Source organism: Lycium ferocissimum, chromosome 1 (assembly GCF_029784015.1).
Source record: "Lycium ferocissimum isolate CSIRO_LF1 chromosome 1, AGI_CSIRO_Lferr_CH_V1, whole genome shotgun sequence".
Taxonomy (NCBI): Eukaryota; Viridiplantae; Streptophyta; class Magnoliopsida; order Solanales; family Solanaceae; genus Lycium; species Lycium ferocissimum.
Window position 1 is genome coordinate 17,032,663 of NC_081342.1, and position 71,745 is coordinate 17,104,407.

Below are 71,745 nucleotides of genomic sequence, written 5' to 3' on the forward strand. Positions count from 1 at the left end.
AAGTTGCCTAATTCTTGCAGGAAAAATACAAGCCTGCATATTACTAATTAATGCAAATTGTAACTCATGATACCAATGGAACGCCTCTCAGGTTTTTAGCATGAATTAAGTCTAGCAACTAAAGATAACTCATTTAAAGATTATAAGAGCATCAAGCATGACGTACCGCTCCTTTCTCTCCTGCAAACTTCTCATCTGTTCCTTGTAATGATTCTCAATGTATTGTTTCGCTGCAGCGACCCTTTGCTTCGTTACATTGGAGGCCTCTTCAGCTGACATAGGCGGCTGGGGATCTTCTCTTCCACTACCCATTGAATCTTTTGTTTTCTTGGTCGATGACCTTAACCGATCTCGTGGTTGAAACTTCTGGAACCAACTTCTTGCTGAATCCATCTACTCTTTCTCAGCTTAAGAGGTCATACATTAGGAGTTCTTGAACCCGAGAATCATCGTAAAGTAGCTCTACTCATTCCCCAAAATCAAGAACCTACCAAAATCATAGTAAATTCACATATATAAGAACACATAAGAGCACCAACTCAAATACAAAACATACCAAAGTTCATTTTTTTTTTCCCACAATATCAATTAAAATCCAAACTTTTTTATGGGTTTTCAGCGAAATCAAAATATCATTTCCCCCAACATCAAGAACAAAAAAAAAAAAATCAAATATGGAAACATTATAATTTTCATAAATAATTTAGACCCAATTAAGAAACCAAGATATGGTAAAAAAGGGAAGAATCAAGAATCTTATAAATTGAGAGTTACGGTTAAGGACCGACATAGATTTGATGCACCAAAATTAAACCCAATTCAAGAATATATAATAATACAAGTTGCCAACCCCATCTAAAAAAGAAACAAAAGAACAAAACTGCAAAACAAGTACTAATATGTATGAACACAAAATCAAATACAAAGAAAAATATGCTTACCAACAAATCTTTTGTGCTGTCAAAACAGGGAGATGCTATATATACATATACATATACATATAATTATATACAATATACAAGACAGAAAGATTGAAGGTTTAGTTTACAAGATCGTTATGTACAGATTAAAATTATACTTAAAATATGAAATACCAAAAAAAAGAAGAAAACAAAATATATTTTTTCAACTTTTGGCTGGGAAGAAGAGAGTTAAAGCGGCAATTTCGGTCAGTTTTATTCTCCTCGATTCTCCCTTGTTTTCCCCGCCTTCTATATTTACTAGATGGCCTATGTCCGAATAAGGGCTCGACACTTTAGATTATAGTGTATCTATATATATGTAATTATATTTAGATAGTGATAATATATACATATATATATATATATACATGAAGCATAAGTTTTGTCTTTCGTATCTAAAACTTTATTATATTCGTATTTCTTTATGAAAATTTATTAATACTTTTTAAAAGAGAATACTTATTTAAAAGAAATTTTTTTTTTTTTTTTAAGATAAAACAATAGCAATATTTAAGCATCAGTTGATACTTTCAATTTTAATTCGATTAATTTAAAGGTGTAAAATACCTATTATTTTTCATTAAATTTTGATTTGGATAATTCTAATTCAAATTATTAAATTAATTTTACATGTTTAAAACGAAACAAAGTAGAAATTGATTTTCTATTTAAACGAAGAAATGCTATTTTTTAATTTTTGGTAAATATTCTCGGTTTAGTTCATTTTACTTGTCATGTTATCTTTTGCATGGTTTTTTAAGGAAACGTGAATTAAAATTATAATTTGACTAATTTACCTTATTCATTATTTGATCTCCATTTGATATTAATCTCTTTTCACATTTATTAGAGTAAAAATAAAAATGAAAAAGTAATTAAATTCTATCTTATTTTAAAATATAAATATTTTAAGTATATTTATTTTAGTAATCATAACAAATAAATGACATGGCGGAATAGCAAATACAGTAATTAAATATCTAGATTAGATCTCAGGCTAATATAAAAAAGAAAGGAAATTGTATGTATTTGCCTACTAAACCTTTTGAAGAAAAATAATAATATGGGGTCTATGTTTTTTGCTGTGCAATAATTTCATTTGCTCTCATTAATGGGTTAATACGCATGTAGCAATGAATCCACTATTATTGACTTGATGGGGATACTTTGGGAATTACATGAATATTGTTTGATTTTTTAATATATGGGGTGCATGTTTTTTTTTTTTTTGGACATTGCTTGTTTTTTTAATATGGGGTCCACTTTTTCTTTTCATGAGTTTGGAGAGGGTGGGGTCCACTTTTTTTTTATGAGTTTGGAGAGGGTGGGGTCCACTTTTTTCCTTTTTTTTTTTTAAAGAGTGACTGACGACGAAGCATGGGTAAACCGATGCTTCTATATAGTAGAAAAATAGAAATATAATAAAGTATTTCTATCTACTTTTTAAAAGAGTTGGTAATATAAAGTATAAAATGTCATTTTTTTTGCCCTTAAATAAAAAAGTGGGTGGGACCACAAAAGATTTTTTTGCCCTTAAATAAAAAAGTGAGACCAAAGGATGGACGACGGTCATGCTTATAAACCGGCTCTTCTATATAGTAGTAAAGTAATATATATATATATATATATATATATATATATATATATATATTGTTCAAAATACGATTAATATAACACTGTAGTTTGTACTCCGTATCCAAAACTTTATTATATTAGTGTTTGCTATGAATACAAAGTTGACAAAAATTTATTAATAGACTTATTTAAAAGGAAACCATTTTCCTCTCTTTAAGATAAAACAATAGCAATATTTAAACATCAGTTGATACTTTGAATTTTAATTCGATTAATTTAAAGGTGTAAAATATTCTATTGTTAATGTATGTAGATTGGGCCTAAACAATACCTATTATTTTTTTATCAAATTTTGATTTGGATAATTCAAATTCAAATTATTATATTAATTTTACATGTTTAAAATGAAACAAAGCAGAAATTTGATTTTTTATTTAAATGAAGAACTACTATTTTTTAATTTTTGTTAAATATTTTTGGTTTAAGTCATTTTACTTGTCATGTTTTCTTTTGCACGGTTTTTTAAGGAAACGTCAATTAGAATTATAATTTCACTAATTTACCTTATTAATTATTTGATCTCCATTTAATATTATTTTTTCTTTTACGACATTAATCTCTTTTCAAATTTATTAGAGGAAGGAAAAAATGAAAAAGTAATTAAATTCTATCTTATTTTAATATATAAGTATTTTAAGTATGTTCTTTGTCTGATAATTTCATTTCCCACTTTATTGGATTGATACGCATGTAGCAATGAATCCATCATTATTGATTTAATGAGATACTTTGAAAATTACATAAATATTGTTTGATTTTTTAATATGGGATGCACTTTTTTTTTTGACATTGTTTGTTTTTTTAATATGGGATTCTTTTTTTTTTTTATATTACTTGATTTTGTTAATATGGGGTCCACTTTTTTTTTTTCCCGTGAGTTTGGAGATGGTGGGTTCCACTTTTTTTTTAATATTAGTTGGTGTTTAGTTGGGGCCCACACTTTTTTTCTTTAATATTGGTTGATGTTTAGTTGGGGCCCACACTTTTTTTTTTTTAGTTGAAGACGGACGACGAAGCCCATGCTTCTATATAGTTTAAATTAAATTACTACTATATTATATACCCATGCCAAACTTCTTCTCCAATTTCCTCCCTTGTTAAAAAAAAAAATGTATACAAGTACTAATATATTTTTTTTTATGCCAACCTAATTTGATGTTTTTGATTAGATTCTGCGTAAATTATTTATCTATACGGTCAAATCTCTCTATAATGGCAGTATTTGTTTGAAAATTTTGATGACTGATATAGTGAGGTGTTGTTATGTATGTATACCAGTAATGACATTTGATGTTTAGACCTCATTTAGCTGTTATAAACAAAAGTATGCGAACAATTATTTTTCTGTACTTTATATGCTAAACGAAAACAATATACTCATTAATTTTAAAAAAATTCAATTGATTTTTATATCTCATTAATTAAAAATTGAAGACTAATAAATTACTAATAAATCCATAACTAGTTATACCATACCGATAAAGAATTAAAATTTAAGGAACATATGCATTTGCATTTAAAATTAATTGAGAATTTAAATATTTCAAGTTTGACTACAAATGTAGTTTGTTTCGTAATCTCTTTTGTTTCGTAAATTTTAGTCTCTTAGTGATAATATAACGTTTGAATTGACAAGAATCTTGTCCAAACTTTCATCAAAAGGGAATTCAATAGCCTTACCTTGAAGGTTGTCTAAAAGTTTAACAATTGAATCTTCTATTTCACCAACCCAAGTAACAATTGACTCTTAACAATAACTTTTTATTCTTATACATAATATATTTTTACAAAATGTTATTACACAATATTTGAGTATGGCTATTATATAGAGGTAATTTTACATACAGTGTATTGCTATAATGAATGTCACTGCTGTTATAGGTAGAATGTTGTTATAGATAAGTAAAATATTACATGAAAAATCGGTTCCGGAGAAAATCAGGCCATTATAGTTAATTGTTGTTATAAAGAATGACAATTATAGAGAGGTCTAAAATAAATCTTAAATATTGTGTGATTATAATTCATTTTATTAAGGGTAAATGGGAAATTTTAAAGTTAAGTTTAGTTATTAATTATAGAAAGGTGGCATTCTTTTTCGAACAGACTAAAAAGGAAAGGAAAGGGTGTCAAATAAATTGGGACAGAAGGAGTGATAAATTTTAGATAATTATAATAGATTTGAATTAAAGTTATTAGATTATGCCAAGTTCGTACTAGTTTCGCTTTCTGTTGAGTTATTTTTTATGGAAAATATTTTTCATTATCAAAAGGAGGAAAATAAATTTCCTTGCTATATTATTTTTCTTTTTAATTTTTTTATATATTTGTTTCAACTAGCACTTGAGAGTTTAAATTATTTATTACTCAAAAGTGTCAGCAGAACACATTCCAATTTGTTGATATTATTGGAAAAAAAAAATCCCTGAGAAATACTTTTCACTCAACGATCAAACACCAGAAAATATTTTATTCATGAAAAAGGACTTATATCATTCCAAACATATATATCTTAACTACTTATTTATTTCTTTGAAGGAATTATTTCAAGAAACTAGCTAGTCCTTTAAGGGGCAATAAAAAATAAATAAAAATATAAATAAGATAAAGATATCAATTTTCTTTTGGTTCCAGAATTAGCATAACCATTTTCCAGTTAAAAAAAAGTGTCTCGAATATATTAAATTGGTCTTAATAGAACATAAGGATTGCTCAATTCGTGCGTATATAGTTAAAACAAATAAATAAAGTACTACTTGTGTTGATTATTGTGATAATAAAACAGAGGCATTGAAATATCGAAAAGTCCCCATCAAATCTATGATTTATGAAGTTGCTAAAGATCAAGAGACGTGGGTGCTCGTACTACCCATTCCAATCAAATCTATATCTAATTATTAACTAATTTTTAATACAATTTTACAAAACTTAATGTATTAAAAAATAAAAGTTGACTAACTGTTATAGGCTATGGCGTCACATGTTATGTAGGCGTGTAAGCATGTTACAAACATAACCGTATTTTCTTTTTCAATGACCATCAAAACCAATAGTTAAGTGCTTGTTGAATTGAAAATAATATTTACTATTGACACAGCCTTTGCTGAAAATCATGTGTTACACAACTAAGGTCTAAGAAACGTCAAGCATTTCCAAAGTAGGAAAACCCAAGACTCCAAAAACACACACATAAAAATATAATTATTCCAAGACCAAATCGAAAAGATAAATATTCCAAGAAACACATACTCCTTGCGTCTCAATTTAAGTGCCTAATTTTCCTTTTTAGTCTGTCTAAAAAAGAATGTATCCTTCTATATTTATATAGTTGACAAGGTAAACATCCTACATAACAAGTTTAAAACCAAAAGATTCAAATGATATTTAGAACATTACACACATCTTTAATTTAGGATCACAAGATTCAAAAAATCTCTATGTATTTCTTAAATTTCTTGCCAAATCAAACTAAAACACTTAAAATGGGACGGATAGAGCATTATGTTTAAGGAAATATATAAAGGGGGCCGAGGAAGGTAAAAATCAAACAACTAAACTGTTTTTAAACTCTAACACTATTAATTACAGAGATAACACCCGCCAAGTAAAAGCCAATTGAGTGATCAAGTATAAGTCATTTGGGCATGAAATACTACTCTCTTAGCATTTTGCTTTTCGAGAGTTAATTGGACTAATATTCTAACCTAAATTCTATTGGATTAAATCTGTATTTTAAAATTAAAATTTATATATTTGAATTAAGTAGGAATTCTTCTCATATCAGTATGGTGAGAATATACATGTTACAATGTTGATCAAAGTTCATATAGTTTGACTCTCGAGAAACAAATTCTCCCAAGTATTGTAGGTATTGACTTTGAACTTCAAGTGATGTTAAAATATTGTTTTGGAGGATATATCAAGTGAGATAAACTCACAACCATTCTTTGTTAAAGTAAAATTTGATGTTCAAACACAATAAGTTTTATAACTTTTAATTCAATTTCATCTTCAAATACTCCTTTTTTATTTAGCTTCAATTCAAATATTGTCCAAACATGTATCCCTTTCTTCATACTCTTTCAGAATACATAGATAATCTGAACAAGAAAAGAAAAAAGAAAATAAAAAGGTAAGTCCCAATAGATATGAGTTTGTAGATTTTTTTTTGAAGATAACCTAGAGGAGTAGAACAATTGTGGCACAGGCTATCTTTGTCAATAGGGACGGGGACAACGATGTCACACAAGAAAATGGCAGACGCAAAAAATCAACTCCAATAGTTCGACATGTCACAAGTTTATACTTTGAATTTGTCCTTGGGTACATGCGACTTTCATGGTAAAAATTTACGTGCACCAGATGTTTACACCAAACAAGAAATGTAAGGTATATGCTTACACATATTTATCTTTTACTTCAAATTTAAAAACTTCATTATTTGATTTGATATAAACATCCAGTACATGTGCGGGTAAGTATCTACGATACTTCCATTTTCCTTCTATAGTAATTTTGGTATGATTATGATAAATGGATTTCTCTCCTTCTTCGGATAAAATGAGGAATGAAAATGAAAGAAGGAATCATTGCTCGAAATCTGTGATAGTAAGATAAGAAGTTAACAAATACTTAATGAATTAGTCGAGAAACACGCAAGTGATCCGAACACTACCATAGTTAAAAAAATTGTAAGAAAAGGCGTTGGATATTTTTGTTTGGACCCCCCAGGGACCATGGAGCTGTTCAGAGGAAGAAACGCGACTTACACAAGACAACAAAAATAATTTGAGTAGACAGTGACAAAAAGCGAGAGCCTGCTTTCCCTGTACGCCCAAACTATTTTGGTGTTAGTCAGCAATCAATCGCATTCCCTACCTAAAATTTTCTCAATTTTTGCTCTAAAGTTCCAACTTTTAGGTAGTTGGTTTTAAAATGTCATGTTCATGCTTTTGAACAAATTTGAGTAGTTGATTTTAAGGCACGATATGCTTCACAATATTATCCATTTGTCTTTATTTCAATTACTCGTGTTATAAATTTGGAATTTTTGTGTGAATTTCTTTAAAAGTCTGCCAAAAACTTGGCGTACCCATCTTGATAGTTATACACAACAAACCCGCGAAAACATAGATGTTCAATGTGATTATTCACCTTTTCTATCTTGATTTGATAAATATTCAATTATCTGACGTGATTATAGGATTCTGGGTGACGTTTTTCATTAAATTCTCGTTAAAATTAACATCTTGACAATGGCTACACATGACCAGGTAGGTGCAAAATGAAGTGATGAATTTTCAAAGTAAGATACGAACAAAATAATATATTGGTGATTGTTGTTACAAGAAATTACTTGACACTAATATAAATAGAAGAATGGAAGACTATAAATACTTGTACTGAAGGCACATCCTCAGGGCTTCAACATGTAAATTTAACCCGAGTAGCCATAATTCCTACTTTTGAATTCAGCAAAGGGTAGTCTGTGATAATGACAGCATTTCGCAAGCTGCAAATACTGAAAAACCAGCTCTAGTCTCTTTTATTGGCAATCCTGCAAGGTTTAATTCCACTATGGAAACAGAACGCGTAAATCAGCGAAAATATGCCATATGTCTAGATGACTGAAATGGAGAAGAGCCAAAAGACGAGGATTTTTGAACCCTTGGTGGAGTGACAACTGGCTTCTTTTTCTCTATCGTGGTCTCAGACCGCAACCAGTTCTCAACTACTGAAAGCAAATTGGGGGAAGACTTCAACTCTGGAAGCTCGGGTAACTTCTCAGACCTCTTCAGAGTTCCATCTTGGATGTAAACAAGATCTGTCGCCCATGTTTCCAGCCCATCAAATATATGTGTTGCATAGACAATTGTAGCTCCTCTCTGTTATAATGACATGGAACCAGAAAATTATTTTTTTGGCCTACTTTCTATTACCAGAATCTGTAACACAATTAGTATCTAAATTGGTTTATCAATATCACTTCCATGAACCTCAGTGTGGATATGGCTTACTAAATTATGTAGTTTTGCAAGACTGCTTAAATGGCACTTCACTATTTTCTATTGTGATTTTATTTCAGGTGACGCTAAGGGATGATTAGATATGCACTCTTCAGACTTAAATATCAACGAGTCCCCCACCTAGCCCTCTCAATCAACCCAAAAAAAAAGAGGAGAAATCCAATGGGAATATTGAACATCAGTTTGAAAACTACCCTTGTACTGCTTAGATCCAGTTGACTGTCTACACGCATGTAAGTTCAGAAATAAAAAGTGCATACCAGTTCACATTCTTCCTTGAAGAAATCCAATAAATCCATCCTTGCGACGACATCTAAGTCAACTGTGACCTCATCCAGTAAAAGAACCTGGATGAAAGCGATTCTCCATTAGCAACAGTCATCAAAGAAGTTAACCCACCCTACTGACAATTCTCAATGACAAAAAGATATGAAGCCCCACTCCACAATGAAAGGAAGAAAAATGTAAGTGAGATACAACCGATGAGAATGAGCACCAGAACTATTTCGGAAAAATTTAATATGGTGAGCCTACTGCAAATACGACCAATATTCTAGGAGGTTGATGCAAACCTTGGATCACCAAATCTTTACTTTGAACTCTGATAAGGTTGACTTATGCCTCAAAGATTACCTTGTAGGGGTGAAGGAGACCCATGCAGATTTGGACTCTACGCCTCTGACCATCCGATACCTTGTGCATACGCCATTGCAGATCAATATCCAGCAACTCAATCAACTTTTCTCTCCGAACTGGATCCACTCCTTCAACTAAATCATGACAGAAAAACAAAAAAAAAAAGGTTGAAAATTTCCATTCAAACTCCACAAGTTCACATTTTTGCAGAAGATTACATACAGAATAGTCATGGTTATTTTTTTTGAGTAAGTGGTACTGTTGTATTCCTCAGCATTAACGATATGCTGGCAAACTCCAAAAAGGACAGTAAAGAAAAAGATTTTAAAGATAAAGATAAACTTACAGTGCTCCTAATAAATCTACAAGTTCATCTACATTCTGTATATAATAGTCAAGGTTATTATATCTCAAAATTCAGAAAACCGAATGGTATCAATAAATTAGGAACTCTACATACATTAATATTAGTCACGGACTCCAAGATCCAGAGGTAGAATGGTGCAAAAAAGGAAATCAGATTGAAAGTTTTACAATCATTGAAAGCCTAAAGTTTTCGATAACACATCGGTAGTTCCTGTAATAGATTAAATAGTTTAGAGGATCTTGAGAAAGCCTGGATTAGAAGGGTCATCAGCACATTTCATAAGTGATGCCTACAACTATATGTTCTGCCTTTTCATAGCACGAGTCAATACATATATATCCACTGGAATGACATACAACAAGCACTTGATAGTGTAGTCATGACAGAAGATCATTATGTAATGCCATCAGGAGATTAAAAAAGGAAACTTAGAGAAAAAAGAGATTACACACCTCCGAATATCATATGTTCAGCTGAAAAATCTCCCTGAAGTGGAACATCTCCCTGAATTTTGAACAAAAAAAAAAAAAAAAAAAACGCCATTTAGACTAGGATTCTATTCAGCAAAGCCGAAGTTCTATGCTACAATAACAATAAAAAGACTAAAATAAGGAACTGTAAATTATAATGGAGGTAGCATAGATATCTTCAACCACAATAACCAACAACATTTGAATAATTAAGGATACATGCATAGTTCATCATACCCGAAGGCCGTTCAGGATTATTTCAGTAGGGTGCAGGGTACAAACAGAAGGCAGAGCTAGAGTAGGGGTTACAGGTTCGGCAGGACCCAGTAGCTTTAGCCAAAACTCCGTATTTGTTAAAAAATCTACTTAATATATAAATGTTTTATCCAGAACCCAGTAAGCTGCATTTTCTAGAATTTAAAACTCATAAAGTCAAAATTCTGAATCTGCCTCAGGGTACAAAACTATAACTGTACCTGTTACTACTTCAGGCCATGGAGCGAAATTAGTATAAATACATACAGTATATATTTACAAAAAGTTGTTCAACTATGACACTGGTGCAATTGCACCTACTGCCAATATGCTAAATCCACCCATGATCACACCCTCAATTCAACAACAACAACATAGCCAATGTAATCCCACAAGTGGGGTCTTGGCAGGGTAGGATGTACGTAGACCTCACCCTACCCTTTTGGGGTAGAGCGGCTGTTTCTGATAGAAACTTGGCTCAAAAGAAGTGTAATAAAAGCAGGTAGAAAGGAAAATAACGATAAGAAAAAGCAAGATAAACAAAGCAAATGAAGTGACAGATAGACAAAAAAGGCAGACATGGAAATCAAGACAAGACAATCATGAAGTACTTACAACAGCTCCAACATTTTTGCTCCAAGACTCTCCAAGGTAAGCCAGATCACCACTACAAACAAGGTGGGTGTCATGAAAAGCCGAAAAATTCAGCACCCTCACTACATCTTTTCCACCAACCATATGCTTTCCCGCCAATATCCTCAACAGAGTCGTCTTCCCTATTCCAAAATGAAAAATAAAAATTAAGTCTCACAATTTATCCAACAAAATTGAACACAATGGGTGCAAAATGCCTAGTGATTTAGAGTTAGTATGAATATACAATTCTAAATTCTTCTACTCCCGTTATACTCTCCCTCGTTTCAATTTGTTTGTCTGATTTTGACTTACCATTGGAGTTTTTAAATTTGTGGTATTAAACTAAAAATACGTAGAATTACCAAAACATTATTTAATCTTAAACATGACACTGAAATTCAAGAGTTGCAAAAAGAAAAAGGAAAAAAGACATTTTTCTTGAAAGAGACTGAAAGGAAAAGTAAGACAAATAAATTGCACGTACCGGATCCATTAGCACCGACAAGGAGACATCGAGATCCGGGAGAAATGTTGAGATTAAAATCGAAAAAAATGGGGCTCTGGAAATCGTATGAGAATTGCATTCCATTTACTTGAATACTGCTTGATTTTCCTTCCATCTTCTTCTTCTTCTTCTTTGTTTTTCTTCAATCCTATAGTGTAAATTATTCAATATGGTATTGTAAGCATTTCCCGGGTTTTAAAAAGCTGTCACCGCTTACCTAACTAACTGCTCAACTGGACGTTACCTTGCTGTTTGTATTCCCACCACAAAGCCCCGTCGGTCGGGTGCAAATGCAATTCGACTCGGATCGAGATCCGAATAAAATCTCAATCTACTTTTTGTACTTATTTTTTCTTTTTTATAATGCGAAAAATCAGCACTAATGACATTTTTTTTTCTTAATAATTAATATAAAAGTGGCATGAATTGTTAAATAAGTCAACTATTGTCCTGTATTGTCCGAATGCTAAACAGGGTATTGCCCGATTCATATTGAATCCGGCCCATAACGTTCGAAGTTAATTCTCACAAATGCCCCTATTTGGAGGGGCTTCTTCAATTTTTGCACCTTTAATTTGTGGTCTTTAATTTTTACCCTACGACACTTTTCACGCAGCAAAAGATTAGATTTCGATCGCTATAAATTTGTTTTTTGTATCACAATATTTCATAAATTATGTCGGATATGACAAAATTTTTAAAACTCAGCATAAAAATGACAAAAAACACATTAACCTCCACAAAAAGGCACGCTATTCAACTAAAAAGGAATAAAAGATATATACCTAAAAAAAAAAATGAATAACTCTAGTTTCTGAACACTATAACAAATTATGAAAATACTACTCCCTCTGTCTCAAAAAAATTATCCTCCTTTCTTTTTTAGTCTGTCTCAAAAATATTGTCAACTTTTTATTAGAAACAATTTAACTTTATGAAATGATTTACAGCCACACAAATATCTAATGCTTGTTTTGGACCACACATTTCAAAAGTCTTCCTTTATTTTGTAAACTTTGTGCCAAGTCAAAAGAGGATAATCTTTTTGGGACGAAGGGAGTATAAAACTTAATTCTTATAGAACTTTTGTCGAGTAAAATGAAAATATAATTTTTGAATATAAATGTTATAAAATTTATGCCGAGCGAATCATGTATAATATTTACATTAAATGAGCTGGAGGAGCCAAATTTAACAACAGGACTAAAAGGGCCAGAAACTTAAGACCAATGCGTTTGATGAATCCTTGCAAAAACTTCATAAATAACGCCATTGACCAAGGTAACGGTTTACAAATAGCCACGCGTACCTTCGAGAACACGTGACCCGATTGGCGAGACAATTAAAACGGACCCACCTGAATCCAACAAACCAAATTAGGGTTTGTAAATTGTTTTGCTTTTATCAATTCAAAAACCGAAAGGAGAAATGTCAATCGTCAATTAGGAGTCTCCAATCGGTTGCGTTGAATTGTTTTGACTATTGAGGCATATGATTTCAATTTAGGGTTTTCCGTTTTATTATTGGATAAATGTTACTAAAGCATGTGATTTCGGCTCTCCGATAATGTGGTTAATCTTTCAATCTAACGAGCTCAGGAGTTTGTAAAGGGAGTGTGAATACTTGCTTGTTAAATTTGGTGAGTGGACTTCTTACCATCAATTAGCTAATTCGAGGTTATACTTTAATCACAAGTCTTCTTTTTGGTTCAGTTAGAGAAAAGGAAAGAACAAAATTTGAAGTCTGATTGATATTAAGAAATCAATCAATTAATCAACTATAACCTTGATATTTTGGTAATATGCAAAGTTTCGGTTAGCGAGATGCTCATTCTCCACTGACGATGAGAAAATTCTGCTCAACGAATCACTTGAGCTGATTTCTCGAATGGTCATTAAACTATTTGTTATTATCTTAGAAAGTCGCTTTCTTTGTTGAAGAAAATTGAAATAAAGATGAAAGATGACTTTCTGAGAAATCAACTCCGAAGTACTTGTAATAAAGACTATCTGAGTAAGGTCTATCCAGTTGGTTCGTTAAGTCATAGTCCAGCTTTATTTCCTGCACATATAGTCTTACAGCCTATTGATTGCTTTGAATTGTAGTGATCATGCATCAGGGGAATTTAATTGTCTGATGTACTTATATGCTTAACTATATGACATTCCACTTGTATATTTAAAAAAAAAATGTACTACTATATGGTATGCATAGAGCACTAAACTTTGAATATCAGGAATGAGAATTGTATTGCTGAAAGGGGTTTTTCGTTGTTTTCTTTTGCTCACAGGAAAAGGAGAAATGGAAGAAGAGGAGGAAGATAAGATTTTACTCAGCAGTTTGGGTGTGACCTCTGCAAATCCCGAAGATATTGAACGTGACGTCTTGGACAAGGTTTGTTCTGCAGAGTTGGAAATGCTGTTTGTCTGAAAACCTTTTGTCAATAACAACTTTGACTAGTTTTGTGAGATGCTTAGATGTTTATAATGCACTTTAGCTCTTGTAGCTGATTGATTCTTCTCTGTGTTACTGGTTACCAAATTTGTTTATATATTGGCAGGCAACAAGGCACGTTGGGGAGAGTAATGAAGCTACAGGGATTGCTGAAGAAGAGATAGTGGAAAGGAAGGAAGAAAATGAAGAAGGACATGATAAGAAATTAGATTTGTTTAATAAATTGAGAGCAGTAGAAGTAGAAATAGATGCGATTAAAGATGGATTTGGACACTTGGAGCGCTTTAGAAGAACTGAGGAGGAAGTCCCTGATACTGATGGTAGCAGCGAGGCAAAGCATACGGAGAGTGAGCAAAGCATGATTCAGGCACCTCTGGATGATTCAAACCTTCAACATGCTTTAGCTGATAATCGTCTAAGAAGTCTTCTCGAAAGAAAGGCTCAACTCAGGGATGAACTTTCAAAATTTGCTAATGATACTTCGCCTGATGCGTTGATGAGAGATCTTGTTAAGGATCAACCTAAATTCAAAAGAAAGGCGAAAGAAGTTCAGAAGTCAAGCAACAAGAAGAGCAAACGGCGGAAGACAGCATTGCTGGATGATGATGATGATTTTGATGCAGTGTTAGCTGCAGCATCTTCTGGATTTGTGGAAACAGTATGTGGTTTTTACGAACTGTAAATTGAAAAGATTTTTATAAGGTGGAAGCTACATGTGTGCGTGTTTGTTTGTCAATAATAAGAAGTACTTCTTTCAACATAAGCATCTAGTATCATACCTAAGCATATGGAGTTCTCATGCTAATCTCATATTACCTCTGTCGCAGGAAAGAGATGCACTAGTAAGAAAAGGAATGTTAACCCCCTTCCACAGGCTCAAAGGCTTTGAACGTCGGATCCATGATTCAGAGTCTTCTGGTAGACAAAGTGCTGCAGCTGATATAAACAGTAATGGTGATGACCTTGCTTCCACCAGTATAGCCAAGGCTGTCCAGTCAATCTCACAGGCAGCTCAAGCTCGTCCAACCACCAAGTTGCTTGATTCTGCATCATTACCAAAACTTGATGCACCAACCCACCCTTTCCAAAGACTAAGAAAACCCCTAAAAATCCCTCAATCATTAGAGATTACAACAGAGAAGAATGGAGAAGGTACTAAAAAGAAGAAAAGGCCGTTACCTAGCAAGAAGTGGAGAAAGTTGGCATCTCGTGAGCTTAGGCAGGACGAAGTGTCAGGTATCTTTATTCACATGCTTCTGTGCTATGTTTAGTGGTAAGGACGCAATGCGTGAAGTTTGGGTTAGGCATGCGTCACGAGCTCAAACCTTGGCACTGATTAAAGCATGGTATTTAAGTGCGAGCGGGGTGGAGTTTTTTTTTTTTTTTTTTTTTTGGGGGGGGGGGGGGGGTCCCTTATAGGGATGTGTGCTGTCAGTCTGTTCGGTTCAGTTTTGAGATTTTCTAGTTGATAAAAGGGAAAACTGAAACCGAACTGAAATTAGTTCGGTTTGGTTTATATTGGTTCAGTTTGGGCCTTACCAGTTGGTGACTTTTTGTTTGGTTGAAGTAAGTCTAAATAGATACTAGTAGCTAGGTAGTGGATGACTAATTTAGGCCTGCTTTGGTTCATGACAGTTTAACTTGAAGGGCATAAGCTGGTCTGCAAATTGATTTAAGGAAGAAGGATTATATTCACATTTGAAATGCACCTCACAACTTACTATGAAAAATCCACTCATAAATAAATAAACAAATACATACAATCAGAGAAACAGCATAAAACAAAATAAGATTAAAAAGCAGTTACTTTGAAATCTATAGGCAGAGAGGAGAAAGTACAGATTTCAAAGGCTGAACTGCTTCAGAACATAACTTTGAGCAGAGTCGCATACTCGGATCCCAAACCATAAGTATCTTACCTGAACTGGAAAAGCAATGTGAACAGTCACCGACAACGGTAATTTGTAAATTTGTAGGCTAAAGTCTGAAGACTGTGAACTGCGTGACGGCAACTTTATATAGTGATGAATAGGGATTAGAAATGCTGTTAATGGAAGAAGAAATTGTGGCTAATCAGGGAAAAAGATGGAACCTCAGGAAGAGAAAACCGATATTGAAAAAAAAAAAAAAAAAAAAAAAGAACTGAAGAGGATTGATGGAAGGCTGAAGGCAATTTGAAATTTCGAAGTCTGAGCTGCTAAAAACCAAAAATTTTGGTTCGAATGCCTACCCCTGCTTCCTAAGTTTTGAACCTGTGAGCACAATTGGGATGATGATCACAAAATATGTGTGTGTGTTTCGCTCTGATATTGTTAATAAATACAGAACAGATTGCTATTTGTGATATATTCTCCTCCCGTCCTGTATAAGTATTTGATTGTTAGCTAATATTCTAGATGCATTGCAAATTCTTCTTGAGAAATTATATTGGTTTTGTAGTTTTGTTTGCTCATGATATATTTTCCTCCAAACATGAATAGCTTTATAATGCCACTCTGTTGCAGTTAAGTTTTGCCTATCAAAGCCAACAGCATGTGGTATGTTTATTCTAGGGACAAGATTGGATAATAAGCTAACATCTGAAATGGAGTGACAAGATTGGATAATAAGCTAACATCTGAAATGGATTTTAGAGGTTCCATCGCTAGAACTCATATCGGTTTCATGTAGCCTGATGTAGTAGTCTTAGTGCTATGATTGGTAAGCTTGATAGAGACTCTAGATTTTAGTGCTAGTTAAGATGTCAAATATTTAGACTGTAAGTTTGAATCTTTCTGTATTCTGCTATATGGTTTCTTAAACATTTTGGTGTTCAAGCAGAATGATATTGGTTGAAAGGTTGGGGGTGGGGGTCATAACATTCACATATGAACATCATATAGACAAAGATGTATATAAAAGGTACTAAACTTTGTTTGTCTGCTGAAGATGTCAATACGTCCAGTCATGAGGACAACAAAGGGGATATTGAAGATGTAGAACCTTCTTTTGTGGAACTTGAAGGTGGATTCAAAATCCCGGAAACTATCTTTAACAAGCTTTTTGACTATCAGAAGGTTGGTGTGCAGTGGCTGTGGGAACTTCACTGTCAAAGAGCTGGTGGGATAATTGGAGATGAGATGGGTCTTGGTAAAACCATACAGGTTTTATCTTTTCTTGGATCACTGCATTTTAGCGATATGTATAAGCCAAGCATTGTTATTTGTCCGGTCACACTTTTGAGGCAATGGAAGAGGGAAGCTAAAACATGGTATCCCAGCTTCCACGTGGAGATATTACATGATTCAGCTCATAATCTATCAAGTAAAAAGAAGCAAGTGGATTCTGAAAGTGACTATGAAAGCGAAGATCTGCTCGATAGTGAGACTGAAGGAAACAAATCTTCTAAGACTTCCAAAAAATGGGATCCCGTGATAGCTCGTGTTGTAAGATCCAATTCTGGGCTATTGATCACCACTTATGAGCAACTCCGTCTATTGGGGGAGAAATTAATTGACATTGAATGGGGTTATGCAGTGTTAGATGAAGGGCATCGGATTCGGAACCCAAATGCTGAAGTTACTCTTGTATGCAAGCAGCTCCAGACTGTTCACCGTATCATAATGACAGGGGCCCCAATTCAAAACAAGCTGAGTGAACTGTGGTCATTGTTTGATTTTGTCTTCCCGGGAAAGTTGGGAGTTCTACCTGTGTTTGAGGCTGAATTTGCTGTTCCCATATCTGTTGGGGGTTATGCTAATGCAACACCGTTGCAGGTTTCCACAGCTTACAGGTTGGTGTTTTATCCCATAATAGAGCTATGTAGATTTCCGTAGTTACTTTCTACTCCTGATTTTTAGCTTCTATCCAAGTCGGAGGCAAAGGGACTATCTATGTTTTGTATTTATTTTTTCTATTTTTACTCAATTTTTTTATATTTAATTCTGGATGAACTTATTAAAGATGAAGAAAAGGAAATCTGTAGTAGTGACCTCTTGCCCTGTGAGGACAAAAGTAAAACTAAAAAGAAGCCAAAAATGGGATAATACTGATTAGAAATTTAGAACTTGGCGCATGTTGGACCCTGGAGGGGATTTGAGGTGGTCCCCACAAGGGGATGTGGCATTGAGTTTTGTGGTTCATTCTGTGGCTTTGCGCTGTTGATATGCAGATGTGCTGTGGTGTTGCGTGACTTAATCATGCCTTACCTCCTCCGGCGGATGAAAGCTGATGTCAATGCTAATCTCACTAAGAAAACTGAGCATGTCCTGTTCTGTAGCCTTACACCAGAGCAGCGATCTGTTTACCGAGCTTTTCTTGCCAGCTCTGAGGTTGAACAGATCTTTGATGGGAGCAGGAACTCTCTCTCTGGAATCGATGTTATGCGGAAAATTTGCAACCACCCCGATCTTCTCGAGAGAGAACACTCCGGTAGAGATCCAGACTATGGAAATCCTGAACGCAGTGGAAAAATGAAAGTTGTTGCAGAAGTGCTCAAGGTATGGAAGGAACAGGGGCACCGTGTTCTCCTTTTTTCTCAAACTCAACAGATGCTGGATATTCTTGAGAAATTTCTGGTTACATGTGAATTCAGTTATAGGCGAATGGATGGTGTCACTCCTGTAAAGCAGAGGATGGTTTTGATAGATGAATTTAACAATACAGATGATATTTTCATCTTCATCCTGACAACAAAAGTTGGTGGTCTGGGGACAAACTTGACTGGAGCTAACAGAGTAATCATTTTTGATCCAGACTGGAACCCATCAACTGATATGCAGGTACTTGTACTCTTATCCTCTTGTTATTGATTTTCCAATTATGGAGAGATTGAGATTCTTGATCCCTAGACAACAGGCTGATTTGTGTTGTTGGACATCAAATATTGCTTCTTATACTTTAGCCCCTTGACTAATGCTTCAAATTTCGTTTTTAAAAAAAATGATAATGAATATTTAAAAAAAGGAAAAGAAAAGAAAAAATTTGAGGATGCAGAAACAGGTTTAAGGTAGTGAACCCGTCCAGAAGTTGAGGATGCAACTTATGATTAAATCGGTTACAAAGGTTTTGATAAGATTAATCACTACAGTACGGTTTGGGGGAAAGGGATTTGCGGAGCTGTGAATGCTTATTTTTTTGGATGAGATATAGGGGAGCTGTGAAAGGTTTTTGCTCTTATTTAAATACAGTAACATTGAAGTGCAAAATTGAACCCAAACAATTAAGTTTCTCTTTTAAATTTCCTTACAGAGGAGAATACTGGTAGCTTGTCACTTGTCAGTGTGATTTAACATTAAATATAAACAAGCAAAATGAATAAAATAAAACAAACAAGTGAAGAACAAACTAGAGGAAAGGTCTTAGATATTTGTCAAATTAGAAGAGAGGAGAGGTGTATTCAGTTCTTTATTGAACTAGGGTGGATATCTAAGTAAATATTTTTAGTAGGGGTGGGGTGGATGTCTAAGTAATACTTTATATTTGTTCAATGTTTTTAATTGGGACCTTTACATAGGACAGGCCAGGGAGCGTGCTTGGCGTATTGGTCAGAAAAAAGATGTTACCGTGTATAGATTGATTACCCGAGGAACCATTGAGGAGAAGGTGTATCATCGACAGATTTACAAGCACTTTCTTACCAACAAAATATTGAAAAACCCGCAGCAAAGAAGATTTTTCAAAGCAAGAGATATGAAAGATCTCTTTACATTAAATGATGATGGCAATGGGGGATCTACAGAAACATCTAGTATATTCAGCCAAGTAGCTGAAGATGTGAACATTGTTGGGGCTCCTGATAATCAAGATAAACCATATTTTAAAGCACCGCCAGAAAAGGATAATGGGTCCAAGATTGGCGAGGGAAACAACTCAGATACCAAGGGAAAAGCGGGAGATGATAACAACAATGGGGAATTAGATGAAGAAACAAGTATCCTGCGGGGTCTTTTTGATGCTCATGGGATCCATGTAAGTTCTCTATTTTTGCAAGTCAGTGCGCAGTATGCTTCGTGTTCCCGTACCCGTAGTCCATTTGTCACCGTGTGCTTCTGTTTCAATGTAATCTGAATCCTGGGTTTTGAGTTAAATTTTGCTCCTGTTTTTCATATTCTTTTAATCACCTTTATTTATCAGTCATTTTCTTTGTTTTACTTGCCTTATTTATCTTTTCTGCTTTGCCAGAGTGCAATGAATCATGATGCTATCATGAATGCTCATGATGAAGAAAAGTTGAAGCTAGAGGAGCAGGCTTCCCAAGTAGCTCAAAGAGCTGCAGAAGCACTCCGGCAATCAAGAATGCTTCGAAGCCGTGAAAGTGTAGCAGTGCCAACCTGGACTGGCAGATCAGGAGCTGCTGGAGGGCCATCATCTGCTAAAAAGAAATTTGGTTCTACTGTTAATCCTCAATTAACCAGCAAATCATCTGAAGAATCATCGAGTGACTATGCTATCAGGACAAATGCTTTAGCTGCAGGGGCATCTGCTGGAAAAGCATTATCTTCAGCGGAGTTATTGGCTAGGATTAGGGGGAATCAAGAGAAAGCTGTTAGTGATGGACTTGTACATCAGTTTGGTATGTCAACGGCTTCAACCTCCAACAGCAGAGCAGGATCTCTAAGTAGTGGGCACCGGAGTGCATCTTCTAGCCATGTGGTTCAGCCAGAAGTGTTGGTTCGCCAGATCTGTACATTTATACAACAGAGAGGTGGAAAGACCAATTCAGCCAGTATTGTAGATTATTTCAGGGACAGGGTACCATCAAAGGATCTGCCACTGTTCAAGAATCTATTGAAGGAAATTGCGATTCTGGAGAAAAACCCTGGCGGATCTTTCTGGGTTCTAAAGCCTGAATATCAGGATCAATAATGCCTTCCTAGTTCAAACATATGATCCATGAACTCCGCTTCTGTGCTTTCTCAGAAATGAAATATCATATTGCCACTAGAACATCTCAAGTGATTCAAATTTCATTTTTCAGTTAGAAGTTTGCCATTCCTCGAGGGTCAAGGTGACGCATTCGTTAGGCTGAGAGATTTTCGTTTTAGTTCTCAGCATCTTTGGTCAGTATAATACTCTAGGTAGTTGGACCTATGGGCAGTGTACATAGTTGGATAGGTTTCTGCTTCCCATAAGTCATTGATTTTTCTTGTAACAGCAAATAGTTGATACTCCGGAAACAAAGCTGTGCACGAAAAAAAAAAAAAAATTCCTGTGCACAAAAAAATAATAATTCTTCTTTTGCTTGTCTTACAGCTGCCCGTTTCATTTGGTTTCAGTATGCGCATAATACACAAAAGCTGCATTTTGCGGCAAACTTAATCAATGGACTTATATTTGGTTGCAGTTGAAATAGTTGAACCTTGGAGGAGTAAACAAACTAACAAAGTGAGAAAATTCAATTGTCACCTCTTGAGTTGTTTGGAAGCATTTCAGTTACTCAAAGCGAAGGAACGATTTCTCCCTCGAGAGCGCAATAGAATTCAACTTCTTATTGTTTTGTTGATACTTTTTGAATCAGTGGTTGGAAGCTAGTAAATAGACAGTTGCAGCAGGAGGAAACATCGTCTAGTCATTTTCATTTTGAAGAAAGGGAAGATGAAGCTAGAGGAAATTGGGAAATATATTTAATGGAGAACCCGAAAAAAGGAAGTTAAGTACTTGTTTAGCCTTAAAACGGAGAACAATTAAATTTATTCGTGATGCCAAAGATATGTGGCTAAATTCAATTATGAATTAAATTGCAAGATAAGGCAATAAGTAAATTAAGAAGCAGATCTGACCAACTATTAAGTATGTCTGATCTCGGGTACGTAGACCAAGGTTGACACCCTCTGGTGAGTACTTACAAGGTGAACAATAGAGATGAATTTAAGAACAAGTGAGAATGGTTTCAAAGGATTCTTATTATTTTTGATATGAACTCTTTCTCCCTTTTTTCTTTTCTACCCCTTTAATGGATGAGAACCTCCTCTTTATATAGTAGAGGAGTTTCAACCCTAGTACAATTCTAAATAAAGAAAAGAAATCTGGTGACAGCTGTTTACCGAGATCGACGCCGAATTATCCGGTTGAGGGCGGATATTTCGGTCTTCTCCTTATGGCAGTCAACCGCCCTTCCTTTATCGCCTCATCTCGGCCCGAGCTCGAAGCCTCGTTCCCGGTGAGACGGTCGTATCGTGACCGAGCATAACCATGACAACGGGAAACCGAGCGTGCCTGTATCGTCAGTTTTATCCGTACACAGTACTAACATTTCTAGATCTCAAATGAGTACAAGAAAGTAAATATGAGGAACGTAAGTTACTATACACACTTTAGGTACTTTACAACTTCGAAAATTTCCTTGGAAAACGTTTCAAAAACTTTAAACTCCAAATTTTATTTATGCGTACTGATTCACTAACTTAATTTTTCTCAAGGCTCGGAAGAAATGTTAATCCTTTTTTATTCCATGCATGGCGTCTTAGCAGCACCGAAGCAACTTATCATGGTCGTCATTATTTGCTTTACATCTAGTCTGTATTTTTGACACTGATTGACAGACAAGAACAAATGGAAGACAATTTTTCTTCGAAAAAGTAAGGATATCATTTAGCTATTTAGCACCAAGATGTCAGCTCTAGTAATTTTTTTTTTTTTTTTTTTTTTTGAGGAATAGTTCATTTGAGGGATACCAAAAACCTTAGGAGCATAAGAAAAAGAGCACAACAAATAAAAGCATCTCAACTCATATAAGCTTAATGGATCACACCAAGGACTTGGAAGTGTTAAATTACATGAAATATAAATAAGAATATGTTTTCGAAATCATCTCAGTGCAATAAATCAGTTACTTCCGGAATGCTCGACAGACATTTGTGTAAAATAAGATATTTTCCTTATTGCATGTAATACAGAAGCTCGATTAGGATGTCGAGCGAGTACATTAACATATTCCACCGCAGTTATCTTCCAAAATGCGAGGAAAAACTACCATGACATATTTCTCTTCCATTTTCTGATTCCCGGTCTATCTTTCTATGGTAATACAACAGCGATCATACATGTAAGCCATATTTAACACACAAAAAATTAAAATGCTGCCCATCCAGCTGCTGTAGTTTTACTTGATCCAGATCCAGTGGTAGAAGGAAGGCTTCTCTGTAGATGCCAATAAGGATATTTGATATTAAAAGACTTGATCACTTCAACATGAAATAATTGCTCATGATGAAGTCATAGCAAACAGGTAAAAAGAACATCACATGAGTCATAAAAGAACATAACCATTGAAACTCAAGTTCCAATCAACAAGTGACACACATATGTTTTGTTCTTTGAATAGACCAACCAGACTATGTTTCACATGTTATGATAGCAAGAGATATTTCATCAATATCTGCAGAACAAGTGTTCATTAGAGCAGGCAACAATAGTAAAACCAAGTCGCCAAAAGATTCCAAACGTCTGTTAGATTGTTTTGTTGATCAAAGTCACTGTTGGCTATTATTCTCGACTGAAAGCAGTATGCAAATAGCTACCTTCATAGGAAGCATTAGGAAAGGGATATGACAATACCTCGATTTGAGAGAGATCTGAAAGCGGATCGGTGGAATTCCTGGCACTTTCCTTTGACCCCTTGAGAGCAATACTGGGAGTAGTAGAAGTCTTTCGAGAAATGGCTGGATCATTCGGAGGGGGTGGAAGAGGAGACCTGATCTTGTTACCTCCACTAGGTGGAGGCGCAAGGGCTGGGGTTTTTTTCACAGCTCCAGTTGTTCCTGCTGCCAATCCCACAGCTGAAAGCATGCCTGTCCCACTAGATGGTTTGTTCTTCACATTTATCCGGATTGTTTCACCTTCCTATACACCAAACTACCAAAAGTTATTAACTTTAGATAAATAGCAGAGATTGTTATCGAGGATAATCCAATGATTACAATTAATTTTGAATGCATATTGGGACAGCGCGAGTAACATTAAGTCCGAATGAGAAGATCAAGGAACTGGAGAAATGAAGATCATAACAAGAAAACCAAATCAGGGAAACAAATTATCAGGTCGGAATCCACATAACATCATAGATGGATGCCCGGGCATTGAGAAGGAAGGACGCTTTCAGAGGCGAGCGGGGCAACTCGAGTTAGACGAGAGGCAGGGATGTAATTTCAAAGAGGATAGGCTGGTTCGCTTAGAGAGAATCTCTTCTATGATCAGGTCCGAATCATGTGTACGCAAGCAGGCTCCGTAAGATTCAGTATAAGTGAACTAGATAAAACGGAATCAGATTCCGCTTTATCTAGTTCAAGTTTTCCTTGCATCAGTACTTAAAACTAAAAAGAAACAAACACCCAATCAGATGCATAAAATTGATTAAGAATCAAACATGGCAAGTGTTTTTATGCTCCCAAACACTAGCCAAAAGAAAAGGTGTAGTCATGGTAAAAGAATCTCTAAGCTCTAATCTAAAATTAGACATTTGAAGCATACTAGATTTGCAAAATACGCTCATCTTCTCTTTTGCCTGTTCGAATAAGCATCTGCTCGAATTTAGTCCTGTATTAGCTAAATTCCTACCTAACTTGATCATTATATCCAGCTCTCATTTTATAACGGGAACATTCACAAAAAGCATCTAACAAATTTACCCATCCTAATTAGCAAAAGGACTCTCCTCTTTTCCATTGGTGCATTTGTTTTGTATCTTGCTATTTTGTTGTCTATTTTCTTACAATCCTATGCCGGATACCTTTCTTTTGAGTTGAGGGTCTATCGGAAGCAGCCTCTCTACTAGGGGTGGGCATGGTACGATAGATGCCTAAATTACTCGGACTCTTCACTTTCGATGCCGCACCCTTGTCAAGCGTGGGTGTGGGTGCGGGTTCCGTACTAGATATGGTCAACTGATTTTGGGTACTTCAACCAAAATCGACGGAGAAATTCAGGACAAATACAGAGATTTTTGTAATCAAAACAAAAACTAAGGTGAAATTGAAGAAAACGAAATACCTTGTTTATAGAAATTTCTATGTCAGTCCTTCTCCTTATATATCCTTCTAGGATTTTCCTCTTGATCAATATTTTCGCCTCGAAATACCTTGTAAGTTTTTCACATAATGTCTCATAATTTAGACAAATAATTCATTTTTAGGTAATTGAATTAATTTTAGCTGAATTCCCGCACCTGTATCCCTACATGGATCCATATCCCCGAATCTTTAAACTTAGATCATGAAGGACCTAGGACATAAGCACCCGTATTGGACATAAGCACCCAAGTCCGAGCAATTTAGGTAGATACCGATTACCACACTAAAACCGAAATTTTTGATATCGCGATTTCGGCATTATTGTATTTGGTATGCACTTTAAAAATATTTGGTATTCGATACGGTATTCAGTATTTTTATAAGAGAAATACTAAATACCAAATACCATACAGTATATAGTTACAGATACAACTCATATATATTATTAATATACTAACAAATATATAAACTAGTATTAATAAAAAAAACTAATTGTTTAGACGTTGGAACTTTGACTACTCTATCTTAATCGACAAGTCCTTTTTGTGTAATTGATTAACGAAGGGAATTGCTTATATTTTCTTTTGAATATTTTTATATGCTTAAGGTGTTGGTATGATATAATTGAGACATTTTTTGAATAGCCGAAGTCGTAATTCTCTATTATATGAGTATATGTAAGTTGAAGTCGAACAAACTATGGTTACCGATTTACTGTATCAGCAAATACCGAACCCAACTTAAAAATACCGAAACATACCGAATTAATTTGGTACGGTAATGGGTAAAGTATATTTAAAAACCGAAAACAGAAATTACCGACCGAAGTTTCCAATACTATACCATGCCCACCCCTAGTCTCTACCTCACAAAGGTAGGGGGTGAGGTATGCGTACATCCTACCCTCCGCAGACCCCACTTGTTGGATTGCACGGGATGTGTTGTTGTTGTTGATTAGCAAAAGGACAGATATTCTTGGTTCATTATCAAATAACCACTCATTCACAAACTTCCTGTGGGACTTTCCGTAAGTTAAAAATGAGTTCTTTTAGGATGATCTATCCTAGGGAGTTTTCACTATCAGATAGTTCAAATGCATATGATTTAGGTTCAATTACTATTCAATTATCCTCTCCAAGCAACTGTATTAACAAACTGAAAAGCAAATTTCTTTCGTAACAAGAACCAACAACATACCCAGTGAAATCCCACAAGTGGGGTATGTGGAGGGTAGAGTGCACGCAGACCTCATGAGAGTAAAGAGATTGTTTTCGATAGACCCTCAGCTCAAGTAAAGCATATCAAAATAAGAATGAAAAGAAAATACAGTAGAGAATAACATTAGCAACAACAAAGTAAGGAAGACTTTTGAATTTTATAATCTTAAATTAAAGAAACGTAGAATGTACCAAAATACCATTTAATCTTGTGATGTTAAACATGTCATGTGGAAAGTTGGAATTAAAGAGTTTCCAAAAAAAAAAAAAAAAAGAAAAGAAAGAGACATTATTTTTAAAAAGGCTAAAAAGGAAAGTAAGACAAATAAATTGAAACAGATGGAGCAATACGATAACTGAAGCAAAGAAAACAACAAATAATAATAAAATTGAAGAAATAGGAATGTAGGAGAATAAAAAATAAAACCTTTAATCGGTGATTAACGGCAGGATGAATATCAATGTGATTATCATCACCAGCCTCACCATCTCCAACATCCTTCTCAATCTCTCTCTTCACATACTTCTCATGATCAGATAACGCCACATTAAAATCAAACGCTTCATTCCTTTCATTAAACCCTAACCCTACAAACGCATGTTTCCCTCTCCCATCCTCGATCTTCAACACGAAGTACCTGTTATGGAATCAAAGAAACGGGAGAGAAAATCGAAGTGAGAAAGAATGAAAACTCTTTGTATTAATTTTTCTTGCATTGAATATAAAATAATACATCACTAATTTACATTACAGAGAAGTAAAGAAAATAGAATAAAAAGGAAGTATGTTATTTTCTTTATAGATGCTAAACTAAAAGCAAACCACATATTGGTATGTAATTAATGTATATCCTAGACTTTGAAGTAAACCATACTCCTCCGTCCCAATTCAAGTGTTTTACTTTCCTTTTTTGTGCGTCTCAAAAAGAGTCACTCTTTCTATAATTCGTAAGTTTTCAAATTCCAACATTCTACATGGCAAGTTGAAGACCACAAGATTTAAGGGGTCATTTGTTAGGCGGGATAAGATGGCATATCCCGGGATTAAGTTTGGGATAAATTTTACACCTTGTTTTGGTTGAAAACTTATACCTTCAACCGAACAAGGTATACAATTTTTCCCAAACTTAGGCCCCGTTTGTCCATAGATACCAAAAAAAAAATTCACTTTTTTTGGAATTTGGGAGTTGGAGTTGGAGTTGTGTTTGGCCATAGTTTTTGAAATTTTAGTTTTTGGTGAAATGTAGTTGTAAAAAAGTGAAAAAAGTGAAATTTTTTGAAAAATAAATTTTTTGAGTTTTTGGTATTCCGGAAGTTGTATTCGGAATTCTCACAGCCAAACGCTGATTCCGGAAAAAAGTGAAAAAAAAATTTCGGAATAAAGTGAATAATTCTTATGGCCACACGGGGGCTTAGTCTTGGATATCCCATCTTATACCATCAAGCTTGGTATTATTTTATCCCACCTCCCAGGTGGGCTAAACAATTAGTTCAGGAATTATAATCCCAAGACAACCTCTAATGGACTACTACACATCTTTAATATAAGACCACGAGATCCAAAAGTCTCTCTTTATCCGGTCAAACTAATACACTTAAATTGAGACGGAGGGAGTAACATAAAAAGAAAGTAAATATTCTACCACATTAATGCAAATCATCATAACATACAAGTAATGTAAATTTTTTCACAGTTACCTCGACGAGTCGAGAACAGATTCAACCGAGCTCTCTCTCTGTCCGGGCCCCACAAAACACGCCGCGAATAGCTCTCCGGTATTCGGATCTTCGAGTCGGATCTCGCAACGCTCTTTGCAGGATACGACCCGGACCCGACCCGTCCAGATCTTATCGGATTGTAACCATTCACCGCATTTGTAACCCCCGCTAGTTGGACGTGGAGGGATTTTGAAAACGGATACCTCACGCACTACAAGGAGCGTGTGCTCAAACGATTCTTCATCTTCCTCCTCGAACGACATCGTCTTGTGGAGATCAAAAACAAAAAAGAAAAGAAAATCAGTCTTTTCAGGTGTTTTTGAGTTCAGATTTTTGGAGTGGAGGTGGTTGCTGTTTTTGGTAGGACAGAAGAGACGTGTTGGAGTTGAGAATTTTACTTATTTGCCCTCAATGTATTTTCGAGAAAATGACAAAAATGGTCCAATTTTGGTCCAAGTTTGTCAAAAGTTAACACTTTTCGTCTCCGTAAAAAATATGATCGAACTGTGTATGTTAGATTTAATGAAAACAGTGGACAAAACATAAGATTCTATCAAATCCTAAAATATTCAACACAAAGCTATTATACTAGACACTAAAAAGATACGTTCTGTTATAGAACAATAAACTAAAACAAGAATATTTGTGAAACGTTAGAGAAGATAATTCTTATTTAACATGAGGGATGAAATACAATGAAGAGAACATCTATAGGAGAGAATTGACTTGGTGTCAAAGTCACAAACTCTAAAATCTCTCCGAAAGATAGACATCACAATATTATAATAATATTTATAACACTCCCCCTTGATGTCTATTTCGATAGATAATATGCCTCATTAAAACCTTACTAAAAAAAAATTCAGTGGGGAAAATTCTCGTGAAGGAAAAAGAGTACATATTTCTAATAATATACATTTTGGTTGCCTCATTAAAAACTTTACAAGAAAAACCTAGTGGGACAAAACCTTGTATAGAAAAAAGAGTACAACATGTATTAACTCCCCCTGATGAGAACTTCAGTCTAAGTATTTGAGTCTTCGCATTCCAATCTTGTGCACCATCTTCTCGAAAGTTGCGGTTGGTAGAGACTTGGTGAACAAATTAGCCATATTATCACTTGAACGAATCTGTTGCACGTTGATATCACCATTCTTTTGGAGCTCGTGTGTGAAGAACAACTTTGGTGAAATGTGCTTTGTCCTATCTCCTTTTATGAATCCTCCTTTCAATTGGGCAATGCATGCTGCATATCTTCATATAAGATTGTGGGTATTTTATCACATTTCAAACCACACTTTTCTCGAATGAGATGTATCATTGACCTCAAACCACACAACTTCACTTCGGCTCGCTTATGAATAGCTATTATCTCAGCGTGATTTGATGAGGTAGCCACAATAGACTGCTTTGTAGATCGCCAAGATATGGCAGCACCCCGCAAATAAATACATAGCCTGTTTGATATCTAGCTTTGTGTGGGTCAGATAAATACCCTGCATCGGCATAACTAACAAGATTGGGACTGCAATTGCAAAAATAAAATAAGCCCAAATCGATAATCCCCTTTAGATACCTCAATATGTGTTTAATTCCGTTCCAGTGTCTCCTTGTAAGAGCACCACTATATCTTGCTAACACATTAACTGAAAATGCTATGTCAGGCCTTGTGGTATTGGCAAGAGACATTAGTGCACCAATTGCACTAAGATATGGTACTTCGTGACCAAGAATTTCCTCATTCTTTTCTTGAGGTCGGAACGGATCTTTATTCGCATCAAGTGATCGAACAACCATCGGAGTACTTAATGGATGTGCTTCATCCATATAAAATCGTTTCAACACTTTCTCTGTATAGGCAGATTGATGGACAAAAATGCCATTTGTCAAATGTTCAATTTGCAAACCAAGGCATAATTTTGTCTTTCTAAGATCTTTCATCTCTTCTTTAAATAATCAATTGCCTTTTTGAGTTCTGCAGGAGTTCCAATAAGGTTTATGTCGTCAACATATACAGCAAGTACAACAAACTCCGATATTACTTTCTTTATAAAAACACATGGGCAAATTGCATCATTTGTATAGCCTTCCTTCAACAAATATTCACTAAGGCGGTTATACCATATGCGCCCGGATTGCTTCAAATCATACAATGATCTTTGTAATCTGATTGAATACATTTCCCGAGACTTTGAACTACATGCTTGTGCATCTTAAATCCTTCGAGGATTTTCATGTATATTTCATTTTCAAGTGATCCATATAGATAGTCGTAACCACATCCGTCAAATGCATCTCAAGTCTCTCATGGACAACGAAACTAATGAGATAACGTAACGTTATTGCATCCATAACAGGAGTATGTCTCTTCATAATCAACACCTGTGCCTTTGTGAAAATCCTTGTGCAACAAGGCGTGCCTTATATCTTTGTATCTCATTTTTCTCATTTCTTTTTTGCACAAAAACCCATTTATAACCAACAGGTTTAATGCCATTAGGTGTTTGGACTACAGGTCCAAAAACTTCCCGTTTGGTAAGCGAGTTTAACTCTGATTGAATTGCCTCTTCTTGCCACTTTGGCCAATCACATCTTTCTTGGCATTCGTTACCGTATGGGGTTCAAGATCCTCACTATCTTGCATAATTCTTGTTGCAACATTATAGGCAAAGACATAATCCACATTTATTTCCAATCGATTCAAATTAGTCCCAACATTAATTGGATTAATTGATATTTCCTCATTTTCTTGAGTCTCAGGCTCATTGATTTCTTCAAGAATATCAGTATTGTTCAAATCTTGAATTTCTTTATGAGGCTCTTTTGTAGTGTCATCTCGACCATTTATTTTTCTTTTTCTAGGATTTCGATCCTTGGAACCCAATGGTCTACCACGCTTCTGGCGTGCTTTGGACTCATTTGCTATGACACTAGTAGATGGTCCTATAGGGACATCAATCTGAATCGGGACACTCTCTGCAGGAATATGTGATTTGGTAATCCTTTTCAAATCTGTAAATGCGTCTGGCATTTGATTTGCTATTTTCTGCAAGTGAATAATCTTTTGAACCTCTTGCTCACAAATAGAAGCACGTGGATCAAGATGAGACAATGATGAATTATTTCACAAAATTTCCCTTTTTATTTCATTATTCTCTCTCCCTAATTCTGGGAAAATTGTCTCATCAAATTGACAATCTGCAAATCGAGTAGTAAACAAATCTCCGGTTAATGGTTCAAGGTAGCGAATAATGGAGGGCGATTCAAACCCAACATATATTCCTAATCTTCTTTGGGGACCCATCTTGGTGTGATGTGGTGGTACTACAGGCACATATACGGCACATCCAAAATTCTTAGATGAGATATATTAGGTTCATGACCAAAAACCAATTGCAACGAAGAAAATTTATGATAGTTTGTCGGTCTGAGACGAACAAGTGTTGCTGCATGCAAATAGCGTGACCCCACACAGCCGTGGGCAACCTCGTTTTCATGAGTAATGGTCTTGCAATCAATTGCGTACGTTTAATTAATGACTGCAAGGCCATTTTGAGTGTAAACATGAGCTACGGGATGTTCAACTCTTATCTCAATTGATAAACAATAATCATTAAATGTTTGGGATGAAAACTCGCAAAGATTATCAAGGCGAATAGACTTTATCGGATTATCGTGAAATTGTGCCGTAATCGAATGATTTGTGCCAATAATTTCGCAAATGCCTGTGTTGCGAGATGACGGTAGGCACACATGAGACCATCTAGAAGAAGCATCTATTAGGACCATAAAATATCTAAATGACCACTAGGGGGGTGAATTGGTCCACAAATATCCCCATGTATACATTCCAAAAAAGGATTCAAACTCAACCTTTTTGTAGGTGATGGCCTAATAATTAACTTGCCTTGATAACAAGAAGGGCAAGAAAATTCAATGTTTAAAAGAATCTTCAGGTTCTTTAATGGATGCCCATTTGAATTTTCTATAATTCGTCTCATCATTATAGATCCAGGGTGTCCCAATCGATCATGCCAAAGTACAAACGTATTGGAGTCCGTAAACTTCTGGTTTATGACAGAATGTGCCTCAATTACTGCAATGTTTGTCCAATATAAGCGTAAGACAAAGCAAGGAACTTTTCTATAACAACTGACTGGCCAGAGACATTCTTGGTGATACCAATATATTCAAGATTCATCTCCCATTGTTTTAATATGGTATCCATTTTGACGGATATCTTTAAAACTTAATAAGTTCCTTCTGGACTTAGGAGAGAACATGGCATCCTTTATAATGAGTTTTGTTCCCTTAGGCAAAATTATGGCGGCTCTTCCGGAGCCTTCAATCAAATTAGTACTATCAGAAATAGTATTAACATTTGCCTTACCCATAAGTAAATGAGAAAAATATTTCTTGTCTTTGAAGATCGTGCGTGTGGTAGTAGAATCAATCAAACATATGTCTTCATAATTGGATTTTAATCCAAACTTACTTTGAGAGTTATCCATATCTTCGAATGAAATGACACAAACAAAGCAAAATAAATACTAAATATTAGTAATTCCAGTAAACTAAATACAAACCAAAGTGTTACAAACAAATGAAACTACACACCAATACAACGTTTCAATATAATAATCCAAGCCAGTATATCATGTAGGATATTTACTTAACTTATTAAGTCAATAGACTAATCTAATAACACATTTTTGTGGATAACCAAAAATTTCTTATACCGAAACAAGGACTCGAAATTAAAAATTATGGTTAACAGAGTTGCTATAAACAATCGCTATAAATAGTACTGTACCCATAATTTCCTTTTCTTTAATTAGGAAAAATAAGCATTTACGAAGTGTAAAGCAAGTACATAAAATAAAAATTTTACACATGCTATTCCTTAATCACGTGAGAATCAATCGTAAAGCAATATGCAGAGACGGGAATAACAAATATTAAAATATTTGGTGAAAAACATGATTGACTTTTAATCCAACCCAATCACTTTGTTACCATTTCTCTATTCTTCCGTTTCCATATATATCAAGTAGAAAATGGAAATTAAATAGTTATATGTATATAATAGAACTCTTGCGGTGTATAATGTTTAACCAAATTGGTTATAGAATTTGCACCTTCATTAATGATTTACTCACGACGAATCAGATTAAAATTTTATTAATAACTAACTATAACAAACTGACTAAATCTAGACTAATTAAAAATAGTACTCATGTAAACAACTACTGTTACATGGTCTTTTATTCATTAACTACAACGACTAGCAAAAATTAAAATAAACAACTCAATCATCTCTAACCACTTAACCATCACCAATCAAGTGACCTATCTTTCCTTTGGTGCTCAAAGAAAATCACATCCAAGTGTGTGATGTCAATTTGATTTTCAGAGATAAACTTAGCTTCGAGGATTTTTCTCTTTTCTTTTAATTGATGTCTGATAAAGCTCAACCAAGTGCTTCGCCATACGACAGGTACGTGCCCAGTGTCCACTTCCACCACATCGATAGCATTTGTTTTCTGAGCCACGTGCTTCTGGCACTTCATGCCTATCATCCTTCTTTTTCCCCTTTCGGTGGTGATTTTTCTTTGAAGAGTGATTAACACCATGAAAATAATTTCTTCTTTGACCATTATCACGACCACGACTACGACTATTATCACGACCACGACTATTATCATGACCACGACCGGGGCCACGACCTTTTCCACGCTTGGAGTGGTGGGCATACACCTCATTCACTTCGGGGAGTGGTGCAGCGCCAGTAGGTCGATTCTCGTGATTTTTCATCAGCAAATCATTATTTTGTTCAGCCACAAGAAGATGAGTAATCAAATCACAATACTTTGTGAAATCTTTCTCTCGATATTGCTGCTGCAAGAGCACATTCGAGGCATGAAAAGTGGAGAACGTCTTTTCTAGCTTATCAGAATCACTAATCTTTTCTCCACATAGTGTCAATATAGAAGTAATTCTGAACATCTCAGAGTTATATTTCATAACTGATTTGAAATCTTGGAGCCTTAGATTGATCCATTCGTGTCGTGCTTTTGGGAGGAAGACCATCTTCAGGTGGTCATACCTTTCTTTCAAGTTTTTCCATAAAACGAGTGGATCCTTAATAGTAAGATATTCAATTTTCAGGTCCTCATCAAGATGATGACGCAAGAATATCATAGCCTTGGCATTTTCTTGGTTGGATGCTTTATTATTTTCTTTAATGGTGTCTCCAAGACCCATAGCGTCAAGATGGATTTCAAGATCTAGCACCCATGATAGGTAGTTCTTGCCCGAAATATCAAGGGCAACAAACTCGAGTTTTGTAAGGTTAGCCATAAAATAGAGAGAATAAAAATAGTACCTTAGCCTTCAAAAATTTCTTGAGACGGTAGAATCTCGTGCTGATAACATGTTATAGAACAATAAACTAAAGCAAGAATATTTGTAGAACAAGAGAGAAGAGAGTTCTTATTTCTTATGAGGGATGAAATACAATGAAGAGAACATCTCTATTTATAGGAGAGAATTGACTTGGTGCCAAAGTCACAAACCCTAAAATCCCTCCTAAAGATAAACATCACAATATTGTAATAATATTTATAACACTTTCTTCAATTTGTTTGTCTTACTTTTCTTTTTAGTCCGTTAAAAAAAATGTCTTTTTTTTTGGTCCTTGGTTCTAACTTTTCACATAACATATTTAAGAGTTAAAACCACAAGATTAAAGGGTATTTTGGTATAATCAACATATTTTTAGTTTAAAAACACTAGATTCAAATGTCTTCCTTATTTTCTTAAACTCCGTGTCAAGTCAAAACCAGACAAACAAATTGAAACGAAGGAAGTAATATCTTTAGTCTCCGTCAAATTTTAACAATTTATGTTCGTTAGATTTAACAGAAATTGAGAGATAAAAGATTTTATCATTAATAGGGCTGCCTATCAGATGGATAATTACGCTTAACGGTTTGGGTTATCGATTATTGGCTTTTAAATGTACTAATCTGTTAGCCAACTGATAAGATATCAGTGGGTTCAGTATCGGGTTAGTAATTATATAATGGTTATCGGCCGGTGTATCGGTTAAATCTAAGAGACAATAAAAATTATCAGAAAAGGGCCTAAAATACCCTCGAACTATTATACTTGGTGCAAAAATACCCTCCATCCACCTTTGAGCCCCCAAATACCCCCGCCATCTTTGGGTCTAATATACCCTTATTTCTAACAACTCAATCTCATTAAATACGTGGCATCATTTAATTGGTTACCCTATATAATTAACTAAACTCATTAGATTTAATCTAAGTTGGTCATTAGATTTAATCTAAGTTGACCGAATCAACCCATCTAACCCGTCAACCTGACCCGCCCCAAATTAAATCCCCCATCAACTAAAAGAATAGAACCACTTCATTTAACCCATCTACCCGACAAACCCTTTACCCATTTCATTAAAAAAATCAGTCCGCCGCTTGAACCACTTCGAAAACCCTAGAACCCTTGAACTAATTTTCGGCCAAAATCAAGCTATTTTTTGCCTGAATACGTTCGTTGGGTGAAGATTTGGACTATACGAATTGTATTCCTCCTTTTGAAGTAAGATTTTGCTACTTATTGCTTATTTATTTTCAGTTAGGTTTTAGAATTTTTTTATTGTGTGCGCGATTTGATGTATGTTGTCGTTTTTGTTGATCTTCCATGTGTTATATGCTTTTGTTGTTGTTACTCTATCACACTATATGAGGTGTCACAAGTTAGGGTCTCTATCACACTATATGAAGTGTCACAAGTTAGGGTTTTTTTTAATTGTTGTTTCAAGTTGGAATATTTTGTTGATTGTTGTTTCGAGTTGGAATCTTTTGTTGGTCAGACCACTTTATATGCTTTTTCCTCTTTATTTCTTGCCTTTTTTTTTTCTTTTTCTGTTTTTGTATTGTGTATATGTGTATCTGTTAGGTGTATTTATGAATGTTAGGTGTAGTTTTTTTTTTTTTTTTTTTCATGCATAGCTCAATTTTTGTTTGTTTTGGGTACTTCATTCAATGCTTTTGTCTATGTATGCTATTTTTTTTTAAGCATGTGGTCCCTCTTCCCTTGTTCTTGTCTTCACATAAATATTGGTAGATTCCTTATTCCCTATTCAATTGTTGTGTATGCAGCTTTCTATTTCCCTTTCTTTAATGTTCTAATGGGCTTGTTTCCCTTTCTTTTATGTTTGCCATGTGCCTTTCTTGAAGGATGATTGACAAGGTTGATTTAGTCTTTAATTATGGGGGCAAGTGAGTCTTGAATCCTCAAGTTGTCTACATAAAAAACAGAACCATGTGTGGGAGGGATGTGATCCGGACTTGCTGTTATATAGACATATGTAAAGAATACACCGAAAAATTAGGTTTTAGGATGGTAAAACGATTCTTTGGTCACGGTGGCCTCTCGGGAGATATTATTTGGTTGAGAGTGATGCAGGCATTAGAACACTTCAATCTTCTCTGTCTAGTCAGCTTTGTGTCTTTGCAATTCTTTGCTGTAGATGAAAGTGAAGATAATCTTTCAGCTTCCACCATCATTCATCATAAAGAACCATGCTTTGTATCAGTAGATGTAGGAACTGATTATAAGTCAAGTGAGGAAGAGGATGATGACAATGAACCAGTTCCTAGTGACTATGACAGTGAAGAATTGGAACTTTTTAGAAAGGAAAAGCATAGGGAAGTGAATGAGAAACTAGACAGGTTTTTACTGTTAGAAAAGGGTATGAGCTTTAAGGATCTTGATGAAGCTAAAAGAGTTGTGAGCTTTTACTAGGTTCTACTAAGAAAGGACTTATAGTTGATCATGGTGACAGTCATAGAGTCAGATATAAGTGTGATGTTGGCTGTCCTTTTGTGTGTTTGATTTATGAAGATAACAAGAATCAGGGATTTAAGATTAAGACCTTACAATTAGAACATAATTGTCAGCCAGCATTTAAGAATAGAAGAGCTACTCAACAAGCTATAGCACATTACTGCAAGAACAAAGTGCAGAATAATCCTAAGTACAAGGTGAAAGATATGAGACAGGATTTAGATGATCAATTTTCACTTAATATTAGTGCTTCAAAGATGAAGAGGGTTAAAAGACTTATTGTATAGAAATTGAAGGGTAGCTACATTGGTGATTTCAATAGGTTGGAGGCTTATGCTCAAGAATTGAAGGATAGCAATCCTGGTACTGATGTGGTGATAAACATAACTAAAGAGGCTCTTGAACAAGGTAAAAGAAGATTTCTAAGAATTTATATGTGCTTTCAAGCTTTGAAAAGTGGTTGGGGGAGGAGGTTTGAGGCATTTATAGGGCTCGATGGCACATTTTTGAAAGGGAAGTGTAGGGGAATTTTATTGGTTACCCTTGGTCAAGATTCAGAAAAGCACTTTTATACTCTAGCTTGGGCAGTAGTGGATTGAGAAACATCCAGAACTTGGAAATGGTTCATTCAGTTGTTGAGAAATTCTTTACAGCTGGCAGATGGTGAAGGATTGACACTTATGTCTGATATGCAAAAGGTATTTGTTTGCCTGTATTATTAGTTTCTGATTTTCTATTTTGTATAGTTGATGTGCTTTAACTTGTTATTCTAATGATTTTTATAGGGATTGATTGATGTTATTACTCATCTGCTTCCCAAAGCACACCACAAATGGGGTGTAAGGCACATTAAAGCAGGGCTTGGAGGGGTGTAGAGACGAACAAGTTACCATGGTGGTCTGCTTGGAGCACATATGAATAAGAAATCCATGATCAGTTGAATTCCATGGGTGTTGTGTCTGAAGAAGCTGTCAAAGATTTGTTGTGGTGCCTAGCAGATCACTGGTGCAGGGCTTATTTTGACACAGTCTGCAAGAACTTCTCAGTTGAAAGCAATTTTACTGAGTCATTCAACAAATGAATTCAAGAAGCAAGGACAAAACCAATAATCATGATGTTGGAAGATATTAGAATAAAGGTATATCTATTTAACTTCTCTTTCCTAGAATTCTGTCTTACCAAATCTTGTGCTAAAATGTCTTTAGAGTGACAATGCTGAGAGAGATAGTTTTGGTAGATTAAATGTTTCCAGTGATCTTTTACTGCAATTTTGGTCTCTGATCTCTTATATTGTGCTTCTTACTGCAATTGGGTTGCTGAGTATATCTGTTTTTCTTGATTTAGTACAAGGGGTAGTTTTTAGTTTTTCTGGAGATTTGGATGTTCTTGGATCTTGATTTGGTACCTTTTTTGTGTGTAAAAATGGAATCTTTATTTGAGTTTGTCAGTATTTATGTACATGGTATATTCTATGGGTTGCTGAGTATATCTCTATATCTATTTTTCTATAAAAGGTTTAAGCTTCATGTGCTTGTAGAGAGTCCCAACTATAATGCATTCTTTGCCTTCCTCTAATCTCAGAACAGTACATACTACAAACAGAATGTAAGAATACAGTATGAAGGAAACAAAACGCAAGGAAAAATGTAATATTTGATACTGTAAATGTTCAAAGAATCAATAAGCCGGCTCTAAATGATGCTACAATTAGGATAATTAAATGATGCTACAGTTAGGAAAAATGTAATATTTGATACTGTAAATGTTCTAAGCACCAATATGCCAGGTCTAAATGAAGCTACAATTGGAAATCCCAGATTTCTCTTTCTTGAGTTTTCACCTTGTGTTCTAAGGAATAAATTTAGCCACTTTTTGAAGATAAAATCACCATAGGTTCACCAAAAGCTATAGTTAGTTAATTAAACACAAAGAAGGGAGATAAGCATCAGTGATGGCAACAGAAAATAGGATGAATTAGTTATCAAAATGGGGGAGCTAAAAATTTTGAAACTCAGAGAATGCATATTAGGTATTTGCAACATGTACCTTTAGTAAGGAACCCTTGTGCATTTTATACATAAAACCGATTTGGGAATTTTTCTTGAATGTGAAAATTGAATTTCACATTGTGCTTTTTATTGCAATTGGGTTGCCGGATATTTGTTTTTGTTTGTTTGTTTGAAATGCATACTTGAAAGCAACCATAAATTCAAAGTTTCTTATCTACTTGCCCATTTTTACTGGCTAAGTGGTAGCACAGACTTAGCAGTTACTCCATTTGTTTCCAACTCAACTAATAGGGCAATTGTATAGACAGATCAGAACAAATGTTACAAGGTCTATTCAGATCATAGCCATATAATGTAGCTAGCAAGTTATTTTTTGGAGCTATTGAGTTTGATACAGTTTACTATATGTCTCATTCATTGTTATTTATTTTGAATGTTATGTATAGGTGATGACTAGGTTTGAAAGATCTTGAAGATGAGGCAAGAACTTGGACGGGAGATTTCAGCCCATATGCCATGGATTTGTATAATGATTTCAGAATCATTGCACAAAGCTGTCAAGTTCAAGGTAATGGAGACTTAGGGTATGAGGTGGTTGAGGGTGGAGATAAACATGTTGTGGATCCACTTAGGAAGAAGTATACATGTAGGACATGGGACTTGACAGGAATTCCATGTCCTCATGCCATTAAAGCTTTACTTTATGGCAAACAAGAACCACTGAGTGAGATATATTGGTGGTATTCAAAAGAGGCTTATATGTTGGTATACATGCATAAGATACAACCTGTTAGAGGTGACAAATTCTGGAAAGTTGATCCATTTCACGCTATGGAGCCACCAAAAATACATAAAATGGTTGGCAGACCAAAGATTAAGAGAACAAGGGAAAATTATGAGGCAAGCAAGAGGGAGGGGCTGTGGAAGAATTCAAAAAAAGGTCTAAAAATGACATGTGGGCACTGTAGCGCAACATGCCACAACAGAGGCAAAGACAAAGCTACTGCACCTTCAAAGAGGTCTGCCAAAAACAATGATGCATCTTCAACTACAAATAACCAACTAGTTGCACCTTCAAGAGCACTTGTTGATGAAGATGATGATGAGGATAATCAGCCAATTTTTAGGCCTAAGGTGATATCTGAAGCTAAAACTAGGCTTCAACTTAAGAAGATGCATCAACAACTAACTGGTTCAAGGAAAATTGGCTTCAAGGGTTATGAGAATAGTGTAAGTAGGCCTACTAATATGCCATACTTACCAAGAAAGTTGGGTTGGAGAGGTAAACCATGTGTGACCTCAAATCAGTTAGAATTAGCAAAGGAGAAGAAAATTGGGAAGTTGAAGGCAAAAAGGGGCAAGCATTAGGGCATAAGTGACTTGGTTCAAGTAGTTGTTCCTTTTAAGTTTTTCAATGTTATGTAATGGCACAATTAAACTTCATATTTTGCTATTTTTTGTTGTGAATCAATCTTGGAAGTGGCTGTATTGATTCACTTCAAAAGGAAACAAAATTAAGTTTTCAAGACTCTCAAACATGAAAATTTAAAACTTTTAACCAAATACAGAAATTTCAAAACATAATATTTTTTCTCATTAGACAAATTAACTAGACCATGTCATGAGGCTCAAGAAGAGAAATTAAATGAAAGAAGAGGGTATATATTTAAGAAGGGGGATAAATAAATGTGTACTTGTTGTAGAATTTTCTTGACAGCAATGAATGGAAACTTTCAAGACTAATGTCTGTAGAAAACTACGAAGAAATTTGAATAATTTTGTAAGAACCTAGTAAGAAGATAAAGAAAGGTTGGAGGGTTCTAAATCGATTAAATGGGGGATTTAATTTGGGGCGGGCGGGTTGACGGGTTAGATGGTTTGATCTGGTCAACTTAGATTAAATTTAATGAGTTTAGTAAATTATATGAGGGTAACCAATCAAATGATGCCAAGTATTTAATGAGATGTGGCTTTTAGAAATAAGGGTATATTACACCTAAAAGGTCAACAACGGGGATATTTGGGGGCTCAAAGGTGGATGGAGGGTATTTTTGCACCAGTTTTAATAGTTCAAGGGTATTTTAGGCCCTTTTCCATAAAAAAATTAAAATTACAATATGTAGTCTAGTTTTCACCGACGAATTTAGATTAATGACGCCGGAAAAATTTACATCTTTATCAACTTGAAACCCATTAATTATATGGGTATTGTAATTCCAGTTTCTTCAATTTTCACCTTCTGATAGAGATTTCCCACATTAGTGTTTCCTAAAACTTTTCCTTTTCTCAAATGCTCTTAATTCTTAGCACTAGAACAAGCATCAGAAGCACTATATCCAGAGGCAGACTCAGGATTTGAGCACGACATGAACACTTTTGCTTCTAAACGTGCTAACTATTAGTGTCAAAGTTCGGCGTGCAATTCTTTAAACTTAATGATTATAATAACTTATCAGCAAAACTTTAATATTATTGATTTTTTATTGACATGGGAACCCACAATCACTAATTATTATTGGTTATCATCAATTTGATTTTAATATAAAAAATATACGTCATTCATCGTGCTTAAAATTGACTCGGCTTTATATTCTGCACAACAAAAATAATTTTTTTTTTAAAAAGAAAAGAAAAGAAAAAGTAGGTGGCTTATACTTGACTCGACTTTATATTCTTAACAACAAAAATAAGTTTTAAAAAAAAAAGAAAAAGAAAAAGGAAGAAGAAAAACAGGTAAATTTCTTTGCAAAATAGGTGCTAAGAGGAGACACTTGTTTTAAGCCTATTTTAAACTTCAAAATTCTTATTTTTTTTTTCTCAAAGAAAACAAAGTCAATTTAAGAAAAAAAAAAAAGAAAAAAAAAGAAAAAAAAACATAAAAAAGATGCTATAGCGTGGTATCAAACCCAAGTTATTTGGATGCTAAATCTTATGGCCATAAAACCAGCACGCCCAGTTAGACCTTCTGTCTTTTAAGGGCCATGAAATATATTTAAGAGTGTGTGTGTATACACACACACACATAGTTTTTCCCGAGGCTTGGGGGCATGTGCCACCCCAACCCACATCGTAGATCCGCCCTTGACTATATCACAAGAAGAAGAAAACGTAGAGGTGCTTGAAGGAGAGAAGGGCCAAGAAAGAAGAGAGGTATTATTATAATTACAATAACTAAAACTATTGAATACTGATCCTAAAAATGGAGTCTTTAGTGAGAGATTCAACATTAAAATGCTTAAAATAATGAATAAAGCCACTAGGCACAATTGCACAAACTAAAGTAAAAAACTACCTTCCTTATAACTAAGAAACTGATTACCTAGTTATAAACTGATTTCACACACTAGATACTTTATATATCTAAGGGGTCGTTTGGTGCATGGTATAAGCTGGGCTGTTTCAGCACTAATTTTTATACCATATTTGGTAGAAGGTATAAATTTATTCTGAGATAAATTTATACCTTCTACCAAATAGAGTAAAAAATGAAGCACAATCTTAAGGATGAGATATCTCACCTTATTCCACTAACCTTGGGATTATTTTATCCCATCTCCCAGATGGGATAAATTAATCCCTGGATAGTTTAGTCCGCATACCAAGCCACCCCTAAGGGTTTACAATAGATACTTTATATACTTAAGGGTCGTTTGGTACACGGTATAAGGTGGATATCCCAGCACTAGCTTTGGGATTAATTTTGTACCATGTTTGGTAGAAGGTATAAAACTATCTCAGGATAAATTTATACCTTCTTTCAAACAAAGTATAAAATGAAGCCCATAATTAAATATGAGATATCACACCTTATCCCACTAACCTTGGAATTATTTTTATCCCACTTTTTAGATAGGATAAATTAGTCACAGGATTATAATTCTGGGATTATAATACCGGCATAAATTTGTCCGCATACCAAACGACCACCTAGGGATAAAAATATAATATGGTAATTCTTAACAGACTAACAGTTTATCCGATAAGAAAATTGAGTAATCCGTCCCCGCACCAATAAAGCATTACGTCCCCGCACCAATAAACCATTAATTATAAAATTTTAATCCGTTCACCAACCGTTAATCCGATAACCCAATAAGCTAATTTTGCAGTTGAGTTATCGATACAGTTCGGTTTTGAACATCACTAATTATTAACATCAAGAAAGTTTCATCAAATCCTAAAACATGCAACACAAAAAACTGCACTAGGCACTAAAAAAAAAGTAAAAAATATAAAATTGTACCTCTAAATGTGAGTTTCCGCTAATTCCCTTTTTTTTCCCATAGTTCCTGTCAAATCTAACAAATAAATTTCAGTAGATATCTAACAGAGAATAAAAGTGTTAACTTTTGACAAATTTAGAGGACCAAAATTGCTCAGTGCGTAGAAAAGGGACTATTTTGAACCTACCATCAAACATAAGCAACCATTTTTGTCATTTTCTCTTTATAACTTGTTTATTATAAAATTATTTAAATATAAATTTACTTATTTGCCCTCATTGTATTTTCATTATTCCCTTTATGTCCCTAAATTTTCCGCTTGCTTTATAATGGAACCCTAATGACAGTTCTCTATCAATCTTTAGTTAGCTCCATAAACCTTCAAAGTTGCTAAGGTACTGCTAGGGTTTTACCTTTACAAAAACCTTAAACTAAAGACTCATTTTGTTTTATTCCAATTCATGTTGGTGTTCTGATTTAATTAATATCTCTGCAGTTTCTAACTAATCTTGAAATTGAGGATTTGATTGATTTTTGCAGTTTCTGGTTTGCTGTTGTTTTGTAAACAGGTGAAACATTAAGAAGATGTATCTCCAGTTTTACATCAATGAAAAGGGTGACAAAGTTTACACCACTAAGGTATATCTCTTCATCAAATCATTTTTAGCAGATTTTTTGTGGTTTACACTTTGGAGAACTGTTTCATGGGAATTATGCATTTTTTCCTGTCATAATACATAGATAGACACTTTAACTTGGCCTCAACCGGCATTTAAACAACCCAACTTTGAAAATGCACAACTAGACATCTTAATGTGGTTTAAGTTGGTCCCGTAAACACACTTTTCCGGACGTGCATTCTCAAAGTTGGGGTGTTTACGGGGCCAACTTAAACCAAGTTAAGGTGTCTAGAGGTGCATTTTCAAAGTTAAAGCGTCTATCTATTTATTCTGCTTAATATTTTAGGGAACCCTTTTCTGTTTGTATTGTACTTTGACAAAGCTTTATCATATTTGAAAGGAGATGCTATCTGAAAAATTGAGCTTAAGAAGTTTCCTCTGACAAAAAAAAAAAAAAAAAAAAATCTTTTATGTACTTTAATTTATTATTATTAGTAGATGGTGAAGGAGCATTCAGTTAATCATATAAGTAGTTATATTGGTGTATATTCCTTTTCTGTTCAATTATTCAGGATATATTTACATTATCTTTGTGCTGCCATTAGTGGAATTAGCACTGTCTAACACACTTTTAGAGAAACCAAGATATTAGGAAGAATAACATCGTAGTTGGCATAAGCCGATAACTCACATCGGGAGCTTTTGGTTTTAGGACCTCATTTAATGGTTAGGCACTTAGGCTAAGGCTTAATTGGCAGATTGGAATGCTTTTATGTAACTCATGGTTGTTAGGTTTTCTAGAACAAGATGATTTAACTGTCCTTTTCTTTCCTGCTGTTTATAAGACTTTTATCCTTTAAATTGCTATGTCGTAGCCATAACAGCGGGTTATGTTAAAGTGAGTTACGTCATTCTAAAGCTCAATCTCACTTGACTCATTGAGGGAGTTTTCTAGGTAGCTTGCTTGTAATAATAGTACTCAATAGAGTTATGCACTTGTCTGGTACTAGTATCTGAGTCTGAATTTGGATTTCTACAACCATGTTAAGCTAGATGCGGTGCCTTTGAGTTTATCTGCTTTCATGTTTACACAATAGAGCAAGTATCGCCTGAATGTCGCTATACTTAGTTCAACATGAGAATGCAATAAATTGAGGCCTGTTACTGAACTTTATTATTCAAATGGGTATTCAGTCTGAAGATATCTTCTTGGTGGGATGGTGTCCTGCAAAAGCCTCATTTTTTTGTAGATTTGGATTTGGGTGACAATGGAGATTTGCTTGACAATATTTTAACTTTCAGTGTTCTGTTCATGATTTTTATGATGAGTAGCTGGTATAGTTCGTCTCACCCGTAGCATATATAAATAATTGACTCTCATGATTCATGAATTTTATTTAACAATCTGGACATTTTCATTAGGAATAAAAGATCAAGCGCTCGACTTAACTGTTATTATGTTCTTTTTTGGCCTGCTGTTGCTCCCCATCCCTAAATTCTTCACTTTCTTGATCGTGGCAATCTATTAAAGATGATTTTTGCTTGTACTTCCTAAACATGCATTGATGCCTGACTTCTTTTACTTTTTTTTATAAATGTAGAAAGAGTCACCACTTGGTTTGGCCACTCAATCTGCTCACCCAGGTAATCCCCTTTATCTATTGTATCTACACTGGCGTTAAGAGTACAAACAACAAGGTGTTTTGTAACTCATCGACCCGTTTGTTGCTGTTAATGATCTTTCCTGGCTTCTGTTCTCTGCAGCCCGCTTCTCGCCTGATGATAAATTTTCAAGGCAAAGAGTGCTTCTGAAGAAGCGTTTTGGCTTGCTTCCAACCCAAAAACCGCCTCAAAAGTACTAGCCATTTTTGGTGTGTCTAGTATTGCTTTCTACTAGTAGTTATTAGGCTTCTCTGTCTTGCCGTTGTTGATGTGAATCATTAACTAATGTGTTGTAACTCAGATTGTATGTCAGCAATTCAAACCTACATCTCTTATTGATGTTTTTTTCGGTTTATTTGTCGTAATGGGGTTCATAAATCTTAGAGGAGCCAAAGGGTGTTTTGAATTTGATCTATACAATCTAAATCAGACAGTCATAATTAGAGGAATGGTGAATAACTTAAGTAATTTCGTTTAGCCAATATTCTAACCACCAAACTAGCTAAATCTGGTATTGTTTTTTGGGGAATCGTTACTTAGCTTGGCTTTTGGAAGACGACATATGAATTTGGTTTTCGAAAAGAATTAATTCTGAAGACATATTGGTTGAAGATGATTAAAATCGGACATCTTTATTTGATGCTAAATTTAGTTATCGAATTTTGAAAGGTGAATACAACATCCACTTTGTTTGGACTATTTTCTTAAGTCGTTTTTTTTTTTTTTTTTTGTTGTAAAAAATTTCTTTAATAAGAAGCTTTATAACCAAACAAATCAGATTAGGCCTGAGCGTTGCTTAGATTTGTTGGAAATAGTGAGATTTTTAACAAAATTTGAGGGCAATTTGCTGGAGGTTTAGATTGACTTTAATAATAATTGCAACTGAAATTGCAGAACAAGTCTATCTAGTGATGTGTTATACACTTTAGTACATTGTTGTACACTTTTATAGAAGGTAGATATATTGTTTATATACATGTATAAATATTGTATAATAATGTATAAGCGGCGTTGTAAAGGCTATGCTGTGTAAATAAATATGACAATGGGTATGTAAAGTGTTATGTTGGGCTTTAATTCCTTGGGCCAGGTCCAGCCCATATATAAGCTCCCCTTCTCCTTCTGTTCATGTTCGGGCCTGTGCTTTAATTCCTTCTTACCGTCTGATTGTAAAAATTCCAAATAAAAATTGTCTTAATGCTTCCTCATGAAGGAGTTTTTTTTTCTTTCACCATAAGTCCCTAAGTCTTTTGGTGTCTGATCTTTTTTTAAAAATAAATTAAATGCATACTAAAGAATATGTGGGTGTTAATGATTTTTCGACAATTTTTTTTAAAAGCTCTATTAAAAGAACCAATGACATTAGTGTGTTTGCATAGTTATTTCTTGCTTTCTTTTTCTAAATTTAATTTTAGAAAAGTACCTCAATCCTATTTGTAAAGGCTAAAAACTGGAACCTTTTTAAACAAATAGAAGAATAGCTTGTAAATCTTTTCAGAGGACAGAGCATTTCCTAACACCATATTATACTTCTCGACGGCTAGCTCTCACCTGAATAGAATTCTAAAATATTTCGTAGCTCATTACCACTTCACTTGTATAGGCTTAATAATTTTAGACTCATAATTATTTTTCGACAAATTTAGTTGTCTTTACAAGTCACATAAGCTTTGTTAAGAAGCACAGTTTAGGTGCATTTTTCCAAACATTTTCCAACCTCTCTAGCTCGAATACAAAGGCTATCCATAATTTAATTTCTATGAGTTCAACCTTTAAATTTTTTAATGTTGAATTCATTTTATTTTTAAAATTATAAACCTAGTAGCTTTTAACTTACACATAAATTTATGTTTGTGTTGTAAGTGTTGGATTCAGATGAATCTTGTACAACAACTGTGCATGTTAGAGATATAATCAAATAAGGAGTATGGTTTTTCTGGAAAAAACGAGCTTATGGTACTCTCCAACTTATAGGACCTTTTTTTGAAACATGCATGTTTCTTATAAATTTTCTTAGTTGGTTTGGGGAATAAAATATGCATGCGCTATCCTGTCAACATTAATTCAGCATGAACTATCTATAAACTACCAATAATTAGGCTCTGTTTCTAACATCTGGAATTTAATTAATTGTAGATTTTGGAGGTTTGTTTCCTGTTTTTATGATGGAAATGATGTTAGAATATGAGACGTGTCTTTGTCACTGATGAATCCACAGCTCACGTGTACTAGCAATTGTTGTCTTACAAGAAAGCTTATACTCTTATTATATACTCATATAATTTATAATGATATTCTGGTACTTTAATTAATTGCAAATCGGATTTTGCATATTGGTTTCGAGATACTTTAATACATTATTAATCTAATAAAACATTCTATTTGTTCTGTAACTATATATATCGATTGCATCGATTATGTTTTCGTGTACCACTCACTAAAAATGACTTGTTTGATTCTCTACTGCAATTAATTTATTGAAACTATCTGGACCAATTGCTTTTTTTTTTTTTTTTTCTTTTTTCAAATAATTCTGACTAACTGTCAACTGTGTCCAATTATAGTTCACGTTGTTTTCCTTTAGCTTATCCATCAGAATTTTCTTTGATCTTCTACTGACACCTTCTGAAGAAGTTGACAGGTTCACTCATAGAAATGAACTAATTGTGTGGTAGCCGCCAGGGATAAATGAACAATCATTTGCCACAATTACTTCATTGAATTTTAGAGCCAATATACTTCATTGATAGACACGCTTGAGGACGAGTTCAGGAGTTCAATATAAATAATACTTAGTTGAGATATCAAAATGGGAAAAAAAGACAACTTTAGGAGGCCGCATATGCATTAAGCCTTTTCAATTTATATACAAGATAGGAAATTATGCCAAATCTTCCATCACCTAAGGTAAGCACTGCATAACCCGGGTAAATGGATTCTATTAATAAAGATAATATCTTCATCAAAGTTGTCAGATGGATACTAATTGGATGTTTATAAAAAATAATTAAAGCAAAGATATCATTTGGCATCTGGAAACTTTTATTGGAGAATTCGTGTGTTTTTACCAAAATAGTACTGTAGTAATATTTGTCGCTTCGCTTGACGTTCCACCTTTTGTCTATTGCACATTCGTTTTATGCTGCATGCAGTAATTTTATAATTTCCATCAAGTTCAAATCCAAGATATACAGTAGATTTGAAAATAAGTGTATTTAACAGCTTAATTGTTAATAATCATACATCAAAGGGACAGATACACAGAATGATTGAAAACAGTAAATATAGATGAAATTTTTGTCTACACCTAAACGAACATTTTAAATCATGAGAAAAATGCAAATCCTAAAGATCTTATGCTAGCTGCCTAAGCTAGCTAATACATAATGATTAAATACGCACCAACATGTAAAGTGAGGACATTCAATTATTTAGTTTTCTTGTCTCGCAGACAAGTCACTTCATTTCTAACAATTTCTTGTGTGTGTAGCTCAAGTTTCATATTCTTTGGTAATTAATGATTAAGGACCCACCCAATTAATAAATGGACAAAAGGGATGCACATAGCAAATTGCGGCTGCTTAAATTCAACTTGCTTATCACGGTTTCAGTTCAATAAATATAGGGCCTCCAGCTCTTGCTCTGTCTCCAATTACTGTTAGAGGATATGCTCTGTCAGCTAACTTCAGAACCTAACAGTGATGAATATTAGGAAAATGTTATTGAAACAAATTAGACTGAATATTATTATTGGAGGAGGTTGCTGCAGGTGAAAACTACGGTTGCTGATGATCCAATAATTGTTGATGATGAGTTGTAACATATCCAAATTGAGTATTGCTAGATTGAAATACTCTCTCAGGGAAATTGAATTTGGCTTCTTTGCCTTTGAATCTAAGTGAAAATAACCGGAGGAAGAAGTGTTGGATCTTTTAAAAATGAGTTTGGGTTAATGAGGATGGACTGTGAATGGATTTGAGTTTAATTATATGTGGACCAATAATAATAATATTGGGTTTAATTACATGTGGACCAATAAAAATAATGTCATAAATTTAATTAAAAAATTCATATATTCTATATCAGCTTTTGTTAAAAGGAGGGACAATTTTATACTGTTTGGCCATAGATTTTAAAGTTGAAATTTGAAATTGAAAATTTGATTTTTTGAAGTTGTGATTTTGGAACTTGAAGTTGTGTTTGGATATGCATTTTACTTGGAAAAAAAATTGAAGTTTTGTGAGTGGAAGTCCCAAAAACCCTGGACCAATTTTTGGAACTTGAAAATTGTTTGAAGACAGATTTTCAAAATCTGATCCAAAATCTATGGCCAAACAGAAATTTGAAGATAAATTTTCAAAACCTGCTCCAAAATCTATGGCCAAACGCTACCCTAAAAAGTTAACGTTAAGGGCATTTTTTTTTTCTTCAAATAAGTGGAAGGAGGGGCAAATTTGATCCAATAGTTGAAAGAAGGGCATTTTTGAACTATTTCTAATACGTTATGGACATTTTTAATCCTTTTTCCGTGTATACTATTTAGCTCCTTCAAAATAGAGGCTAATAGAGTCCGTAGATTTAAAGCAAGTGTGATTTTCTTAATAATATATATGCATTTTTAATATTTTAGTGCATTTATACGTACGTAATTGGAGTCGAAAAATAAAAAATTTAGTTAATCTCGCGCTTTCCGTCCTAAATCCGTGTTTGCTTGAAAAGAAGTTTAGAGGATTTGGATTCACTAATAATGGATGAAGCAATCCCATCCACGTAATTCCCAAGCCTTATGGCAAAAGGCATGTTCTTGTGGTCGTGGCAAATATATAGTAATAGTACTATATCGCTTCATACACTTAAGTATGTTATGTGGGTCATCATTCTGTCACTAATTAATAATTAATATAGTACTTAGTAATACCACTAGTCATTATTATGTGCCATTTGTTTTCTCAATCGTATGTTTACTTAGGAGCAATGGAGGGTAAGAGTTTCTACATGGTATTGGTGTTGCATTTGACTTAAATTATATATGCAGCTAAAAGTTTTAATAATATAGTATACTGTTAGTAATAAATTATCATAAAATTTTAGGAGTGAGTGCCATTATTCTTAGTTTCATACTCAATTTAAATTTTAGACACATATCTACTTTGGAATAGAGATTTGATTGACCAACCTACTCTTTACAATGGATTAAGACTTTTTTTTGGGGGGGGGGGTAGGGGGGTAAATCAATGGATTAAGATATTGATAATGATAATGATAATGTCAAGAATTTTTACACGTAATTTAACCTCTTATACCAGTTGCTTGTCATTATTGTAGGTTATCAATCAATGGTTATTAAATAGAGTTGCTAACATGTGCATTTTAAGTGATCTCCACAATTTATGCATAAAACGTGAAATCATTTACAATCTACTCGTTATTCCTCAAAAATTTAAAAACAAAATTAAGACCAAGATTTTTGTTATCCGGTAAAATCGGATTTACAAAAAATCAATTAGAGATTTGTTTTTATACGGTTTGAAGACAAGTGAGACGTATCCAATTCTGATAACTTTTTTTATGAGCCCGGTCCGAAGTAGTTTAGATCGTGATAGAGTTTAGTAAGCAACAAAGACAATATAATAAGATTCAAGCAACTAAAAATGATAAGAAAGTGATGATTCTGTGTATATTTCTCGTTCTTGAAGATAAAATGATGTTTACAAGAGTATGAGAAAAAAGGAAAAAGATGCCTTCCTTCCACCCTAAGCTAAGTTTATACAAGCAAATCCTCAATTTTTCAAACCTCATAGTACATGTGATATGACCTTTCCGCCACCCCAACGTCCATACTTGTAGCGGCGCTTTGATCGAGGATTGTTGACGTGACGGGAGTTGGTGAGAATGGAAACTAGCTGGACAATCCCTGCGGTCATAATAAATATCCGGTTCGTGATCGGGATCGGATGCGCTTTTACCCCCATATAATTTTTGTATTGATAATGTATCGTACTCGGCTTTGATCTCTTTCTTGGAGTTCTACTCAAAGAACATTAAGATATTCTCTTGTATTAATCATGTATCGCATTCGGCTTTGATCTCTTTCTTTGTATTGATCATGTATTATACTCCGCTCCACCTGTATTCTCCTCACATATTTTGGAAAGGGGTGGGGGGAATGATCTATCTAGTTTCTCGAGGCTCTCGAGATCTAATCACCAGTGCTGAAGACGAGTACGACCGCAGTTGGAATAACCGATTCCTGATGATCCGCACTGACCTTCTGCATCGTGCTTCTTCGGATCTGTTTCCGGAGCGCTGGAACCCTGCCCGTACGTATCCTGGCCAAATAATTATTCCGTCTTTTTTTGCTTTGGCAAGTCCCCTTTTTAACTCTTATCTAGTTTTCTTTTACGCAGCGGCCCCGATAGAACAAACCTACATGCTTGAACTTTTTGGATGGGTAATGGCTATTCTACGCGCGTCCCCCAGGGTCGAGAGGACCTGGAGGATTATCTCAGCCAACCGCTGGAGGGGCAAGAACCACGGTATACTAGAAATAACTTTCCCTTTCTTTTCGCCTTCACCTACTGTACCTGTATTACGACAAGTTCTTTCTCAGGCCTTACTGCCCGGGGATCATCATCCTAGAGAACTCCTTCTCGAGAGGAAGCCCGGACAAACATTGTGCTGGCTGCTGCCGCGACCCTAAGTTCTTGCAAACGTAGGCCCTCGGGTGACCCAGATGCTTTTACCTCAAGAGATAGGCTCCCGATTGAGGACTCATCATAGATTTGTCCAGCATTGGCAAGAAGCTATGTAGGGGTAATTAATCTGGATGAAGGTGAAGCGGGAACAATGAACGAGGAAGGTGTTGGGGGATCGCCTGTGATTGCCGAGGCAACCCATCTCGAGAGTCTTTGCTCTCGAGCGCACTGAGGGCGCTTTCTATAATCAAGATGCTGGTCCTTCAGCCCCACCACCATCTATCAACGGGTTTCTCCCCTATTTGGAAGCGCCTCTCTCTTATCTGGCTGAGTTATTACTTCAGGTGCGTCTTTGGTTACTCTTCACAAGGCTCTTTATTTCGTTTCGCCAGAGTATGTTCATTACCCTTTTTTTCTCGAATAGGGTTATGCCGTCTTTGCTTCCACCCTCGAGTGGGTCAAAGGTATTCCCCTTTCCCCACCCTTAGAACTGGAGAGGCTGAAGTTCGAGAACTTGCATCTGTGAGCGAAACTGTCGGGGCTCGCGACTGGCTAGGCCACTATCTCAAAAAAGAGGCGGAAAGTTAGGAGGGCTTTGTCCAATCGTGACGGTGTCCTTCAGAGTCTCACCATCGCTCAGCAAGAGCTTTAAGGCAAGATGGCACAAGCCGAAGTTGAAGGAGCAGCCGCCCGGGATCCTGTGCAAGTGTTAGAAGCTTCTTAGGCACATCTTCGAGGTAGTCTCAACCGGTTACAACTTCGCCGGGCTGCTACCAAGAAAGCTGCTGACCTGACCAAGGACTTCGCTATTTTGAAGACCCGGGCTGATGTTCTCCACAATATTAATGAGGGTCATATCGCATACATTTTCTCAGCACTGTTAGATGTAGAGGTCGATGTGGCGGCTGCGGAACTAGCGTTGGATGGCCTGCTTCATCCTCAGATGATTCTACCAGTTCTTCAGATGGTGAGGATGCTCCTCCCCTAGTTTAGCTCATGGTCATGTTTTGCAAGCCCTTGTGCCTTCGTTGGACATTACGGCTTGTGAGCCGTTGAAGTTTTTTGTTCATGTTTTGTAGGCCTCTGTGCCTTTATTTGATATTTTCGGCTTGCATGCAGGTTTGGCTATGTTCTATTTTGTTTTTGTCGGATGTTGGGGCCCTTGTGCCCACGTTGGACGTTTATGTTTTAGGCTTTTGGGCCTATTGACCATTTCCCCTTTTGCGCTTTTAGGCGAATGAAGGCTGTTTGCTTTGTTTGTTAACCTTATTTTTGTTTTTATGCTTTGACATGCGCTTTGGTTGCAACAATCGTGGCCATGAATGACTTGTTGTCTTTCTATTTGTAACACTTAACCGTCGAAGTGTGACCACTATGCCCGACTACCAGAACTATGTTCATATTCGGGTGTTGGTGTTTAAGTTAGGAGATGTTGATCAATGTACGCTTTTTTCTTGGAAGCCTTACAACCCTACAAAACGGCTTCAAACATATGAAATGTCCTTAGAGCCTTAGACCGTGCAGGTTCCATGAACTTTTGTGCCATTAACTGAGGCTGAGACGTCATCCTCATCAACATCGTAATCAAAGAACCCTTCCTTTATTACTAATCGGATGATTAATTCCCGGTCGCAAAAAGTGTTTCAGGAAGTGACATACCCGGATTGAGTTAAGAATGTTGACCTCAAACAATAAACGCGAAAAGTTGGCCATCCTATCAATATATGAGCCTTTGTAGGGCTTTTACACAGTTCCCATAAGATATTAAAAAAAAGGAGAGGGTGAGGTAGATCCGCTTTTCGTCGACAATCCCACCGTATGTGCGCGTGTCTTCGGGAAAGTCTGTTTTGGAAATCTTGACAATTCATTCGGTTATGTATCCTCATCTCCCCCCGATACTTAAATGCGCGACACCGAGGGTTCGTGTATCGGGTTTCCAATATCTGACCATTTTCCCAAGGATCCCACCATCAGCCAAGTACAATGTGCTTCTGGACAGTTGCCTCATTAAAAATCTTTTCGGTAAAAGTTATTTGGGACAAAATCTCGTTCAAGGAAGAGAGTGCAACGAGCATCCCAGGTTCGATCAAAACATGTTCTTCCAGGGGCAGTCCCTGCCAAGGAGAAAAGCAAGTCAATGAAAGAGAAATATTCCGAGGACATACGTGAAACCTTCCTTGGAGATATAATCTCTTGAGGTGGCTGAAATTCCAACTATTTTTTAATTACTCTCTATGCTCGTCCTTGATCCGATAGTCTTATTTGCCTGCGATCCCTAATATCTAGTATGGGCCTTCCCAGTTAGGTCCTAATTTGCTTGCGTTGACGTCCAGTGTTGCGAGCGTAACTTTCCGGAGGACATAATCCCTGACCTTGAAGTGCCTCAAGTTTGTCTTTCTATTGAAATATCTCTCGACCCTCTGTTTTTGCGCCACCATTCGTATCATTTCCATCACCCTGCGCTCTTTTTATAGGTCTAGATTAATCGCCATTGCTTCTCCGTTAGATTCCTCTGTGGTTTAGGTGTACCTTATGTTGGATTCTCCGATTTCTATAGGTATCAGGGCCTCTGCCCCGTATACCATGGAAAATGGAGTTTCTCCGGTGCTAAAACTAGCCGTGGTTCTGTATGCCCATAGCACCCGGGGCAGTTCCTCTGGCCATCTCCCCTTGGCATCTTTTAATTTCTGTTTGATATTCTGGACCAAGATTTTATTGGTGGACTCTGGCTGTCCATTTGCACATGGGTGGTATGGGGAAGAGGCTATTTGATACAATTCGGCTTGGGAGAAACACCGATTCAAACAACAAATATGCGAAAATTAAAGATAGTAAGAAATTAAGGGATGAGAATTGAAGAAATGGGGATGAGAATAGAAGAGAGAAAAGACTAATTCAATCAAATCAACATTGAATTAATCCAAGGGAGGAAGAGACTTAAACTCATATATGGAAATCTAATCCTAGATTATCCAAGAGAGATTCAAGGTTAGAGTTAAGAGAATCCACCCTAAATCTACAATAGCTAATCCTAGCTAACCCTAACTCCATACAAGGAGAAAACTACTCTCAATGAGTTTTTTCAACAATCAACAACTAAGGAATGAGAATAGGCTAAGGCAAGTTTATACAGTTTTACTTTTAAATGCATAGCCATAATTATTAAACTATTAGTGACATTTGGCATTTAACTACTAAGCCCTATTACAACAAAGGCCCCAAAGTGGCCTTTGCACAATTAACCCAACATTAGGCTTTACACACCTAATTGCGCTCTTAGCCACTTTTTATGGCTTCCATCTTTTGGCCTTCATCTTCATGCTTCTTCTAAACAATCATCCACACTATGTATTTCCTGGTGAATGGTTCTTCCATGGCCTCCAAAGACCCTATATTTAACATCAAAGGGCGTGTGGCATGGAAGTGTACGTCCAAAGTTCTAACATGTATTTTAGCCTTTATATTTATCCATGAGCTTCCTAGGATCATATCACTATTCACTTGACCTTCAACCCTTCCAGGAAGTTAGTGATCTTTGCCCCAACGAACTGAGGGCCATTATCACATTTTATTTCCTTTGGCACCCCGAACCTACATATGATATGATTCCACATGAAGTCTATCCCTTATTTTTCTCAAATCTTTTTATATGCCTTCTCTTCTACCCATTTTGAAAAGTAATCTGTCATCACCAATAGGAATAGGACATTTTCCATAGCCCACGGCATCAGTCCTACTATATTAATCCCCCATTTCAAGAAGGGCCATGGGGCCATTACCTAATTGAGCAACTCTGCAGGCCGGTGTATCATAGGTGAGTGTCGCTGACATTTGTCTCACTTTTGAACGAAATCTTTGGCGTCTTCATCCATACGCGACCAATAGTAGCTAACCCTGACTATCGTTCGGACTAGTGACTCATACCAGAATAATTCCTATAGCTTCCTTCGTTTATATATTGTGATTCCGTTGGTCCCGGACACTCGGCCAGTGGGTCGAGGTACGACCTTTGATACAACTCTCCTTTATCCATGCAATACCGTGCAATTTTAAACTTTGATTCTTATAGCTGCAGCTTTGGCATCTTCATGGAGAGTTCCATTCTACAACTAGTTTACGATATCATTCTGCTAGTCCCATGTCAGGCTAGTAGTGTTCACCTCGTGTAGACCTGGATCCAGAATGGAGTGCAGTAGATGGACTATGGAATCCGACCCTTCCCTTGCTGTTTCAGCCAAAAACCCCAGATTCACCAAGGCATCAGCTTGTGCATTCATTTCTCGAGGAATTTGGGTGGCTTTCCACTATCGGAAGCGAGACCACTGTGTCACGACTCTTCTCAAATATTCCAGCAACTGCTCTTTTTGTCCTCATATTTGCCGAGGATCTGGTTTATGGTTAGCTGAGAATCTCTTTTTAATTCCACTTTGTCGTGCCTCCCAGGTCTCGAGCCAATTTGAACCCTGCAATCGCTGCCTTACACTCGGCCTTATTGTTCGTTAAAGATAAACATTTAATGGCTTGCCTGACTGTGGCCCCTAACGGATCGGTTAAGACAATTCCCAGCCCATCCCCTTTGTGTTTACGGCCCCATCCGTATGTAGGACCCGTTCCCCAAAAGCGGCATCGGATTCCCAAATGCTTCCTTTTGGGAACAGGGCATTATTCCCAGACTGTAGTCAGCGACAAAATCCACTAAGGCTTGTGACTTGATAGCCGTCCGGGGTCAATAAGTTATATCATATGTGCACATTTCAATCGACCACCTTGCTAACTTGCTCGAAAACTCAGGTTTGTGCAGAATGTTACTTAAAGGAAACGTAGTTACCACGTAGATCGGGTGACATTCGAAGAATGGCCTGAGCTTTTGAGGCGCGACTACCAGATCCAGGGCTAGCTTTTCGAGGAGCGGGTACTGTAGCTTGGCCTCGGATATGGCCTTACTGATACAATAAATAGGGGATTACGTAAATTTTTCTTCGCGGACAAGCACAACACTTACCGCAGTTTCTGAAATAACTAAATAGATCAACAGGGGTACTCCTTCCTCTGGTCTCGCTAGCTGGGGAAGATTTGATAGGTATGTTTTTAAATCTCTTAAAGCTTGATGACATTCCGAGGTCCACTCGAAATCCTTTTTCTTTTTAAGCACGCTAAAGAACTTTTGGCAATGCTCGTACGATCGTGATATGAAGCCTCCTATCAAGGCCACTCTTCCAGTTAATTACTGCACTTTTCTGGCGTTATCAAGGATTTTCGGTATTTATTCGATGGCTCAATACCTATGTTAGACATGATGAACCCCAAGAATTTGCCCAAGTCCACTCCGAAAACGCATTTTTCTGGGTTCAACTTCAAGTTGTGGGGAAGAAGAATATCGAATACTTCCTAGAAATGTCTTATGTGTTCCTTTGTTCCTAGGGATTTAACAATTATGTCATCTAAATAAATTTTAATATTCCGACCTATCTGATGTTGAAACATCTGATGGGTCAACAGATGAAAGGTGACCTCCATATTTTCAAGCCCAAAAGGCATGGCATTATAGCAGTAGGTCCCGTGCTTTGTGATAAACGAAGTCTTTTCCTGGTGCGCGGGGTCCAACTGAATTTTATCAACCCTTGAGAACATGTCCGGGAAGCTGAGAAACTCGTGCCCGGCCACTGAATAGACCACCTGATGTAGGCGGGGCATAGGGTATGAGCTTCTCAAGCTTGATTTATTAAAATCTTTCAAATCTAAATACATTCGAAAGCCAATAGGTTTCTTAGAGTGTACCACGACATTAGCTAGCCAATCTGGGTATTTCACCTCTCTGGCCGCTCCACGCTCAATGAGTCGAGCTACCTCTGCCTTAGCGAATTAGCTGCTCCTGCTGACACCGAGCGTTTTTTCTACTTAATCAGCTGACAGTCAGGAATCATGCTTAGCTTATGGATGACTGACTCCGGAGGGATTCTTGTAACATCTAAACCTGACCAAGTGAATCAATTTATGTTAAGCGTAAAAGACTTAAGAAGTTTCCCCCTAAACTCTAGCTCCAGGACCAAACCCAGGTATACTTATTCCTTCGGCAAGTCTGGACGGCATGCGGTGAGTTCAAGGTCTTCAGGCGTGATACTTCCCATGTCTGCCTTTTCTGGGGCAACAAACCCTCTTGGTGTTTTTTCTGTGAATCCTCGCTGGGTAGGTCTCTTACCTGTTCTGCTCCTTCTTCATGTCTGGCCATGACTTGGGCCCCGGGTTGGTTTTCTGTAATTGCTAACAACCGTCATTCCTTTGGTCATCCCTAGCAGTCGTTAGGGTTGCGCTTCTTTGGCTAGGCTTTGGGTCCTCCTGGACTTCAGCTACCTTCTAAGGGGTGGGAAATTTCATAACTTGATGGAAAGTAGAGGGGGCTGCCTTCATGCTGTGCAACCATAGTCTTCCTATCATCAGATTGTAAAGCATGTGTCACAACCCAAATAGCCGTGAGTGACACTCACACTAATTCACCTAGCGGGCGAAACAATCCTCTTAACCAACCATCCAATGATTACTAATTACCTATCCATTTCTAGACATATCAAGAATATAAATAAAGTTATAATCATTCAAATGTCTAGTCATGCCATACATAAATAAAGGTGAGGAAGTCTAACTAATGCAATCCCAAAATCCGAAAGTCATCATATGAGGACTCTAAAAGATACTGTCTAAAGAATGAACAACTGTCTGAAATAAACATAAATGTCTGAAGTGAAGTAGACATCTAAAATAAGAAAGATCTTCAAAGCGGCTGCCTGGGTACGGAGAGTGAGCTCACCCTCAAATCATTTTAAACCGGCCTCACGCTAAATATGAGGTCTCGTAGATGCCTCTGGATCACAATCTGCACTCAAAAGAATGCAGCAAGATAGTATTAGTACAAGCACTATATACCGGTAGATATCATAGGTCGACTAAGATTAGTATCATACATAAACCACGAAATCAATAAAATAACAGATAGGCACAACAACACATAACCACAAGAAGTTATCAACAAGAATCATCTCACTGAATTAAGATAAGCCACGCAACCAGCAATCAATAAAAGTAATTCAAATCATGTAATTACCAACATAGTTGTATCTTACGAATTATCTCAACTCTGTCACATTTGGGTACATACATGCTAAATGGTAATGTTTGCCCAAATAGCCATGAGCCGATGCAATGCAATAAATAATAGAAGTATCTCCACTATGTACACACATGCTAAATGGTATTGTTTTCCCAGATAGTCATGACTTGCAGGGGACCCATAGTGTCCATATACCACTCACTCCGGAACTGACCTCGGATCACGAGCCCATCATTAGGCCACATCCTCACCCCTGTTAAATGTGCCTTTTCATAATTATATTATCTTACTCATCACAATAGATTTTCGTTCCACAATCAATTAAGTCAATATCAAGGAATACAAGTCACCATGCCACAAGTCATATCAAGACTCATGAATCAATTCATCAATAGCATGAATATGAGATTACTTCAAATCAACAAGAAGAGTATTCATTAACTCCTTCTTTATCATTTCGTAATAGTTAGTCACAAAATAAGTCAATCAATGTCAATTAAGGAATTTCCAATCACACTTTATGTCTGAAGCCCTAATCATGCCTCTCCTATCAATTTCATAATATACGCAATTAACTAATCAAAGGCTAACTCAGGTAGACCGTAACCTACCTCAAAACAAAACTGAGACAATGCAATCACTCCACGATAGCTTTCCCCTTTCGCAAGGCTTCCGAACGTTCAAAGTATAGAAATATAGCGCTGCATGATTATTCGAATCATCTATTCAATCAATACAACAATTTGGGGAAATGAACCTAACTACTTCTACCCTTTTTAAATGGGTGAACTATCACTAAGAGTGATTCATCATAATATCAAACCCAGAAATCATATTTTATCCGTTCATGGATTTTCTAATCATTCCAACCCTTTTACAAGCAGTTTTTACTTTTTATACTAAAGTTATCATCTTTATGAAGCCCTAAGTCTTAATACATCATTCCATCATCAATTTTCATCTTAGGAAATGATAATCTATACTCCTAGATGATTAAACAACAATAAAAGAAATAACTTATTTATTAATCAATGATTTCTTAAGTTTTAGGGTTTTAGCCCTTCCATTCACCATTAACAGGCCTTTAACTAATCCTGGAATCTAACATGATGATGGAATGAATAAAGTCAAGGGTTGAGACTTACCTTTCAAGAGTACTTAGCCCCAGCGTTAGAATTTCGCCACAGGAGTTCTTGGAAACTATTTTGGAGTTGTGTGGGGAATGAGTTCATAATAAAGGATATAAAACACGGATTCTGCCTCCCTTCAACCGCTGCAGCGGTCTCGCTATAGCAGGAACCCTCCCGCTATGGTGAACCTCATTTATCCCTGGCTCCCTACGGTGACAAGCTTATCATCTCTATGATGGACCCGTTACAACGATACCTTACCCGCTGCAGCGGTCCATTTTGACCAGTAGCTCGGTTTTTCCACTAGTTTTTCACCCAAAAATTCCAACACCAATCTGAGGCCATATAGACACAAACAAAATATGCACATATACATAAAAACACGCTACAGACTCACCCGCGGTCTCGAAATTCCCAACAGAGATATAGTTTTCTGAGTTATGCCCCATAACGACCTAGCGAGTCGTGACAACATGTCTTCCTCCAAGATGTCAAACAAAGCCTTTGAAAAGACCCCCTCCACATGTGTAACTAGCTCGATCTGCCCTCGTGGGGTCTTGCTTGATAAATTAAATTCGGTCAGGACATTGACTACCGGGATCACTTGCTCCATTAACCGCATTTCCTTGAGAACTCAGAGTTGCACCATGCTCACAGCACTGCCTGGATCGATAAGCACACGCTTAATATTAAAATTAGAAATTTAAAGAGATATTACCAGTGCGTCGGTATGTGGACCACCGACGTTTCTCTCTTCCGCAGCCTCGAACCCAACCCGATCCTCTAGGTGGTTCCTTCTTCTTTTTTCTGGAAGGAGAGAGTTTCTTGTCATTAGGATCTTGGGCTATCGCTCCGATAATCCTCTCTTAAAAAATCATATTGATCGTGCTCGGGGGCATCCGTTGTTCGTGTAAAGTCCCAGTTTCTTTCTCCCGAGTGTATTTGGACCTATTGCTTAAGAGCTCTTTCATATTTCCCTTTCGTAATAGACTACTACATCATAACACAGGATTTTACAATATTCAGTTAAGTCCCTGGGAGGGTGTGGAACTCACACCACAACTCCATATCGCGTCTATTTGGGTTAAACCGCGTCTCTATCGAAAACCTTACTTCCTTCATCTTTTTCATGGCCATGACCAGTGCCCCAGCTTCCACATTGAAATTACATGACACCACACTTGGGGGGCCCGAATTACTTGATGACTTTCTTGGTGGCATCTCCCTTACTTTCTTGGGTTCAGCTCGGGGACCAGTTTTGAGGTCATCCTCTATTCTCATCTTAGCTGTGTATCTATTATTAACCTCGTTCCAAGACTTGGCCAGGAACTCCCTCAAGATTTCTTTTAATTTTCTCAATGCCTCTGAACTATTGATGTTCAAACCATCTTCGAATGCCGCAGCAGCCCAGTCTTCCGGTATGGAGGGCTGCAGCATCCTCTCCTATTGGAATATTTCCGTGTAGTTGCGGAGCATCTCATCATTCCTCTGCTTTATAGCAAAGATATCCTCTTTGTGCGTCTCGACTCTTCGAGCCTCGGCATGAGCTTTTACTTACGTATCTGCAAGAGCAACAAAAGAGCGCATAGAATTTTCAGGCAAGAGATTATACTAAGAAAGTGCCCCGTTAATGATTGTGTGCTGAAATTTTTTCAGCATGACTAATTGGATCTCGTGCCTCTTGAGGTCGTGTCCAGTGATGGCGGCTTCGAAGATCTATGGTTCCGTCATATATGGGTATATCCGGCTTTTTGAACTTCTTTTGATAAATATAGGAGCCGCACTTGATTTGTACAGAATATTTCCATATTTTCTCGCTCTCGCCCCTTTCAAGACGCGGTGGGGAGCCCGGGTATTTGGCTCATCCGATCGTGAAGCTCCTTTTCTAACTTGGGGATCCTGGCTAAGTCTGCACTCTGCTTGACTGGCTCTAGCTCCATCTGTTCCCCGTCTGCCTCGGGAGTCCCAGGCGCCTTAATAACCTCCAAGTTATCTGTAGGGCATTTAGCCGGTGTTCCCCCGGCCATGATACTTATGAGCTTTTCCATGCGATCTATCATGGCGCTGTTCGACTCCAGAACTGCTGCTAGAGTTATTTCTGATGAGGGATCCTCTGCTTTGTACATTCCTTCCACCCTAGGATGAGGGCGCCTTTTCCTTTTTCCAGAGAAACATCCTCGAGGAAGCCTTTCCCTGCTTTCTATCGAATGGTCAGGATGGTCTTTCTCAATCTGGGTCTCGTTATGGACCTCCTCCAGGGGTGGTGTCACCTCCTCCCTCTCTACCTATTCTTCAGATTCAAGGTTAATTTCCTTGTTAAAGATCTGTTGGTTCCTCAGCCGCGAGCCCTATGGGTCTCTCATTCCTATTGGAACACTGCTCTCTGACGTGCTGCTAGCTGTTTCAGGCATGGTCAGGTGCGTTTTTTTCTTTTTGACAGAACCACTCCAGACCCAAGCGAGTCTTTTAAGATTTTCAGCTTTGGATCAGGATGACAACACTGCTGTTTATCCCCACAGCCGGCACCAAACCATTTTCCAGTGAAATCGAATTTAACCAAAAAATCAGTTAGAGATTTATTTTTTATAAGGTTTGAAGATAAGTGGGACGTATCCAACCCCGATAACTCTTTTTATGAGCCCGATCCGGATTAGTTTAGATAGTGATAGAGTAGCAAGCAACAAAGACAATATAATAAGATTCAAACAGCTAAAAATGATAAGAAAGTGATGATTCCGTGTATATTTCTCGTTATTGAAGATAAAATGATATTTACAAGAGTATGAGAATAAAGGAAAAAGATGCCTTCCTTCCACCCTAAGCTAAGTTTATATAAGCTAATCCTTTATTTTTTAAACCTCATAGTACAGGTGATATGACCTTTCTGCCACCCCAAGGTGTATACTTGCAGCGGCGCTCTGATCGAGGATTGTTGACTTGACGGGAGTTGGTGAGAATAGAAACCAGGACAATCCCTGCGGTCGTAATGAATATCCGGTCTCGTGACCGGGCTCGGATGCGCTTTTAACCCCATATAATTTTTGTATTGATCATGTATCGTACTCGGCTTTGATCTCTTTGTTGGAGTTCTACTCAAAGAGCATTAAGATTGTGACATGCATGTACTTGTCACGGGAAAAATCAAAGATAATTTTTCAACAAATAATTGGACCAATATTAGAGCACGTTATGCATACAAATCAATATCAGAAACTATTTTAATTCTGTCGATTCATGATGAATTATTATTATCCTAGAAATTTAAGGTGTACAATAGGAATCAATGTCCACGCGGCCAAGACAGGTTTGGTTAACTCTACTTATTAGTCCACGCGTTTTATTTTCTTACTTTCTGCAAACGAAATGATGAAGAGCGTAATTAACATCTATCGACGTGTTGTTGGGATGGAGCCCGAGACTCGCAACTCAGTAATTTTGATCCAAATTTGTATTGATATAAAAAATTTAATTTAATATATATGAATTATTAATTTAGAACTTAACAAGTCCTGAATAGTCGATATCACTTGTACGAAATTTCAGATCATGAAATATAGAGTTTTAGCTAAACATAAGTGGTTGAGTTAAAAATAGGAGTACCTTTCTATCAGTAGTTTACGAAGTAACATATTAACATATATTCATATATGATATATCAATACTGAAATCTGAGCCTCTAACCTATTGAAGAGTTAATGTCTATTTTGGATTAAAAACAGAAGTATTAGTTTGATAGTGAATGACGGTGGGCGGTTGGTTATCCTGAAACATTGCCTCTGGGATTTACAACAAAGAGTACACTATTAATGCAAGAATTTGTGGATCGAAAAAATGGAGAAAACCACTTGACCAAGTTTGTCCTTACAATGCGTTAAGCTCCATGATTTCCCTTCAAGGGTAAACCTGATCAACTAATCGGCTAATTATAATACTAAGTCTAATTAATCTAAGTTAATTCTATTAGGTTCTGCTAGAAATCAGGGCATATTTGAGCCATATTTCTAACGGCAGAGGCATGATTGTATCAAAATTTAAATGAAGGACAGATGTTATTAATTTTGAATTGGTAAAGCGCATTTTTGACTACTTTTTGCTTGAACCTTTAACCAAATAGTCACATGATATAAGTAGCATTCCATAAACCCTCTTGGAAAGAATATTGGGTTCCATCTTTCATTTTCTATCATTGTATGCTAAAAAGGATGGACCACTAGTTAGTTGGTAGTTGATGTGTCTTTTCTATGGGATAAAACAGATAAAAGCTCCTATCCTAAACTGCATGGAAGAATCTTAAAACAGTACTAAAGAACTAGGATGGACGTAGAGTTTCTTTATGATTAAAAAAAAAAAAAAAAAAAGGTAGGCAGCAACTTTTTTTGACACAACATTGGCATCTTAAAGAAAAGCAGCTTCAGCAGCTCTGGCTTTTGCATTTTTGTCAAAAAGTATGCATAGCCAATTGAGTTTTACCACTTATTGCAAGTTGTATGCAAATGTCTGCTGGTCATTCTAAGCGCATCCGCCTTGATAAATATCATCAATTAATTATGTGATATATTTGTAAGCGTCCGACAAAATCCATTTCTTCCGAATTTAAGTTTATCTATTTATGTCATGTGATACTTTTTATTTCTCGATATTCTAATTATGTTAATTTTGATTAACATCTTAAAATATTTGTTTCATCACGTTGACATAAGAGGAATTGCAACTTATAATACTTTTCATATAGTTTTTGAATATCTAAATTGTAATTATAAAATATTAAGTTACTCTAATATTCAATCTTAATTTCAAAATTAAAATTAGTCAAATTGACTCTCGATAATAAAAAAGTGTCACACAAATTGAAATAAGAAAATTAATAGCTACATGTTACTTATCATTCTTTTCAAGAAATCTATTTATGCTTACTGTATATATTTACGTGCAATTAATTTTTGATTAATCTTATTATAGAAATACTTTTTATACCAAGGAATAACTCTTAAGCTGCTGGAATATACCATAAAATTAAATAACTTCTTTTTACATCAAGGAATAACTCTTAAACTGCTAGAACATACTACCATGAAATTAAAATAGACAATTGGGAAATGAAGTTGGACGGGCGGAGACAGCAGTTAATTGTGTTTCAAGTAGATTTGAATATCATTTAATGATAAACTAATCAACTAGAAAGTGATTAACGATGTTGAAAACACTGGTGCAAGTCAACATCCAAAGCGAATCTTGGGATAAAGAATGATAACGACATAAATAAGGTTAAACTAAACCCATTAATTTCCAACTGATTATTGATTAGCTAGAGAAAAGATGTAGAATTGTGTCTTGTGTGACCATCACGTTTACAAAGGCTAGACACCTATTTTTTTCTTCTTATAATGGCTAGCGATAGAGACTTGAATCAAGAATCTCAATCAATGACTAGCCAAAATTTGAGGTTACACGAATTCTGATTTTTTAAAAGATAGTTTATTAGGTTCTTGATAAACTGTTATCATGTGAATTTATATACTAAGTGAATTTCTTAACACATGTACTATAGTTATTGAGTTATATATGTTGTACCCGATGCGTTCTTTCTGGCTTCTCTCCTGCCTCAACCTACTCTTATACCATGTTGAAGAGCATACTATCTCATCTAAAATTTTAAGCAGATAGACATATCACACTTTAATTTGCTTAATTATGTTTTCCAATTTCAACAAAGCCAAACAATTTAGGGGGACATACATATGGAGCTCCTGTCCGGTGCTGCCGAGATCCCAGTGGATAAAGAACTTTTCAGATTTATATCAATGAATTTTAAATGGTTAATGGAATTCCCATATATAACATATACCTCTGTCCCATATAAATTGTTCTGTTTCGCTTTTTGATAGTCAAGTTGAATTGGATTAGATTAATTCCATATTTTGAAATTATAATTTAGATATTCAAAAGCTACACGAAAAGTACTACAAGTTGCAATTCTTTTCATATTAACATGAAGAAAATATATTTCTCTGTTATAAAATAATAAAACTAGAACAAGAATATTGTAGAGAAAGAGAGAAGAAAGGAGATATCTTATTTCTCTTGTTAGGGATTGATTTACAATGAAGGAGAACTTCTATATTTATAGGGAAAAAGTGACTTGATCCCAAAGTCACTAACCCTAACATTTCTCCTAAAGATAAACATCCACAATAATAAATAATATTTATAACACTCCCCTTGGATATCTATTTGATAGATAATGTGCCTCGTTAAAACCTTACTAGAAAAAATCCAGTGGAAAAAATTCTAGTGAAGGAAAAAGAGTACGCATTTCAAATAATACGCCATTTGGTTGCCTCATTAAAAACCCTACAAGGAAAAACCTAGTGGGACAAAAACCTTGAAAGGGAAAAAGAGTACAACGCGTATTAACTCCCCTGATGAGAACTTCAATCCAAAAACTTGAATCTTCACATCTCAATCTTGTGCACCATCTTCTCGAAAGTTGTAGTTGGTAGAGACTTGGTGAATAAATCAGTCATATTATCGCTCGAACAAATCTCTTGCACGTTGATATCACCATTCTTCTAGAGCTCGTGTGTGAAGAACAACTTTGGTGAAATATGCTTTGCCCTTTCGTGAATCCACCCTTTAGTTGGGCTATGTATGCTGCTGCATCTTCAGTCTTTAAATAAAGTTGTATTGTTGAAATCACTCCAAGTGCATTCCTGACTTGCTTTATAAACATATGTTATCTTTATATGATTTGACTGTCATGTAGAATAATATCGTATGACTGTAATCCCTCATAGTCATAGCAAAATATATAAGTGCATCAATTGCATAAAGATATGGCACTTCATGACCAATGAATTCTGCAAGTTTCTCATTTCGACTTCTTTCAACAGATAATATACTGCTTTTGAGAACTCTTCAAGAGTTTCAATAATATTCAAGTAACCAACTTGCACCAACAATATGATTGATTTTGATTTTCCAAAAGACGTAAGGATAAATAGAGTCATTTGTGCCCTTAGTCAGTAAATATTCATTTAGGTGATAAAATCACGTTCACCTTGCTTAACTTAATTCACATAAGAATTATGAACAAATTTCTACAACTTGTATATGCTTCAGGCATTTAAAATTCTTTTGGAATTTCTTGTAATTTTGTCAAGTAATTCATATAGGCTGTGACAACATCTATTACTATTTAAATATGTGACATCTTACGGTGTACGGATGACGAGTCCAATAAGCTTTACGCTTACCAAGATGCGTCGTTCACTTGATAATAATTTCTACGTTAGCATGCTTTAATAGACGTAGAATTTAGATCCTCACAATCTTTTACAATATTGCGCTATATTGTACTAAAGATATCGTCGACGATATATCATTTGTATCGGTTCGCAATGTGACATAACTTATTGAGATCTCATCACTTCCATTATTTTTAGGTACTTAAAACTTTCATGAGGTTTCATGAAGTGTTATGTCGTAGGCTCTTCAAGAGCACATTGCCTCCTTATAATGATCATTGATCATTTGCTCTCTTCTTTTCAATGATTATTGCATTTGGAACCGATTAGTCTACCACGCTTCATGCATGCGTAGACTCGTCCTTGAGGGACATGAATCTAATAGGAGCATTTTGCAGCTGAAATTAGAAATTAATTTTGGGTCAGCAAATGCTTCTAGCATTTGAGTTGAATTATCTTTTGAATGAGGATCATACTAATGATAATTAATAACATATTCCTCAGCTGCTTATTCTTTCCCCCTTATATTAGAAAATTGTGTCTTGATTACATAATCTAAAAATTGTGCTCTTAACTCAATTATTTTGAGTAAGTAATTTTGTAAATGTAAAACTACAGGTTGACAATAAACTCACATGTGACCATCTCATTGATGCATCTATTTAGACAAAAGACATCATTTCACCGCTGAACTTGGCATGAAAACTCACTTTAACAACTAAACTTTATGAGCGTTTAAATACCCCCTAAACAACTTTCATCTTAATTAATACAACCCCAAGTGCTGACGTGGCAAAAATAAATAAATTAAGAGAGTAAAGAACACAAAAAGGCAGACCCGCTGATATATATATTATTATACAATTAAAAATAAAATAAAAATAATATACAATTAAAAAATAAAATAAAAATAAAAATTTACCCCCCCACCCCCACGCGCTCCTCTTCCCCCGCCCCCACTTAAATCAGTAAGTAAGCCGGCCACCCCCCACCACCGCCGCCTCCACCACCACCCGTAACCACCGCCCTCCTCCATATCCACCTCACTTCCACGGCTACCACCATCGTATCCACCATCACCACTACCATACCCACCATCTCTCGACCACCCATACCCACCCCCACCTCCCCAACCACCACCGCCGTCGCCGCCAACCTTCCCGCGGAAGCAACAATAATTTCCAACAGACCATCTTCTTCCAATTTTGCTTCTACTTCTCATTCAAATCACCAAATTAAGAAAACCCACAAATATTGGTTTGCTTCATCTTCTTTTGGACAACCCACAAACCTTCCCCACCTCCGTTCAAATTTTGATTCCATCTTTTTAAAGAGGCAGTGTTGATATTTTGCTAATTTTGGACTGAAATTCGGATTGGTATCAACAAAAAAATTGAAGATGGGATTTTTTGTTGATGATAATGGAGGTTTGAATGACAAGGATAAGGAGGAAGGTGAAGATGACAAAGATGGGATTTTTCAGTTGGGTTGAAGAAATTGCACAAACTGCCCTTCAAATGGAATTTAATAACAATGAAGAAATTGCACGAACTGCCCTTCAAATGGACTAGTGTGAGGGGACAGGGGGTTGAAGAAGAAGAAAGGTTGGTGGGTGGGGGCAGGTGGATGGGAGTTAATGTTGGAAAAAATGTGCTTTAGGAATTTTAATAATTGATTAGGAATTAACGTGAAAATATGATTAATAAAAGAAAATCTTTGACAAAGATGGAATTTTTCATTTGGGTTGATTTAAGGAGGCGGTGGTTATGGTGGTGTTGGAGGTCGTGGTGGCACCGGCAGTGGTGGTGGTTGCTACAAGTGTGGTGAGGATGAGGAGAAAGAAGAAGAAAGAGAAAAAATAATAATAATAAAAAAAAAATGAAGGGTTGGTAATTTTTGACATGGCAATGACGTGGCAACGATGTGGCAATGACGTGGCGTGAGGCACCTCACATTGTGAGAGTGGTATTATTTTTTCCGGGTGAAAAATAATTGAAACATATGTTCTTTAGGGGGGTATATAATTAGAAGTTAAGTTTAGTTGCTAAAGTGAATTTTCGTGCCAAGTTCAGGGGTGAAATGATGTCTTTTCTCATCTATTTAAGATGTCACATAACATGTGAATGGGCCGATATTCACCTTTTATATTTTTCCAGAATCTAGGGAATTCAATCCCAACATTATCTAGTATAATAAACTTATCATGAGAACAAGCAACACAAATAAATTCTTGAAGAATCTTCTAGTTCTTCAATATATGTCGAATATTCAATCTGCACATCATATTTGAATCGGGATGGCCAAATTGCTCATGCCAACTAATAAAATTATCTAACTACTAAACTTCAGGTTTACCATGTCATGTGCTATTTGTTTTAGTAGACTTCTGATTTACTATGAAATGAATTCTTTTTTGCATCGATAAACTAATTTCTGGTTACCCTGACTTGTGATTTCATCATGCTTATATTGTAGTACACTTTGGAGAATAAGGCGTGTGACCTTTCACATAGATATTTCATGCCCACTATGATTTTGAAGATATTTAACCCTCCCATCATTTATAGCTTTAATATAACAGCTATTTACTTTAGTAAACTTCGGGTTTACTACAACTCGTGTTTCGAAGATAACAACTTCGTATATTATAATCTAGAAGGAATGCCATAATATTATATAAGCTCTTCAGGAGCCTTTAATTTATTCTCCATAATCACACATTGTTTGGACAATACTAGTGCCATGATCTTTTAGATAAATAGTTAGCTCTTCTAGAGCCCTTAATTGATTTTTTACAATCAAATATTAACTTCACATCGCTAGTGTCATGACAAAAAAACGTTGCAACGAAATGAATATCATAATGACATTCTTAAATTCATACATGACAAAACGTAAACATTCAGTTATACAGTCTTTGGTACTTCTATCATCAACTTCTATGGTAAATATCTCCTTTAGGGAGAATACCCACTAACATTCGAATATTTTATATCAAAGCGACAACCACATAGTTATTTCTTTCTTCAGGAAAATTTTTGTACGAATTTTTATTTCCTTCTGGAAAATCAGTAAGTAAACATAATAGCTTGATGTAGTTATAGGAGAAATTACTCTACAAAATTTGTATCCTTTTGCCTTAGAATGATACATAATAAAAATATCCAAGATGATTTGACGTACGACAGGTACGTGTAATAATGACCTTCATACCACAAAATAACATTTATATCCTTCATTGTTTTATCTCTTCGGGAGGTGTGTCGTAGTATTTCTTCATTCACTTCGGGGAATGAAACTTGATCATTTAGATGAGCTTTGTACTTAGTTTTCAATAGCTCATTATTTCTCTCAACCACAAGAAACATATGAAAATACCACCACTTTTGATGATTATGAGCATAAATTTAACACCATGTCTATAAGCAAATTCATAATTAACAATTATGGATAAGCAAATCACAATAAACTTCAAGCAAAGTAAAAAGTAGCACAAGCATATTTTGATCTAAATTAATAAATTGGTCCTCACTTGCAACTGCTTCTAAGAATAATTATTTAGAATTACTGATCAAAAGAGTTAATATTTGAATTGGTTTCTATCTTCACTTTTTGGCATCTACGTTCTTGCCTTTTGGATCTGCCTATGTTATTCAACTCAATTACAAGTTTCTATATCTAGGTGAGACCTTCACACCCGTGCAACTTATTGGAGCACTCGTCACAGAGGCTGCAACATAAATGGTTATCAACAAAGTTAACTTCCTCGATCCGGTTCAAAGTCTTACTACAGTCAAGAGTAAATTTCAAAGTCTTATTACTTCCGGAGTCAATTTCAGACTTACAACTTCAAGAGTCAATTTCAGAGTCTTTCTACTTTGAGAGTAAATATCATATTTACTATTTCAAGAGTAAAGTTTAAAGTTTTACCACTTCAAGAGTAAAGTTCAAAATTTGCTACTTTGGGAACAAATTTCATAGTTTGCTACTTCAGGAGCAGATTCCTGTGTTTCTTACTTCGGGAATATAACATAGAATATTTTTTCTCAATTATTTTATCTCTTTTGGAGATGAGTCGTTATGACTTCACAACCAAATGCATATCCGTAGTTATAAGCTTTATTACATGCTCTCACATTCACTTTAGGGAATTGATCTGTATTTGTAATATTTATTAAAAATTCTCATTCTTCAAGAATGGAACATAATTATCTGAACGTGCCATAACCATATAAAATTATGATCGCTTATAACCTCTTTTAAGATATTGCTACTTCAGGCACAAAGATATACATATACTACAAAATATGTCT

At 35.7% G+C, this 71,745-nt stretch overlaps 6 protein-coding genes and 1 long non-coding RNA gene across 8 annotated transcripts in view; 2 read left to right on the plus strand and 5 right to left on the minus strand.

Moving 5' to 3' along the window:
• Positions 1-1,185, minus strand: part of LOC132050573 (uncharacterized) — an 11,069-nt gene extending 9,884 nt beyond the window's left edge. Inside the window, exons 1-2 of one of the 2 annotated variants that reach the window (XM_059441928.1) lie at positions 942-1,185; positions 167-487 (exon numbers count right to left, since the gene is read on the minus strand). In XM_059441928.1, the coding sequence (XP_059297911.1) occupies positions 167-393 (227 nt within the window). In that variant the 5' untranslated portion in view covers positions 394-487; positions 942-1,185. Of the gene's footprint in view, positions 1-166; positions 709-941 lie in introns of those variants that run through there. The other variant, XM_059441935.1, reaches the window with a different exon arrangement.
• Positions 1,186-7,903: 6,718 nt separating this feature from the next.
• Positions 7,904-11,686, minus strand: LOC132050590 (ABC transporter I family member 21-like). The gene is made up of 6 exons (XM_059441944.1): positions 11,472-11,686; positions 10,967-11,127; positions 10,079-10,130; positions 9,257-9,393; positions 8,884-8,970; positions 7,904-8,482 (listed from the first exon to the last, which is right to left on the minus strand). The coding sequence occupies exons 1-6, from the start codon at positions 11,605-11,607 to the stop codon at positions 8,195-8,197; spliced, it is 861 nt and encodes a 286-aa protein (XP_059297927.1). The 5' UTR covers positions 11,608-11,686; the 3' UTR covers positions 7,904-8,194.
• A 2,087-nt stretch (positions 11,687-13,773) lies between these two features.
• Positions 13,774-21,176, plus strand: LOC132050596 (protein CHROMATIN REMODELING 8). Its single transcript, XM_059441955.1, has 7 exons — positions 13,774-13,886; positions 14,053-14,604; positions 14,774-15,182; positions 16,875-17,718; positions 18,097-18,706; positions 19,446-19,895; positions 20,109-21,176. The coding sequence occupies exons 1-7, from the start codon at positions 13,794-13,796 to the stop codon at positions 20,790-20,792; spliced, it is 3,642 nt and encodes a 1,213-aa protein (XP_059297938.1). The 5' UTR covers positions 13,774-13,793; the 3' UTR covers positions 20,793-21,176.
• A 1,460-nt stretch (positions 21,177-22,636) lies between these two features.
• LOC132050606 (uncharacterized protein At1g03900) lies at positions 22,637-28,231 on the minus strand. The gene is made up of 4 exons (XM_059441959.1): positions 27,850-28,231; positions 26,579-26,789; positions 23,484-23,768; positions 22,637-23,066 (listed from the first exon to the last, which is right to left on the minus strand). The coding sequence occupies exons 1-4, from the start codon at positions 28,131-28,133 to the stop codon at positions 22,998-23,000; spliced, it is 849 nt and encodes a 282-aa protein (XP_059297942.1). The 5' UTR covers positions 28,134-28,231; the 3' UTR covers positions 22,637-22,997.
• Positions 28,232-33,291: 5,060 nt separating this feature from the next.
• Positions 33,292-34,230, minus strand: LOC132062667 (uncharacterized). The gene has a single exon (XM_059455204.1). The coding sequence runs from the start codon at positions 34,228-34,230 to the stop codon at positions 33,292-33,294; it is 939 nt and encodes a 312-aa protein (XP_059311187.1).
• Positions 34,231-43,295: 9,065 nt separating this feature from the next.
• Positions 43,296-45,613, plus strand: LOC132050614 (H/ACA ribonucleoprotein complex subunit 3-like protein). Its single transcript, XM_059441963.1, has 4 exons — positions 43,296-43,371; positions 43,546-43,615; positions 45,198-45,240; positions 45,361-45,613. Exons 2-4 carry the CDS (start codon positions 43,562-43,564, stop codon positions 45,456-45,458), a joined length of 195 nt encoding a protein of 64 aa, XP_059297946.1. The 5' UTR covers positions 43,296-43,371; positions 43,546-43,561; the 3' UTR covers positions 45,459-45,613.
• On the minus strand, positions 43,705-44,038 carry LOC132050622 (uncharacterized). The gene is made up of 2 exons (XR_009413483.1): positions 43,820-44,038; positions 43,705-43,785 (listed from the first exon to the last, which is right to left on the minus strand). It is a non-coding gene; the product is annotated as an uncharacterized LOC132050622 (long non-coding RNA).
• Positions 45,614-71,745: the final 26,132 nt, after the last annotated feature.

What these genes read in the sequence shown, in the direction of transcription:
- LOC132050590 (XM_059441944.1), bottom strand. Translation starts at nt 11,607, where the DNA reads ATGGAAGGAAAATCAAGCAGTATTCAAGTAAATGGAATGCAATTCTCA. An exon ending in TGTCGGTGCTAATGGATCCG is followed by an intron (nt 11,128 to 11,471) that starts GTACGTGCAATT and finishes ATTTTGGAATAG; the next exon opens with GGAAGACGACTCTGTTGAGG. An exon ending in TCAAGGAAGAATGTGAACTG is followed by an intron (nt 8,483 to 8,883) that starts GTATGCACTTTT and finishes TCATTATAACAG; the next exon opens with AGAGGAGCTACAATTGTCTA.
- LOC132050596 (XM_059441955.1), top strand. Translation starts at nt 13,794, where the DNA reads ATGGAAGAAGAGGAGGAAGATAAGATTTTACTCAGCAGTTTGGGTGTG. An exon ending in AACGTGACGTCTTGGACAAG is followed by an intron (nt 13,887 to 14,052) that starts GTTTGTTCTGCA and finishes ATATATTGGCAG; the next exon opens with GCAACAAGGCACGTTGGGGA. An exon ending in TTGATGCTCATGGGATCCAT is followed by an intron (nt 19,896 to 20,108) that starts GTAAGTTCTCTA and finishes CTGCTTTGCCAG; the next exon opens with AGTGCAATGAATCATGATGC.
- LOC132050606 (XM_059441959.1), bottom strand. Translation starts at nt 28,133, where the DNA reads ATGTCGTTCGAGGAGGAAGATGAAGAATCGTTTGAGCACACGCTCCTT. An exon ending in CCGTTAATCACCGATTAAAG is followed by an intron (nt 23,769 to 26,578) that starts GTTTTATTTTTT and finishes TTTGGTGTATAG; the next exon opens with GAAGGTGAAACAATCCGGAT. An exon ending in CAGATCTCTCTCAAATCGAG is followed by an intron (nt 23,067 to 23,483) that starts GTATTGTCATAT and finishes TGGCATCTACAG; the next exon opens with AGAAGCCTTCCTTCTACCAC.
- LOC132062667 (XM_059455204.1), bottom strand. Translation starts at nt 34,230, where the DNA reads ATGGCTAACCTTACAAAACTCGAGTTTGTTGCCCTTGATATTTCGGGC.
- LOC132050614 (XM_059441963.1), top strand. Translation starts at nt 43,562, where the DNA reads ATGTATCTCCAGTTTTACATCAATGAAAAGGGTGACAAAGTTTACACC. An exon ending in ACAAAGTTTACACCACTAAG is followed by an intron (nt 43,616 to 45,197) that starts GTATATCTCTTC and finishes TTATAAATGTAG; the next exon opens with AAAGAGTCACCACTTGGTTT. An exon ending in CACTCAATCTGCTCACCCAG is followed by an intron (nt 45,241 to 45,360) that starts GTAATCCCCTTT and finishes TGTTCTCTGCAG; the next exon opens with CCCGCTTCTCGCCTGATGAT.